Raw genomic sequence first — 71,795 nt, 5'->3', positions numbered from 1 at the left:
TCCTTCTCACCCCTCATCCACTCGAAACGGAGGCCCCTTGTGCAGGCAGCTGTTTTTACGAGCGTCCTTGGCTGCTTTAGACGCTTGTTTTGAAAGAATGCGAACCCTCGACATTCCCTCCCACAGTCGACGTTGTAGCTGAACAGGCCATGTTTTCAGTCTAAATGGCGGTCAGTTGTACGTGATAGCGGCTTTATTTTCAAAACAATAATAAAAAGAAGGAGTAAGAGGAATAAAACCTTATTTGATGTCAGTCGTTCGAACGAAATGATGTCGACTCAGGAGAAGCACACTGTAGCTATCACTGTTTCTTTTGTTTTTGTTTTTTATTCAGACTAGCACGCGTAAGGAGATACTGGTGCATGACTTTGGCGTCATCTACTGCTTTTTCGCGGAGCAGGAAAATCGCGCAAACGACTAGGCTTAAGCAACAGGCGTCACAATGCAGCTACGTTGCGCAATACACAATGCAATACATAACACAGCACGTTAGTAAAATTAAGAGTAATTGTCAGAAAAAAAAAATAGAGGACAGGATGGCTTATTCGTACAATGGGCAATCATATCAGCCCTTCTGTTAATTCCATATGTGGAGGAGCCATAATAGACTGGCACACCACAGTCTGCGAACATGAACTAGCTACGAACATTATCACCATAAACATTAAAGTTGTTATGTATATACAATGCGATTATTATCACTACGAACATAAAAGCTCCTATGAGTACACAAACAATGTGAACGTTAATGCTTTTTTTTTTTGACGTCACATAGTCCATGGACATTAACAATGTATAACTAAGGTACGAAGTTTATTCAGATAAACACAGGTGTCTGGGAGATTGCGGAAAAGTGAATGGAATTCTTGTCAAAGCGGTATGCTCTTTCGAACCCCCATAATTAGACGTCTGCTTAAGATGCATCGCAAAATAAAAAGAGCATCAATACAGTCGAAAGAGCTGAGCTCATCAAGCACTTCCAACACCTACTATGAAATAAGCAGGACGCAAACAGGATACATTCTAAATCAATGGAAAAGAAATATGCGCAAGAGAATTTAAATCATTAGTAATGGAACTCAAGTACAGCATTTAGCTTTGAGTCCACAATAAATACTCAAATATTTTGTTTTCAAAACCTGCGGTGAACCTGTTTTCTTTTAGTAATTTTTTAAAGCGCAACGATATTTGCTTCTAAATGCTAAAATTTCATAACAAAATTTTGGGATTTTATTTATTGAAGCACTAACACTTTCCATAAACCCGGACATTAATTCCATTAACTTCTGCCATGTTTTGTCAGAAATCTTTTTTTTTTCTTTACGCGAGGTAAGAGAAATTGTGTGAAGCCTTGCATAAACAACTTGCTGGTTATACCGCTGTTTCCAAATAATAAAAAAAGAATAGTTTAGTTCAGCTTATAGGGGATTAGCGTCCCAAAGCAACTCAGGCTATGAGGGAGGCCGCAGTGAAGGGCTCCGAAAATTTCGACCACCTGGGGTTCTTTAACGTGCACCGACATCGCACAGTACACGGGCGTCTAGAATTTCACCTCCATCGAAATTCGACCGCCGCGGCCGGGATCGATCCCGCGTCTTTCGGGTCAGCAGCCGAGCACCATAACCACTGAGCCACCGCGGCGGCAATCAAAAAAAGAAGCGCCGGCCCTTAATTACGTTAGCTGTTACGTAAGCGCGGATCACTGTACCTTTAACCTCGTTCCTACCACAAGGTCGTCGCCACGGGAGACGCGAACTCGCGCTAAACCGTAAAATGATGCCGTTACGCAACGCAACAGCCATCCGCGAGAGGACGATTGCGTACGCGGAGCTGGAGGCGAGGAGGAATGACCTTCGGAGAGGGCGCACTAGTAAGTCATGTACGGGTACTGCGGAGTAGAGCGTTTATTTGTGTTTAGTAGCGACCGTTAAAGATCCCAGCGAGATCGCGCGCTAAGAGCGAATTCGGGCAGTCACAATTGCACACACAGTGGAAGTTCGATGGGCGAATGACTTTGAAGGCGAAGAGAATGGCTATTTATTTAGCACAAAGTTTGTTTACTTAGCACAAAAGCAAGAAATGGGAGCACACAACTTCAAGGATCCAATAATAATTGTTGAAAGGTGAAAAACTGTAGCGCTCGAGACAAGGACACAACGAAAACAACAACACGTGCGCTTAGCGCATGTGTTGTTCGCCGTGAGTATGTGCCGTTAAACCTGAGGACATCATCATCATCATCATGTGTTGTTGTCCTCGTTGTGTCCTTGTCTCGAGCGCTACAGTTTTTCATCATGGGCAACCAACTCGCCCAAACATCCACCCTGTTTAAAGGTCCCTAATACTGTAAGCAAACGCATATCATGTAGACGACAGCAAGAAATAGAGCAACTATTTATCAGTAAACATATTACAGCAGTAGGCACTGAACATTAGTGCGTGCTTACGAGCAACTCTTGATCAGAGTGCTGTAGAATGTGGCGTCCTTAATTACGTAATGAACTTTCCGAACTCTCTTCGCTGATGACAGAAAAAAAAAAAAAAAAACCCGAGGACACTTTGGCAACTAAAGTGTTGAGAGGCGAAAGCCGAGGACATTAAGCCGTGACCACTTCCGGTGGATGTGACGTCACACCGTTCCCGTGGCTATATCGATACCCAAATATACATCTTTCAGGGATCTTGAGCGTTAATTACGCTTAATTACACATTTTTTCCATATACTTTAACACAAATCATACGTTTTTCCGACCATTCTGTGACAATTTTGACTATGCCGTGACGACTTTTGGTGGGTGTGACGTCACATCGTTCCCGTGGCTATAGCGACGTTTGCGTTATATGGACGCAATTTTGACATTGTGCGTGTAATTAGTTAACTAATTACTCTACAGTCATCAAACGTGGCTTCTAGGTTCATTTTTTCCTCCTCTATCTAAAGCAACCATTCGTTTTCTCCTATCTTTGTTAGTTCCCGAGTTAACACGCTGCCAAAGGTGTGAAACCCTCTGCTAACGGACGACAGTATGAGCCATTAAAGGCTTTCACCTTAAAAGGTTATTGGTGCAGGGTAAAGGAGAATCATTCCTGCTCTTCCATACGTTCAAGGTTGAGTATTCCCAGCGTGATTGTTGTAATGACTGGAAGCCTTTGTTTCGAGAATGCAGTTATGGCTTGTAGTATATGTTAGTGATTTCTTAACTAAAGGCGCGCTGGCCAATCCTGTTTCTTGTTTTTTTTTTATTTTGCTGTCGCATGTGGAGATACGTGACAATGTAAGAACGAGCCAGGAAAGTCTCAGATGAAGATAAGATAAGATAAGAAGTTTATTTAGACAGGTACAAGTGTCTGGGAGAATGGCGAAAAGGCAGTGAGGTGCCTGACAAAGCGCCATCCCCCCCATCCCCCCCCCCCCTCCTAGAAGTTGACACTTGTTCAGACAATGCAGTACGAGCACCGGCACAGCACACAGAGGAAGCTTCAGAGACAACTTTAACATCCTATTTAAAGAGCACATTCTACAAGTGAAAAGGCATTCTGAAAAAAAAAAGGGGGGGGGGGGAACTTTTTTAACGCGTTTCTTAAAACGGCATAAAGCACAAGTCTAAGAACTTAAAAGACAAGCAAATATGCACAACAGAATTTAAATCCTTCAAAAAACGCTATCAGTCTAAGTTTGCAATGACAGTAAATAAGGATTCTTTTCCTTGAAGTGTCAGTAAAAACAATAAAGCGAGTTGAATGTGTTTGCTTCTCAGTATACAGAGGTGCTAATCTCCTCATAAGGCTGAAAAGTCCATGGCATTTGCTCTTTTCTGTGGGGGCGAGCTAGGTGATAGTGGGGAGGGATAGGGCAAAGTATACTTGAGGTCAACTGGCATGCATGTTTCTGTTGGCTTCTCTTACATAACAAGACACGTGTTACAAGGTATGGTAGAGTTATTGAGTCCTTCTTTTGCGTAAAATAAAGGAAGAATAAAAAAATCATTATGCCGTTTGCTTGATATGGGCACCGAACCAAGAATAAAGCAGCGCTTCTGAGAATTCGGCGTTCGCTTAATACACTTCAGCCGATATTATTTTTGAGACTCAAATCAAAGGTTACGAGGTCTTTGACCGATCGGTCGATTACTCATTAATAAAGCGATATATACTTCAACAATCATTCAGTCTCACTCAAGTCGGTCGGTGTTTGTTAGTTCGCCCGGAAAGGACCATGCGTGTTCAGTGCTGGAGCACAGGACACTTGCGTAAGGGCACCTGAAACAAATGGCACCTGGACAACGATATAGAGAAAAGAGAAGATATAGGCTGTTAGAAAAGGAGGAGGCTGTATACATATGGGCTGATAACTGAATCAATATGGCTGACCAAGACTATCAACATCTTACCCGCAAAGAACTCTGAACAGGGTTTAACTAACGGAATTTATTCGATGTATCTCGCAAATGTGTTTGAATATGGGACTTGAGTCACCTCGTATAGTATACATCGGTCAGTGCACGAGCTATGAGGCGGACAGCGAGTTATTTACAGCGACCCTCCGCATCTGAAGCGTCGACGGCGTTGCGATAACACCGTGACCTCGACCGGTGGAGTAGTAAGAAGCAAAATTGACGCCGCCGATATATCTTTAGAGGCATGAAGATGAGTCCCGGGGGGAAAGGGTGGGAAGGAGTAGCGGATAGTGCGACAGCGGTGACCTCTGGAGAGTTGCGAAATCGGCTGAGGAGGAGACTGCAGGGGATCCGAACCGCGGCTCGGATAATTTTCACGCACGAACACACGCACGCACACACGCATGCACAGAAATCTAAGCATCAATAAAACGGAGAGCTGAGCTAGTTGTTACATACTGCTGGAAAAAAAAAACAGCGCTGAGGCAAGGAAAAAAGAAAGAAGACAACAAAACCGGCGCTGACTATCAACTGCAAGTTTATTAGAAACAACACGCAATATATACTCCATCGACAACCAAGAGCGCATGGCAACACCAAAAGCCATAGTGATACATCAGTCACCTGAACCAAGATACTTTAGTTTACAGTCATGAACTGTTACAGAGTCAATGTTTTTGTGGATATGAAACGCTTCACTGATTTCCCTTGTTAGTTTATCTTTGTGTTCGTACACGATCCTAGTTTCATTAAAAATGGGGGTACATAATTTTTCAGAAGAATCAGGTTGGTTATTCCGGGATAGTTCCTGTAATGCAAGGCTAAATTTGACGACGGAGCTCCTTTCAATGAAGTGTTGTGGTCTAAGAAGTGAAATGCGCAACAACTTAGACAGGATACAGAAAGAAACACATACAACAGTTCACGAGCGCTCGTGAACTGTTGTATGTGTTTCTGTGCCCTGTCTAAGTTGTTGCGCATTTCACTTATATACTATGCAGAACCAACTAGCCCGACAACACGCTCTTCTAAACTGGAATATAGTATATATTGCGTGTTGTTTCGAATAAGCGCCTCCGCGGTGGCTCAGTGGTTATGGTGCTCGGCTGCTGACCCGAAAGACGCGGGTTCGATCCCGGCCGTGGTGGCCGAATTTCTTTGGAGGAGAAATTCTAGAGGCCCGTGTGCTGTGCGATGTCAGTGCACGTCAAAGAACCCCAGGTGGTCGAAATTTCCGGAGCCCTCCACTACGGCGTCTCTCATAGCCTTAGTCGCTTTGGGGCGTTAAACCCCATAAACCAAACCAAACCAAACCTTGTTTCGAATAAAGCTTTCAGTTGATATTCAGCGCCGGTCCTGTTGTCTTCTTTCTTTGTCCCTCGTCTCAGCGCTGTTTTTTGCCCAGCAGAAATCTAAGCATGGCGGTGACCCAGAACGGGAAATAAACATCTCAGGATAGCCTCAAACTCGGCCCCTATAATAGCGGCTAGGGGCTCGGCAAAGTAGAGCGGGGTCTCACACACGTGGCAGCAGGATTAAGGGGCCGGCAACCGGAGAAGCAGCGCCGGAAATGGTGCGAGGAACGACCCCGTGTTTTGCTTCGCTGCGCCAAGTTGAAATTTACTGCAGCTCGAATATGGCACATGTAGGCACGGAGAATTCAATGATAAAAAGAGCTTAGGGGTGGCGGGAAATGGCCCAAATAGCCTGCATCCAGAATTTAGCCAGGATTCAGTTTGACCACTTGGCAATGGAACCCGCCGCGGTGGCTCAGTGGTAGGGCGCTCGTCTACCGAGCCGGAGTACCCGGGTTGGAACCCGACCGCGGCGGCCGCGTTTCGATGGAGGCGAAACGCAAGAGGCGCCCGTGTGCTGTGCGATGTCAGTGCACGTTAAAGTTCCCCAGGTGGTCGAAATTATTCCGGAGACCTCCACTACGGCACCTCTTTCTCTCTCTCTTCTTCCACTCCTACCTTCCTCCCTTCCCCTACGGCGCGGTTAAGGGGTCCGCCGAGATATGTGAGACAGACACTGCGCCATTTCCTTTCCTCAAAAACCAATTTATTTAGTTGGCACTGGCCTGCTAAGTTCGTGATTACCAGCACACTAAAGAAGACACATAATAAGAAACACAGAACAAACGTTAAATTGTACGAAGTAGTCCGGTTTTAGTCCGCTATAGCAACGATGAATTTAGGTTGTCAGGTATGTCGTTTCATCTTTCCACGCTGTTGCATTGATGACCACGTGCGAAGTTATACTCAGTTAAGCTCATAGGATTTCTTCGTCATTTTTTGCCTTCCTGGTCATAGCGGCTTTGAGAGGTACGGAACAGACATTTCAGTCGTTCTAGGCATGTGTTTTGCCCTCTGTACAGCTTTTTCCCTCATACCCCTGAAGTTTGGAATTCCTTCAAATCCAAATTCCTCTAGCGTACATCTTTTTATTTTATTGGCTTAATTTATTTATACCTACTGCGGCAGGAGTGGGACAGAATACTAAGAAACAGCAATACAAAGAACAATACAGAGAAATAAAGAAGTCAATCATACAATATTAGGAACAACATGTTTGTAAGAATTCTAATCATAATGAGCGGTTGTTGCCTGCTAAGGAATTCCCAACCTTCAATGGTAAGAGGGAGAGCTGTACAGCGGGCAAAACACATACCTAAAACGAATGAAATGTCTGTTCCGTACTCCCAAAGCCGCTATGACCAGAAAGGCAAAAAATGATGAAATCCTATGAGCTCAACTGCAAATGCTTACATCCAGATCATATTGGACCAAATGTTGCCGCTAGATATCGCGTGCTTATCCCAAAACACGCCCAGAACGTGTTTTAGAGAAGCGTTTTGCCCTATGTGCTAAAAAAAGTTAGTGCGGGCATAAAAGGGCTAAATGTTTAGCACATGGTGGCTCCTTGTAGATGAAGGTTTCGAAAATGTCAGGTAATCATTCTAGCGAAGAAAAACGAGGTGAATTGACTGAAGCGTGTATGAATTTGAGGCATCCGAAGCAAGACGAGGAAAAGAGAGTGCACTAGAGGACAGACGAGACCCACTTTTGCCGTAACGGGGAAGTCAGTGTGTACTGCCAGCGTCAAATGATATGCGAGCCGCGGAAAGCGCGGTCACAGGCCCAGCTTACACCTCAGCCTATCAACAGGAAACATAGGCGCGCCCTTCCATCACAGCAAACCAAAAACCTCTCAGAGACGTCTATAGCTGGACGTCTCTGAGAGGTTTTTGGTTTGCTGGGGTAGTATCATGGGCGGGATTTTCGGCGCACTCTGAGCGTTCAGTTCCCGAATCGGATCCGAAAAGGCTGAAAATTCAATCGCGAATATCTCAATATCTGTTGCACTTAGGGACATGATGCAATCTGTATTAGCTTTGAATCTTTACAGTCTTCAATATTGAGATTGAAATATGCAGCGTAAAGTGGAGTTAAAAGATAAGCAACGAAATTTAACTAATTAATTAAATAAATTTGCCCGCTATGTCCTTATCTTGTGTCCGCCGAGCCGAATACACATTCCGTGAAGGCGGCATTCACAGCATTCGTACTTTAAAAAAAAAATTCTGCAAACTGTTAAAAAAAATACCTTGTATTATAGGTTATTGCATCAAAAGTTGTATGATGCAATAACCTGATAGAGGTTTCGTCATAGAAATATCATACAATCTGTTTGACATACTAACACATCTCTAAGATGTCTATATGATTTTTCAGAAATGTACGAGATTTGCATGATAATTTTTGATAATTTGTACGGTAATTGTGTGATATTTGTATCAGAAACTCTATGAGGTTATTGCATCATACAACTGATTTTCACCAGGTTGGGGCATAATAAGGGTACTATCGTCCACATGGTGGTAGAGGCGGGCGTTCATATTAAGGCTGTGTATAGGTCGTTGACAAAAATGTTAAATAGTAGTGGCCCGAGGACCGATCCCTGTAGGACATTACATCTGAAAGGTGAGAGATTACAGTCACAGTCTCTAATCTTGACTACAAGGGGACGGTTGGTGCAGTAGCTTGTGAAGTATTGTTCATACGACTTCCGAGATCCCAAGTTGTGGGACTTTTGAAGCAACGTATCGTGATCCCAAAGGTAACGAACGTCTTTGTTAAGCCTAAAAAAATGAAAAAATTGCGAGGACACTTTCGCAACCAAAGTGTTGAGAGGCGACAGCCCAGGACACTATGCCGTGACGACTTTCGGTGGACGTGACGTCACACCGTTCCCGTGGCTATATCGTCACCCAAATTAGACGTCTTTCGGGGATCTTAAGTGTCAACTACGCTTAATTACACATTTTTCCATCTAATCTGACACAAATCCGACTTTTTTCCGACCATTCTGTGACAATTTTCACTATGCCGTGACGACTTTCGGTGGATGTGACGTCACACCGTTCCCCTGGCTATATCGACGTCCACGCTATTTCGACTCAAGGTGGACATTTTTTCCATAATTAATTAACTAATTAATCTTCAGTCATGAACCTTGGCTTCTAGGTTAATTTTTTGCTCCTCTATGTGAAGCAACCACTGGTTTTCTTCTATCTCATTTTAGTTTCAGAGTTAAACGCGTGCGACACCCTCTGCTAACGGACGACAGTATGAGCCATTGAAGGCTTTCGCCTTAAAATACATTATGTTACAAGTGACGTCATTGTGTCCGACCGAGTCAGTGACTGGCATACTGGCCAACCAGCGGAGCGCGTTGTCGCACGTCATGCGTGACGTCACTCCATGCTGACCAATCAGCGTGACGCCTTGCACCTGGTGTGCTGCGCCAACGACACTGAGGCCACATAAATGAGAAACGTAATCTTCATTGCCATCGTTATGAAAGAGCAAATTCAATAAGGTTCGTGGTAATATTTGGCGCAGAGCAAGAGACCGGCGCGTTTTGTTCAAAGGCGAAAAAGCAGGCATCACAAACGGGCAGGCGGACTGAGGTGAAATCCAAATGGAAGTGTTCAACTGAGTAAACATGTGTCCGTCATGAAAATAACGGGACTAGAAGGTGACAGCAACATCAAAATTGGAGTGGACACTTAAGCTCCGCCTTAAGGGTGTGACGCGATAGCGTAATGGGTTAATTCCCATTTATGCAGAAGGTCATCCTCTGCTCTACATTCATAGATCGCTGGTAGTCCTCATACCCCTCCTGGCGCAGTGGTTCAGCGGTAAAGCGATGCGCCACTGCCCTGCGATGGCAGGTGTTCCCAGCGGTGGGACATGTGCGACCCATACTGCTCTTCCCGAGCAACACTTTAAAAAAAAATTTTAGACTGTCTATAGACTATCCATAGACTTTTGTCTATAAAGTCTATAGAGTTTCTATAGACAAATCATAGAGAACAGTCTATAGGCAATACAAATGCTATAGACACTCTATAAATTTAAGGCCATACACTTTTAGTAGACTTTTGTCCATAGAGCGTCTATAGACTTCTTATAGACTATTGCCTTCCTGTAGACATTTATTTTTGTATATTCATAGTATATAGACTGTCTATAGACAAAAGTCAAAAGTCTATAGACAAAAGGGTCTATAGACTCTATAGAGCCTTTTTATAAGGGACAAGTCATTATTTGCCATCTTCTTTGGTGGGTAGTTTGCTCGCTATCCGCAAGGTAGGTTATGATGACATCGCAAGGTCACGTGACCTGGGTGGACCACCTGTCTCCTGGGTTGCTCTCTGGGGACCACCTGCCAGAGCCGTGCCCGTGATTCTTCACTCACAACGCCGACGGCGGATTTTCTGGAGAACTGGGCCTTTAACGCTCTCGCGTTAAAACGACCGCTACTGTCTGCAGCGCCAGTTCTTTCTAGAAACAAGAGGCCCCTTCACTCCACCTGTGACGTCACCCACCTTGCCTGATTGACCATACTCTGCCATGTATGCAAACCAGAAGGCTCAAGTAGCGACGGCCGGCAAGATCTTGGCGGCCTTGTGGTCTAAGTTCTTGGAATGGCGCGGACAACTGGGCGAGGTGGGTGACGTCACAGGTGGAGTGAAGATGAATTTCGTTTCTAGAAGGCACTGTCATAGTTCGAATAAACGTGACTCGGCACTTTATGAGAAACGCACTTGGGCCTGACTCAGAGGCGACGGCCCCAAGCGCCTCTGAGTCAGCCACTCGTGAACGTGTTGCTTCAGCAAACTATCACTACGCGTCCATTGGAGATACGGGAGATAATTCTATCTTCCGCGGCGAATAACAAAATGATAAGGCGACGGGCCTGCGGCGATAAGCAGAGTGTACTCTTGAAAAGATAACGGAGCACTGGGGCAAAATGGCATTGGATGTCAAAGTGGAACGGCAACGTGGTAAAGTCCACGTTAGTTCAAGTAAGAAATAGTAGTCCCAATTCCGGTACGGTGTCGCGGCGCAGAGGGAACAATTCGCCCAAAAATAACAGGCCCGGACGCTGAAAACTTGCAAACCTTAACGGAAGCCTGCCAAAAAAAAAAAGGCGATGTCATTGGTGAGCTCTTTTAGAAGCAGCAGTAGCAGTATGGTCACGCCGTGATCTGTCCGTTTTTCAAAAGTGGGATTTGTTTAAACAGGAGATCAAAAACTTGGCAATTGAGGCCTCAGCAAGAATCGCTTTCCTGAAGAGACACCACCTTCGTGAGCTTGGGCGCACCCTAACGGAGCTACATGAGCTAGAGAGGGTAAGCCCGGGTGCCTATCTCGAAGAGATTAATAACGTAAAAGCAGAGCATCAACAATTTGCGACAGAAAGATATAAGGGGGCCTTGATACGATCTCGGTCCCGAAGGTTTCTTGATGAGCAACCTTCTCGTCGGGCCCTGAGTGATGAAAGAGAGAATGCTCTTGCGAAGGAAATATTGGAAATTCAGTATGGTGATTGCACATACAGCGATGCGCCCGGTATTCTTGCTGCTTTCTTCGACTATTATCGAAAGCTGTTTGGTAGTTGCGATGATCCAAATCAGGGTTTCGATTACAGTTCCTTACTCGGAAACTTCCCTCTACTAGACGATGAGAAGTGTGCTATAGTGAAGGGACCTATCACTTTGGATGAAATTCAATCAGCTATTTCTGCCCTGCAGAGCCAGAAATCTCCTGGGCCAGATGGTATTACTAGCGAATTCTATAAAACATTTTCGCCGTGCCTAGTGCCTGTTTTGATGGAAGTTTTCCAAGCATCTTATGATGTGGGTGTCCTGCCTCCCACTTTCTATTCTGGACACACAATATTAATTCCCAAAAGCAAAGATACTAATCGGTTGAAAACTGTTGAGGGATATCGTCCAATTTCCCTCTGCAATGTTGATTACAAAATTTTTGCCAAGGTTCTTAGCAGTCGTCTGCAGCTCGTCATTATGGACTTGATAGGTTCGCATCAGGTCTGTGGTATTAGAGGCCGTAGTATTCAAACACATATCCATATTGCACGTTCAATATTAGAGACAATATCAGATGAGACAGGCCAAGTTGCTCTGATTCAAATTGACTTGGCGAAGGCTTTTGATAAAGTTCGGCACGATTTCTTTCGGCACGATTTGGAGTATGCAAATATTGGTGACGTCTTGCTCAAAGGCATAAGGCTGTGCTACAAGAACTCCTATACAAGGGTTATTGTTAATCAGGAGCTAACGAAACCAATACCACTAGAAGCATCTGTTCGTCAAGGATGTCCACTGTCTCCATTGTTGTTTGCCCTATATTTGGAACCCCTCTGTCTCAGTATAATTAACAGTGCAGCTATCCGCGGTTTCTCTCTGGCTCAATGTGAAGTTAAAGTTTTAGCCTATGCTGATGATGTCGCCCTCTTTTGTTCTGACAAAAAGAGTGTACTTGAGGCTCTAAACTTGACTAAACAGTTCTGTGATGTATCAGGCGCGGCTCTTAATTTAGAGAAATCCAAAGGCTTTTGGTTGGGTTATTGGGGAACTAGGCCAAGCCAGTTCGGTGACATTTGCTGGGACAGTAGCCCTCTTGAGTACCTAGGCGTTCCGCTGCACCAAGTTCGCAACAGTACAGCCTACTGGGATTCACAAATTGTAACTCTACGGCGGCAAGCACAGGCTTGGATGGGTAGGGAACTCTCAGTGTTTGCGAGGGCACAGGTCTGTAACATTTTTTTGTTTGCAAAGCTCGCGTATGTCCTTCAAGTCCTGCATTGTGCGAGGAGGAAGGTGCAAGCAATACACAGAATATTTGCAACATTCGTTTGGCGCTCTCAATGGGAGCCCATGAGGCGTGACAACTTGTTCCTTCCCTTAGAGGGTGGTGGAGTGGGTCTTGTTCACCTGTTCGTGCATCAACTTGTTTCCCGCTTTTTCTTTTTTAAATCGGCAAACCACCCGTTTCTGGTAGCTGTGCTCATTAGGCGGCTTAGTTTTCATTTGCCTTACTTATTCGCACCGACTGTGCAGGCTCGTGAGGGGACTTTGTGGGGATTCCTCAAGGAGGTTGCTGACACTTTCAATTTCCTCACTGTGCGCTTCTCTTTAGATTACCTGTATAGTCTCTCGAGAAAACAGATGACCCAGGCTCTCACTGAGTCTTTGTTCCCTACACCATTGTATCGGCAGCCTTATCTGGGGTCTTTGGACATCAGTGTTCTAAAGCGTGTTAGGCGGATGTGCATTCAGGCAGCCGCTAAAACGTTCTTTTTCAAACTACACACAGCGACGCTGCCTGTCAAGACATTTCTTAATGACAAGGGGATGTTTGTACCTTGGAATGTGAATTGCCGTCTGTGTAACGTGCCTGAGACCATTGATCATTGCTTTATCCTGTGCCGTGATGCCATGTTCTTTTGGGACATACTACAACGAACTCTCAAGAAGGACATTGAAATCACACCGTACACTATTAGATTTCTGCCTGTTGACAAAAATTCTGTTGTGCCTTATGATCTGTTTATGTTGATGGGACTATTCAGTCTTTGGAAAAGCCGTATGATGGACAGACATGCCGAGCCACCAAGATCGTCCAAATCTGTCTTTCGTGAGCAGTGTGCTTTGGTGAGGAGTGTATATGCTGCACGCGAAGAACCTCCAAGCTGGCTGCCGTACCTAGATGCATGTGTGTGCCTCCCTGAATTTTGATGTTTTCATCGGGTTGCAGTGTTGATTTAGGGCAATGGCGGGCTCCTATTAAGCAGCCCGGCAACTTGAGACGCGATCCAGTCTGATTGGAGTTTTCCTCCTTTCTACGGATGTTCTTCCATGCAATAAAGAAAAAAGCAGTCGTGGCCGAGTGGTTAAGGCGATGGACTCGAAATCCATTGGGGTTTCCCCGCACAGGTTCGAATCCTGTCGGCTGCGCATTACTTTTTTTTACCCTCCTGCACAGTCCCGCAAACAAGAAAGCACGCTTAGATGGACCAACGTGGTGATGATGATACTGCATTTTAATGGCACAACGGCCGATTTGATCCGACAGCGTTATGGCAAAGGGCATTTTCATCTATTTAAACAGAAAGCCGGATACCAATTGCTTGTACCCATTCTGCCAAAGCTTGCATCCATTGTAGCAAAGCTTGCATCCATTGTATCAAAGCTTGCATCCATTGTATCAAAGCTTGCATCCATTGTATCAAAGCTTGCATCCATTGTACCAAAACTTGCATCCATTGTACCAAAACTTGCATCCATTGTACCAAAACTTGCATCCATTGTACCAAACTTGCATCCATTGTACCAAAACTTGCATCCATTGTACCAAAACTTGTACCAAAACTTGCATCCATTGTACCAAAACTTGTACCAAAACTTGCATCCATTGTACCAAAACTTGCATCCATTGTACCAAAACTTGCATCCATTGTACCAAAACTTGAATCCATTGTACCAAAACTTGCATCCATTGTACCAAAGATTGCATCCATTGTACCAAAGCTTGCATCCATTGTACCAAAGATTGCATCCATTGTAGCAAAGCTTGCATCCATTGTACCAAAGATTGCATCCATTGTAGCAAAGCTTGCATCCATTGTAGCAAAGCTTGCATCCATTGTAGCAAAGCTTGTACCCATTGTACCACCGGCGGGTACCTTACGGCACAGCGGATCGAACCCGGCACCTTCCGCATATGCTGGACGGATGCTCGAACTTACTGGTCACATTGCGGTTGATTCGTCAACGTCTGCTAGACAACAAAAGCGAGCTGACGAACTCCTAGCTGAATTGAAGAGAGAGAACAAGCAAGGTGTGGGGAAGATACGCATTCCAAAAAATATAACCACCAGTGGTTTAGTTATGACAAGGTTATGGTTAGGTATGAGAACAGAAACGAAGCAGGCGATGGCGCAGAGGAAGGTAAAAGTATAAAACTAAGAAGTTTTTTTTTTTTTTCAGAATAAGTGGGATAGGACTACCTTTCTAAAGGAGGCAACCTTAGTAACATTGATAATGATGATAGTGATAGCGGCTGTGTGTAGTAAAAGTCTTCTGCGGTACTTGTCAAAGTAAACCTCAACATTCCCGATACATTACACCATCAGATCGTCCAAATATCGCCCCATTGAGACACCGTGGCGGCTTACATTGAATAAATGAGTCACTCGTCATGTCATTCTCAGTCTTGATTGACTTCTTACAGCCGCCCAAACCAACACCACACACACCCTTACTCGACGCGTGCTCGCATGAGTCAAGAAAACGTTTCTGTATGTGAACATATTCTGTGCAGATATCTACCTGGTCACATAAAACACAGCCGTGCCATGGGCGACAGCTACACTTTTGAATCCACTCAAATTCTCGGTCTCTGAAGTAATTTTGTATGCCTTAGATGACGTCATTCCCACGCGTGACGTCACATCCGACGCGTGGGTGCTTGAACAGCCGCCAAAGCTACTTGTGAGCAGATATTCAATTATAAATTATCGACAGGACGCAGGGGAACCCAACGTGACTATATCTGTTTACTGTCTAGAGCAACGTAAAAAAAAAAAAAACGACGCGCAAGCGAAAATTGTAGTCGACATTCTTTAAACGTGTCTTTATCGCAGTTCCTCGACCAGACTGTTCATGCAATAGCCTCCTATTGCGTTCATTTCTATTGAATGAGAAAACGTGATTCCACTAACGACGAAGTAGCGCCAGAGCTATACTCAGAGCCGAGAAAAAAGAAACGATCGATTGTCTCGAGGTCTGTGAGCGTCACGCGGTCGTCCAAAAGAAGAACCATCTTTGCAGCTCAGCGGTCGGCACTCACGAATCGGCTGCCAAGATGACTGGTAAGTGTTGCGAAACGCTCATTTCTGAACCTACTCGTTCACCCGGCGGCTTGCGAGAGCGTCAGAAATCGTTACGAGGGTGTTGAAGGACCCTGACAGCGTAGTAAGGGCTAACGAATCCATCCCTCTCTTTCGCGTCGTGTACAATCGCGGGCCATGGCGTCGTGAACCGGTGCTCAGAGGTTTAAATCTGGTTTGGTTTGGCTTATTGGGGTTTAACGTCCCAAAGCAACTCAGGCTATGAGGGATGCCGTAGAGAAGGGATCCGGATATTTCGACCACCTGGGGGTTCTTTAACGTGCACTGACATCGCTCAGTACACGGGCCTCTAGAACTTCGCCCTCATCGAAATACGACCGCCGCGGCCGGGATCTAACCCGCGTCTTTCGGGTCAGCAGGTTTAAATCTGGAGATTGCATTGAATTTCTTGATATATTTGTAGCCCGACGTACTCACCGCACAGAAATAAATTTTTAAAAACTATAGGGACACTTGAGCCACCTTAATAGTGGAACGCGATAGGATTAATTTCAGATTTCTTGCTGCTTCTCTTCCAGCTTCTTTGTCTTTGGGTCAGTTTCTTCGAAATTCTCGGTTCAGCAACCGCCATGTCCGAGCTACTAGCTGTAGTACCGGGTAGCGTATTCGCCAACTGCAGCCTGTACAGCCACATGGCTTGAAACCACGGTCAATTGATCACGGTGACTGAAGATTGTCACAACGGCTTACCTAAAAGGGATAATAAATCCTCTTAAATGGCGTTATATGCCACTAAGCATCACGATTTGCGACCTAAAAGGGAAAAAATGTGAAAAAAATTAAATTAAAAAAACAATAAAATTACAGTACAGAGAGCGGAGTCGAACGGCCGACCTTCCATACGCAACACGTGCCTCTAATCCACTGAGCCATAGCGGCGATGTCAAGCCGTCGTTCGGAATGAATATTTATAACCAGCCTTAATGTGGCTGCTACCTGCCGGTGGGCGGTGCTGTCATCGCTGGCTGTACCGGCTGCATTTGGCGAACACGCTACCGGGTATCCTCTACCCTCGGTGCCGACATCATCATCATCATCATAATAAGCCCGACTACGCCCACTGCAGGTCTAAGGCCTCTCCCATGTCTCTCCACTTAACCCTCTGCTTCGCCAGTTGCGGCGACCATATCCCCGCCCACCTAACTTTCTGCCGACCCCGGCTACGCCTGCCTTCTCTCGTAATCCACACCGTTACCCTTAAGGCCCAGCGGTTATCCTGCCTTCGCATTACATGCCCTGCCCAAGCCCATTTCTTCCTCTTGATTTCGACTGGGATGTCATTAACCCGCGTTTTGTTCTCTCACCCACTCTGCCCTCTTCCGATCTCGTAACGTTACACCTATAATTTTTCTTTCCATAGCTCGCTGCGATAACTGATGCATATTTCACATTCTTGTACGAAAGCACTACTTAACGGTATAAAACCCAACCAAGAATCTTGTCGGAAGACTCGGAGTAACTCGGGTAAGCTCGGGTTAATAGTTCGGAGGAGCGTCGCGCCATCTGTCGCCTAGTGGAGAAAGTATGTGAAGATCAAGAGCAAGAGTAACGGTTTCGTGCTAATAATGCAGATGCCGGAAAGAAAAGGCAAAAAATGAACACATGCTTCCCCACGTCTAATGGGTCCAACTACGTTAAAACCCCGCCACTTTTCTTTTTCTGATTTTTTAAATTCCGATTCTTTATCGAGATAGCTGTCCAGAAACTATGTCAATCACCACACAATGTACACGTTGTGATGATGTCACAAAGTCTCGTGACCTCCTCGACTAATCAGTGTGGCCCATCAGGGCAGGTTGTGATGACGACAAAAGGTGACGTGACCTCTCGCGACCAATCGGCGAATTCCGTGGCACCGGACATCGGGCAGGTTTTAGGCGCGACGACAACTCTAATTATACCGCATTAATAAGTTGGGCTAGTGAGAGAGACGGCTACAATTCTGTTTAATAGGCTGTGCAGGCTGCCTGTGCCGATCACGCTACGAGTAGCGGTCCAGTCCGTTTAAGAATACAGGATCACGCTGCAGACTCACTCACATACCTGCTGCTCTCGTTGTTTCAGAAATGCCACAGATGTCGGAGAAGCCCGTCGTTGGTAAGTGAATGCAGGTGATGCGAACCCGAGCGCCCAGTCTTTAGGCGGCTGGAAGGGAAACAGTCAGTAGAGTGATTTACTAAGAAGCGCGACGCCTATATGCGCTGCAGTTCATCCTGGGTGTAAACCATAAACATTGGCGCGCGTTCCAGGTTATACCATCTTGTATTCCTCACTTAATCACCGCCCTGCCGCGGTGGCTCAGGCTGCTGACCCGAAAGACGCGGGTTCGATCCCGCCCACGGCTACTGCACTTCGCGAAATACTGAACGCGAAATAGAAAAACCGCCCTGGTCCAATGTTTAGGGGAATCCTCCGAAGTGCAATAGATTTCTAATAAGGGGGGTAATCATTCATTAGCATCCACCCAAGCGCATCCAAGCCACTACAAAGGAAAGCTATAAGTGTCCTCAAAATTTTCTAATTGAAAGAAAAAAAAAAATTCGTCCTGGGACCACCGTCTAGCTGGAGCGGTCGCTCTACCAACTGCATTGCTAACATAGACGGCTAGGGTATGGTAGGGCGCGGGCGAATGAGGGTATGCTTTGAGCACTTAGTCTTAGTGTGTGCGTTTGCGACAGGCCTGCAAATAGAAACTGCAGTTGCATTGGTACAGGTTGACCTACTCAATATTTCCGCGAATCTTTGTAGTTTTTAAGCATCGAGTCGATGCTTCTTTGAGAGGGGAGTAATGCCGCGAATCATCGTAGTGCTTTTTAAGGCGAAAGCCTTTAATGTCTCATCGTTGTAAGCAGCAGTTGTCGACAGAGAATGTCACGCTTTTCAGTTGGTCGAAACGTCACAGTGCGCCAATTTCAAACGGGGCCAATTGTACTTTGGCTAGTAACCATGCAACCAATTGAAGGAACCATATAGTGATGCTCCAAGTAAGTGGGACTGAGCTTAGTTAATTGCTTAATTACCCAATTAGCCTAATTAACTTCTCTAGTCAGGCCATATAAATAAATAAAACCTAGTAAGAAATTGGTCGAGCTCGGGAATCGAACCCCGGTCTTCGGAGTGCGAGACGAGCATGCTATCCACTCCGCCATGCCAGCTCGATGGTTTGGAATGAACAAAGGCACGTCTAGTGAATACGGTGTCTTCGCTCACTGCCATCCTACTCCCTTCCCTTCCGGCGAAGTTTAGGTGTCCACCGAGATATGAGAGAGAAATACATTTCCTTTCCTCAAAAACCAATTTACCGACGACGAGGCGTAGAACCGAATGGGCGATGGCGTTCTATGGACTCCTTGGCAGCGTTGCAAGACGCTCTCGCGTTCCACTCTTAGAGGCGAAGCTTAACATCTTAACCACACATCAGTGACCACACTTTAGGTCAAAAAGTGCACCCCCCCCCCCTGAATTTTGACGGGTGTCCACCGAGATAAGTGAGACAGTTACTACGTAATTTTCTTTCCTCAAATACAATTTTCATTTTCTTCATTACGGGCCATCTTCGTCTTTCTTCTTTCACTCCCACTTCCTCCGTTCCTCTACGGTGCGGTTCAGGTGTCCACCGAGATGACAGAGATTTACTGCGCCATTTCCTTTCCTCAAAAACCGTTGCGTTGAAACGGCAAGGCATCGCGCCGAACGGGTGGTGGCGTTCCGTGGACTCCCTGGCAGCGCTACAACACGCTGTCGCGTTCCACTCCTAAAGGCGAAGCTTAAGCTTAAGCTTAATTAGTAGTTAATTAGTATTCAGGCATTAAACGGTAATTAACCATTAATTAGTGATTTGTCATCACTTAGTAATTAGTACTCAATTACATGTGACGCCACCAGTGCCACAGAAGCACTGAAAGTGGTGCGGAAAACGCTTTCGCCTCTACGCACTTTAGACAGTCAAAGTGCCCCCTGAATTTTTTTGTTCATTCTTCAGAGCTGCAGGCGCGCCGCTTTGTCACTTTGTTTTTGATGCAAGAAGCGACCAGATTTAACTCGATTGATCGCATCCAGGCGGAGATGATTCTAATGGTGTCTTCGACTGGTCGCTCCCACGATCCGGTTCGGATTTGGCAAAGTGAGAGCCGCTCTAGCTCCGAGCGCATAGCGAGACCGATCAAGCCGAATGGTCAGCAAGTTTTCAGAGCGAAAGCGCAGGAAGCAGAAAAAGGACGTAACTTCCGTGACGGCGTACCCAGCGTAATGATTCGTCTTTTTTTCGACATTTCGCCTCACAGAGCCACACAGCAGGGACGTTTTAACTGCCTCTAATACCTAAAGCGCCTAAACTTGCTTCTACGGATGCGTAAAAACCGACGCGTTAGGCCTCGCCAGACCAGTCGTGGTGTGCCGTGGCCACCAAACTGAAAGGGATCTAAAAACGTTGGTGGCCACCGTGGCTTCGCATCCGTCTCCGCGAAACGGCTGAAGTGGCTCTGTCACGTGAGCACATCTCGGGGCCGCTCCGACTTTTTTTCTCGGAGCGCCTCAGAGCGCTCTGAGCTGGAGGCGGGCGCTCCGAAAGAACCAGCCGAAAAATTCAGGGGGCACTTTGACTGTCTAAAGTGCGTAGAGGCGAAAGCGTTTTCCGCACCACTTTCGCTGCTTCTGGGGCACTGGTGGCGTCACATATAATTGAGTGCTAATTACTAAGTGATGACAAATCACTAATTAATGATTGATTACTGATTAATGCCTGAATACTAATTAACTGCTAATTAATGACGCTTAAGCTTCGCCTTTAGGAGTGGAACGCGACAGCGTGTTGTAGCGCTGCCAGGGAGTCCACGGAACGCCACCACCCGTTCGGCGCGATGCCTTGCCCTTTGAACGCAACGCTTTTTGAGGAAAGGAAATGGCGCAGTAATTCTCTGTCATCTCGGTGGACACCTGAACCGCACCGTAGAGGAAGGGAGGAAGTGGGAGTGAAAGAAGACAAAGAGGGCCCGTAATGAAAGAAATGGAAATTGTATCTGAGGAAAGGCAATTACGCAGTAACTGTCTCGCATATCTCGGTGAACACCCGTCAAAATTCAGGGGGCACTTTTTTTACCTGAAGTTTGGTCACTGATGTGTGATTTAGATGTTAAGCTTCGCCTCAAAGAGTGGAACGCGACAGCATTTTGCAGCGCTGCTAGGGAGTCCATAGAGCGCCATTGCCCATTCGGTTCTACGCCTCGCTCGTCGGTAAATTGGTTTTTGAGGAAAGGAAATGTATCTGTCTCTCATATCTCGGTGGACACCTAAACCTCTCCAGAAGGGAAGGGAGGAGGATGGGAGTGAGCGAAGACACCGTATTCACTAGACGCGCCTTTGTTCATTTCAAACCATCGAGCTGGCATGGCGGAGTGGATAGCATGCTCGTCTCGCACGCAGAAGACCGGGGTTCGATTCCCGAGCCCGACCAATTTCCTACTGCGTTTTATTTATTTATATCGCCTGACTAGAAAAGCTAATTGGGTAATTAAGCAATTAACTAAGCTCAGTCACACTTGGAGCATCACTATACGACCCCTTCAATTGGTTCCATGGTTACTAGGCAAAGTACAATTGGCCCCGTTTGAAATTCGCGCACTGTGACGTCACGGCCGTTTCGACCAATTGAAAAGCGTGACATTTTCTGTCGACAACTGCTGCTTACAACGATGAGGCATTAAAGGCTTTCGCCTTAACATAGTCACAGCGCTTTTTTTCGACCAGCCGAACGTGCGGCTGCATCTCAGAGCGCTCTAGAGCGATCTGAAACGACCAATCGAAGACACCGTAAGTTTTCCCAGAGTGTTTTAGTAACTTTGCACGCTTTATCTCGGGAGTTCGCTATCGGTTTTAAACCGAGGACGGCCGACAGCGGCGGGCATCCTGTTCGACGACCGCCGAGCCCGCTTGTTGCTGCGCCGCCGCCGAGTGATTCAGTTCTTTGCGGACGCAAGTCAGCTCGAATAAAGAGTTCCGTTCCGAAGACACCCTCGTTGTTTTCATGCTCTCCGGACTGCATTCACCACTACGTGACAATATGAATGAGAGTACACCTAGGCTGTCTGCGATTACTCTTCAATAGGAGTCAGAGTGGCGCTTGTTACTTCTAAATTGTTTTCCTGCCATCAGAGGGCAGTCGTTTTCCCAAACACACTGCTGTGCATATCACGCAAACTGCTTCTATTCGATGCGCGCACTGCAGCGCGCTCTTGTCACGGCTGCTGGTTGTGATGCGATGCCCATTAACGTGCGTCTCAATAGCACCGCTGCTTGTTACTGCCAGCCGCTCGTAAACGGGGGTTATCACACTAAGGTCCTAACTATTCGCTTTTCTTTCGCTCACTAATGTTCCAGAAAACCCAGAAAATCAAGAAGAAGAAGAGGGGGACAACAAGGACGGAAGGTGGCATTACATAGGTGCGTTCGAAGCGTTATCTTGCTGCATACGCCGCTTCCGTGTATGGGCCACACCTTGTAAAAACCTCGGAAGTAAATTCGGCCCTCACATGAGTGCCTCTGAGCACCCCAATCTCGTAAATCTTGCTGAAAGTTGCGTAGAGCGGCATCCTGCTACCGCTCAGTACAGTTGAGCTGACTTATAACAGTTATAACGAACGCTCGCTTATTAAGAACGAGGGCTGGTGCTACCGTCAATATATGCATTAGGGCAATGGGACTGCCTATCAGATACAACGAAAAATTTTGGTAGTGTAACACGGTTAGAACGAACAAAGAGGCACCGAGGCGCTACAGTCGGAAAACTTAGGGTAAGCGCAGAGATGGAAGAGTGTCTCCGGGCGCCCGTGGCACCATCCTCTGAAGAGTACGTTGTGACCCAAAGACACAGTACAAATAGGTGAAACATTGCCGACAGAACGGAACAGCTTTTCCGAATGCTACCGTCGAAAGCGCGTACCTTGAAACGCGACACCTGCGCTGGTGAAAGCCACGGCAGTTTTTACTTTAACATCCTATAGTGTGCACGAGGAGGAACGGCAGCGATCGGAAACGGCCCTTTATCATGGCAAGTCTCGTGCACTGTTGTGTCTTGGGAACTCTGTTTTCGCAAGCTACAGGCCGAACACAAAGGCCATGATGACGCGTGACTTCTTTGTTTTCATGCGACGGGCGTGCAACCAGGCGTAAGCGCATAAGTTTCAGTGGCGCAATGGGTAGTGCGCAGGATTAGCTAGCTGAGTGGCCTGCTGAGCTAGACCATGACAGAGCGAAAAAACACTAGCTCCAACTCGCGCTCGACAACTCTGCAACCTCGTGTTGCCTCGCCTGGCTGCGGTGAGAACGTTTTTTTTTTCACCGGCAGATGCTAAGTGCAAGATCCAAGATCTGTACATGGACGTCACTCACGCGCTCTAGATTTCCTGTTTGGTTTACGGGAGTTTAAGGTCCCGAAGCAACTCAGGCTACGAGGGACGCCGTAGTGAAGGGCTCTGGAAATTTCGACCGCCTGGGGTTCTTTAACGCGCCCTGACATCGCACAGTGCACGGGCCGCTATCATTCCTCCTACATCGAAATTCGACCGCCGCGGCTGGGATCGACCCCGCGTCTTTCGGGTCAGCAGCCGAGCACTGAGCCACCGCGGCGGCACTCCAAATTTCCTGTCATCGGTGCATCGTACAGCTCATGCTGATAGCTGTTAATACACCAGATGGCGATGTTCCTGTTCGGTTTTATCTGTTCGCTGCTGTGAAAATGATTAAGGCCGTCTGGATAAGACATACTGCGGAGTGCGTCAGAAATAGCTTCCGTAAAGCATGCTTTATGGGGCAGTCAACGACTGAGAATACTGCTGAACATCCACGTGATTAGAAGCATGTGAACCTGTAGCACTGTGTCGCTGATGCGCAGATGGCTGGACATGACTTAGCCTAGATTACTTCATTGGTGCTTTGAACATGACTTAACCTAGCTCTCTTCATTGGTGCGTGTCATGACTTTATTGATGCACAGATGGCTGAACATGACAGCCTGGATGGCTTCATTGGTGCCTATCATGACGCGGGCATCGCAAAGTCGTACACTGACGAAGCCATTGTACGCAAATCAGGAGTGCTGCCCGACTGCCGAGAATCTGATGAGACAATGTGCCAATTTGTCGTGAACGCTTTAGCCAAGATTAGTAATATGATCCTGTTCTTAAACCAGCCTAACTGTTTCCATTTACGGCCTCTGCGAGGAACAAAGTATGGCGCTTGAAAAGCGCCGCGTTCCGACGCGAATAACGAGCAGTTGTAAGTAAATTAACTCTGATTTCGTTGAACTTCGTATTTGTGGCTGTGAAATTAGAAGTCCACTTACTGCGAACTTCAGATACAACGAACATAATCCGTGCCAAAGCCAGGTTCGTTATAAGCGGGCTCGACGGTAGACCATCATCTGAAATTACCTAAGTCCCCAGGTTATATTTAGCCATCACTCTCATGGCTGGCTATCAAGAGGCGGGGTGGTGGTGAAAACATTTATTAAGGCGAAAGCTTTACGTGGCTATGTTCGCGGTTTCGTGTCAGATGAAAGTGGGCGCAAAACATGTCCGCAGGCCTTGCGTCATTCGATAGAGAGTTAGGTGTAAAATAATGATTTTATGAGACAGAAGATGATAAAATGTCGCTGCGCGCCGAATTTGGTTGACGTGGAGTAATCTTTTAATTTGAGGCAAAAAGATCAATTAGCCGTCGAAATAGCCGCGGACGTCGATATAGTGGGTGGACGGCAAAACAGCCTCAGGTCGTCGGAATAGTAAAAAACGAAAAAAAAAAGGTTAAAGAAGTAAAACGCGTTAAAAACTGTTAATTGCATGGTGTAAAAAAGTAAAAATTGATCGTTCCAAGTGAAGCACAGAGATGCGACAAGTTTGGAGCAGGCGTCACTGCTTTCGCATTCCTCCAATAAGGGTCGCCGTAGCGATCTCTAACGTTCTTAGTCTCTAAAGGGACAGCGGGTATGCTTGTATCAGCCCGTAAGTGACCGGTCCGTAAAACAACTAGATGGAGTCCATAATGGCTGCAGGCATGGTTTGCAAGATTGCAGAGTGTGTGTGTTCTCAGAGTGCGACCATCGCTTTCGCTCTATAGCGCCGGTACGTATTGACTCCATGTCGCAGCGGCCACAGCGGCCACGACGGAGACGGCAGTGATGGGCCCCTCTCCGAAGCCACACGAGCGGCCCTTCCTCTTCTGCACCGTCGGGCCGTCGATGGAGTCAGCGCACCACGTGACCTCGATCCCGCCCCGCGACTTCTCCGAGTATACGGACGTCCTCGTGTACGACTCCAAGGTCGGCGCCTACGACGACCCCGCCAGCTACGCCGTCTTCTTGGAGGTGAGTCCGCTATGAACAGGCGCGAACGAAGTAGAAAACTTAGAAGAACACGCACAGAAAGTGAATGAGAGTTGGTGGCTGTCATGTCCCATGACCATCAACGGTGCCTCTTACTGCCATATGCTGGCTCATAGGACTCAGACCTCGGCGTTGCAACCCTGCTCTTTCAATACCTCCTTCAATGTACACTCACTCACTATCTTCAAAGGAACCAGATCGTGCATCTAGCTCAGTACGCCGTCTGTGCTCCGCCTGGTATTCGTGTCTCGGCACACCCACTACCTCCGAACGCTTTTAATTCTACTAATTGATACAGAGAGAACATTTTCTACCTATCCGCTTAAAGGGCAACTGCGGCACTTTTTTGAGAATTTCGCGATATTCAAGGATTCAAATCTATATGGGCCGTAAGTAAAGCATGCCAAGTGTTCTTGCACTAGCATTTAAAATAGTGATGTAATCGACGATTGACTTCTGTGCTTCTCCTCAGTGCACCAAAGGAGTGCAGAGCAACTCAGTGACGTCACGGAAGGCATGATTTCAAATTACCGCTGTCGTCAGCCACTCGTTAGACGCTGCCAAACAACTCTCGACAGGGTTTGCCTTCGGTGGCGTTGGTTTTTTCCTTCAAAGTAGGCGTTTGTGCGTTGGAAATGTATCTATACCTTCGATGACGTCATCATGCGCCCCCCCCCCCCCCCCGACTTGGCGTTGTGCGCTGCGGAGAAGCTTGAAGGGCGTCCGGATTTTAATCGGCGATTACTTCACTATTTCAAGTGCTAGCCCAAAAGTACTTCGCATGCTTTACCTGCAAGTTTCACACATTCGACCCTCTTAAGCTCGTTGATTTCTAAAACCTATGCAGTTTCCCTTAAAGCATTCATGCTTGCATGCGGATGAGGTCACCAATTTACATGCATAAACAAAGCGCGGACCTTCACACTTCAAGGTCGTTGCAGGCCAAGAAACCTCAAAGAACATTCAGCTTGATCTTCATATTGATAAACATAATAATAAACATAATGATCTTCATATTGACAAGCATAAAATAGAGGCGTAGTTTACGCCAACCCCTCACACCCTGCATGGAACGCAACTACATGGATACAACTTTCTAAGACCAGCAAGCTGGCAGGGTAGCACAGAAAAAAAACTTCGTAGATATGCAGGTCAATGGATGCGTCCAACTCAGAACTGCTTTTCCATCGACTATCCACAGAAACCTCTGCATAGTGTCGAGGCTATCTTCTACTTCATGTACTTTTTCTCCATCTTCTGTTCCACACTCGCCTGGATAACATGGATAACCTATAGGTCAAGTGACCTTGGATCTGGATTGTTATCGAGGCGATCTCTGCAGCGGTAACGCGAAATCGAGCAATAATACGGCGGGAAAGTCTGAGTTAACTTTAGCAGGAGTTGTTGACAGGCTATCGTTGGTCAGATTCTTCGTTCGCCATAGCAAGTTTTTGGCGCAAAAAGACGACAGTTAGACAAGACGATAGTACGAGTATAGCAAGGGTCAATTTCTGCATGAAAGCAAGCGAACCGAGCATATGTGCATGCGGAACAACAACAACCGTGCACTGTGTACAAGCTCTTCCGAATGGAACGTTCGAGGACCATGACCACGCAGTTCTTAACAGGCATCAAGCACGCATTTTTGAAGAAGATCTGTCTAGACAAGTTAAGAAACATCGCGGAGCACACACGGCTAACGGACACATTTCGAGCGCGAAGAGTTTTCGTCTGTTTCCCTGTCTGTAACTGCGGGCAAATTATTACAGCATGTGCGTGTAATGGCGAAGGCGAACAGGACTTGCGGCGTACAGCCGGCCAAATCTTTAACTGGCTCGGGTGTTGCATCGCTAAATGCACCTTGTAAAAGGCTCCTTTCGGCTACACCGCTGACATATTCATGATGTAATTTGACGCGTGAGATGGCATTTCGTGATTCCTTTTTGTTCCTGTAATGTTTGAGTGGAACTAGTACTTGCGTGTTTAGATCAAAGTTAGCAGAAATATTCATCGTCTGCCACTACCAAGAGCCGAAATAAGCGGAATACGCAGCAATGTTTCTGGGGGCTCATTTGCGCTTACTCTGGGTAAACGACTTGTCCGCCATGAAAGGAGCGGTAGTTTTACCCACAGGAGGAGGCTATACGGACCACAACCATTGCTGCGTATTCCGCTTGTTCCGGCTCTTGGTAGTAACAGACAGAGAATATATCTAATAACTTTGATCTAAACACGCAAGTACTCCACTCAAACATTATATGAACAAAAAGGAACCACGAAATGCCATCCCACGCGTCAAATTAGAGCATCAATATGCCACCGGTGTAGCCGAAAAGAACCTTTTACAAGGAGCATTTAGCGATGCAACACCCAAGCCAGTTAAAGATTTGGCCGGGTGTACGGAGTAGACAAGGTTTCGGCGCGCCCACGGAAACTGTTCAATCTCACGGGGCTGTTCACCGTTTCGGGGACAGGGTGCGTCGGGTCCGACACCGCGAAGACCCACCCGGCGTTACGGGGATGCGCAGTAGAGGTGACAGGCCTTCCCGTAGTGGTAGCAGAGGGTCTTGCAGTCCGCCCTGCGCTGCAAATCACTCTCGAGGGCGTGACACAGCGAGAGCAGGCTGCGTGATAGGGAACAGCTGGGCTTACTGCAGGAGTCGGGTTACAGGGACCGTAGCAAGGCGTCTGACGTATACTACAGATGCGTACGTGCGTCTGTCCTTGACCCGCGGGCGTCGCATTGTGGACACTGGGGTCTGACGCACCCCGTCCACGACTACTTCGACCAGCGATGCAAGAGCCGCAGTCTGGGGCAGACGAACCATTGTGGTTCTTGCCGGACAATCGGGACTGAATAAGTTCGCGCAGGACGTCTTCACTGCCGCCGAGACGTGTCGAAAACTCATCGGTCGCCAGGCTGTCGACATTCCGATTGCATTGCCGGCCCCTTAGTTGCAGCATCGTCTCCATGGTGCACCACGAGGCCCGCGAACAGGTGCTGCTTAGCCCCAGGCATCAGGAGGAGAAGTTGTTTCTCCTCCGCCATATTGGGTTAGGCCCGCTTGAAAAGACGAGCCATCTCTCCAAAGTACATTCGCCCACTTTCGTTCGTCAGCTGGAGCTTGGGATGCAGGGCAGCTTTACCTTTCTCGCGGCGGTCTGCGTTGGAGAAGGTAGCTACGGAGGTTGTGGGAAAATGTCGCCCAAGTGGAAAGGGCGCCTTCGTGGTTTTCAAACCGTGTACATGTTATTGAGCTTACGTTCCAGAAGAGGGCAATTACGGACTGGTTGGTACATGTTTCAAGAACTGAATAAAACAGCGCAACAGAAGACGAGACAAGAGAAGGTGCGCTGGTGTTTGTCCTTCTCTTGTCTCGTCTTCTGTTGCGCTGTTTTATCCGGTTCTTCAAGCTTACGTTCTTCGCTCAAACCATTGTAGTGGGCGACGCGCCCGAAGGTCTCCAGGCAATCTTGGGCGTCTTCGAACATGTCACCGTGAAAACAAGGCGTTGTTTGCGGTGAGTGGGATAGGATCAGCGTCGGAAGCCTGGTATAAGTGGCCATGTCAGTTGGACTCGACGGTCTAGGCGACGTCTTCCTTGTGGTGATGGGAGGGGGCAGAATTCAGGCGACTTTCTGCAAAAAAAAAATTGGCTGTGGCTTAACTCAGTTATGCCTGGATGTGCGTAGCGAGAGGTACGGTTAATCTTATTGTTTAGCTTGGTTATCTCTACGGTTACATCTTTATCCTTTAGCTTGGTACGTCTCAGTGTTTAGGTATTGTTGTTCCCTATCGTTAAGTTATGGTTGCATTAAAGTCTAGACATTTTTAAAGTGTAACGCATTTGTTTTCAGTCTTGATCTTCTTGTTTCTTAATTGCCACAAAGACGGCCCGATGGTTTGTGAACTAGCAAGCAGCCGTCTCAATGGCTCCGACACAGTACTTTGAGGCCAAGGTTTGTTCTCGTGCTTTTTTCTTGTGTTTTTGTTGACTTTTTGTTTGTTCTTGTTTTTGTTTCTTTGCTCCGTCTTCCTCCGTCTCCTCGGCTCGCTGCCTCCTCTTGGTTTCGTTCCGACGACGAAGCCTGGCTTCTTTCAGTCTCTCCGACTCGCTTTCTATATCTGCCGACGAATCCCACCGAGCCGCCCCTTCTACATATACGATGCAACGCCAGCTCCTCCTCTGTTGTTGCAACGCGGTTTCACCGGCTCCTCCTTTGACGTCATGCTAGATGGCGCGGCGAGCGGTGCTGTCAGCTGCAGCGGTTGCTAGGCAACAGCTCAGCTCGCCGTGTGGCCACCGGCCACAGCGAAACGGCGAGAATACAGCCAATGTAGCTATCGCTACAAAAGGGTGGCTGGGTCGCTGGTGGACCGGTGAGATGTCCGTGTTGAATGCTAGATGGCGTGCGTTGAAGAGAAGCGTAGCCAGCGCTACTCCGCCAGAATGTGGCGGAAAAAGCAGGAACTACCTAAGACAGGACAAAGCAGGAAATACCTAAGCCGACAAAACTGCAGAGCACCGCCAGAGGTTGTTGCTGTTGTTGTTGACCTAACACTGTTGCCGCTATTGGCCTACAGTGGAGTGCAACATACCCGCAGTGGGGGATTGGTCAGGGTGCGTTGAAAAATCATTCAAGTTCAGAATGTCATTGGCGAAAGTTGGAGTTGAAAGTAAATAATTAAGAAAACTAATAATAATAGTTAAGCAAGGAATCTTCCTAACGCAATGATATAATCACGAGAATCGCACGCAGGTTTTACGACATATCCGTTGACACTTTCCCCAAAGGATAGGAGGAACCGAAGTAGAAAAAAGAAGCCCTAGTCGAGCGAGAGGACCTCCAAATAAGCTCTTCGTAGAGAAGCAAACCGCCGGCAGGAGAGGAGAAAGTGGGGTGATAAATGTCGCCACATGGCTGGCAAAACTTCGGTAGAGAGCCCCGATCGGCTCAAATACGATTAAATAATCGCGGTATTCTGCACCGCAAGATGAGAATGGACACCTCGTATTGCCGAGAACTGCATAAGCGGACACTTCAAGGGAATGCCAAATGCTGACAAACCGCTGCAGCGAGGACAGGATAAGTGCAAATGCAGGAAACATTGCAAGCGGGCTATTGTCTAGTAAACAGTGTTTGAAATAAAAGAGATCACAGGTCCGCAAACGGCAGACTTTGCTAAAAAATTCGCCGTCGCGTCAGAAGCTATGTTGCAATGTCCAGGTACCCAGTGAACACTTACTTCTTTAACCAGTAGAGTAAGGAAAAAACGAAGAGCGTCCTTTGAGCCTTCTGTTGCTGTCAGGACAGAAGACCTATCAGCAACTATAATGACCTGAGAAACATTGCAAGGGATCTTTAGCAAAGCCAACTCAATCGCTGGAAATTCGGCAAAGAATATAGGTCGATTAACCGGGGACCGAAATGAATAACTCATCCGCCCACCTAACTTTCTGCCTCTCCCAGCTACACTTGGCTTCTGGCGGAACCATCTGGCTGGCTCGCGGGAAGCGTCCATTCCATCGGCGGCACGCACAGTGCTCGGACGACGGCTCGACCTCGCTCTTGGGACCCCACCGACAGAGGTGAGTGAACACGATCTCGGGGCACGACTAACGCTTGGCCCTCGGTCGAGATGCGCGGACGCCTGAGCCTGCCCTCGCCACTCGCGTTCTACCGAGACGGAGAACGCGACAGGGCTGACAGTTCGAGGCGCGCGGCAATCTGCGATGTGTCGTTGCGCTTCGTTCGAGCTTTGAAGTCTGTAGCGCTAGAGACGCGCTGACCAGTGTTCACTAGGTAGCGAGCTTTCTCTCAGTCTCCGCACACTGCGCAAGCGGCTATGACTGCGCCGCAGAGGCCTGCGCGAGGATCGCGATGATCACTGCTCGAGGAGCCCTCCACTACAGCCCCTTCTCTAATTCCCACCTTCGTCCCTTCCTTCAGGGCACGGTTGAGGTGTCCACTGAGAAGCGAGACAGTTACTGAGCCATTTCCTTGCCTCAAAAACAACTAATCAGGCCCGTGTACTGCGCGATGTCAGTGCACGTTAAAGAACCCCAGGTGGTCGAAATTTCCGGAGCCCTCCACTACGGCGTCCCTCATAGCCTGAGTCGCTTTGGGACGTTATATCCTAATAAACCAAACCAAATTCCTGGCGTCAGCTCAGTGCTTCTCTTTAGTGTCCCTTTGAGCCTTGATTCATGCTAGGCGCATGGGTGCAACGGCATGGTGACCAGGGCGTGTCTCATCTCAGGTACCGCTCGGTCTCGGCTCCCAAGATGCCTCGCTGCAGCTCGACCACCACCGTGGAGTTCGTCGAGGGCACGCCGCCGCCATCCACCTCGGTGTGCATCGTGAGCGAGTCACGACCACCCTCGCCCTCAACTGTGTGCGTCGTAAAGAGCGAGCAGCGGGAGCCGAGCTTCTGCGTGGTGAGCGGATATCCCATGAGGCTCATCGCCCACCACCGTCTACGTGGTGGGCGGCGGCGGAAGGTCCCCTCGCGCTCCCCCAACGTGTGCATCGTGACCGAGATGGCGCCACCGTCGTCCGACGTATGCATCGTCACCGAGGGCCGTTCGTCCAGCCTGTGCGTCGTCACTGGCGAGTCGTCGCGGAGGTCGCCGACCACGGTCGAGGTCATCGGGAGCTCCAAGCGCTCCTCTTCGACGGTCGAGATCATCCGGGAGTAGTTGCCATCGCTACTGCTCCAAATTTGCGCTAGGACTAACGCCTGCGCTGGATCCCACGGGATCAATAGCGGGTCATGTGTTCCGCAAGAAAGTTTCTAGACTCATAAGCACGTGAAATAAATTTTTGGCGGAGTACCTCGTGCGTAACTTGAACGACGGTAGGTGGTGCATGCAGAGAAATGCAGGCGACGGAGGGGAAAGGGGGGGGGGGGAGGCAAGCGCGCTTTTAAGAATCGCAAGATGCAGAGCGGTCGGCATCTGGCGTGCGCCGCGGAACTCCGGGTAAATTGGTAAATTGGTTTTTCAGGAAAGGAAACGGCGCAGTATCTGACTCACACATCTCGGAGGACAGCTGAACCGCGCCGCAAGGGAAGGGAGGAAGGTGTTAGTGAAAGAAGAAAGAGAAAGACGTGCCGCAGTGCAGGGCTCCAGAATAATTTCGACCACCTGGAGTTCCTTAACGTGCACTGACATCGCACAGCACACAGGCCTCTAGAATTTCGCCTCCATCGAAATTCAGCCGCCGCGGCCGGGATCGAACCCGCGTCTTTCGGGCCAGCAGCCGAGCGCCGTAACCACTGAGGCACCACGGCGGGTACAGTATTACATACCGTATTTACACGATCGTGGGTCGATCTGTTTCATTTTATTTGAAAATCCGAAGTGGGGGGGTCGACTAATAATCGAATCAAAGCATGCCACCGTAAATAAAGGCTAGACAAACCAGACATCAGGGATGCTACAGCATGGTTGCATTTCTGCTGTGGGGCTCCGCGCATCCCTCGGTGCTGAAGAAGTACTACATGCTCATTCCAGACTAGCATAGACTTATTACTACCTAGAGGGAAAACTGGCGTCTCTGAGGTTAACCCGTCGTGGAGAGGTGCAGGAATGCCGGGAAGGCGACGTTTCAGATTTGGCTTGTCTACTGTTGGGCATGGAACGTGGATTGCGCCATAATGCGGCTCCTTTCGAGGCAAACCTCGAAGAAATGCTGTCAAAGTTCCCATACCAGCACCCCTATACATTTCGCTTGCGTTCAGTTGATAGAAGCAGTGAAAAAAGCACTTTTTTGACCTAAAGTGCGGTGAGGCGAAAGCCTTAAGCGCGGTGTTGCTGCTTGTGTCAGTGATGTGTGGTTAAGATGTTGATTTACACAATTGTTTGTGAATCTTAAATGCTGGAGACACCGGAGGGCATTTGGGAGTCATCCGTCCGATTCGACGCCTTTCTGCAAACACTCTCCAGTGTTATAGGCAAGGAGAACTACATATGCGTTGGCAGGAAGTAGCGTAGCCATTAGCAGGCTCGGCTGCGGAACGGGAGGATGGTGGTTCGAATCTCATCGTGCACAAAGATTGTTTTTCTAGTCTGACGAGAAGAAGCGTGGCACCTCTGCTAACAACCTTCTGTCGGCAACGATGAGGCATTAAAGGCTTTCGCCTTAATAATTTGATCTGTGCACAGATGACAACATCGCGTTGTAGCTGCCCATTCAGAGGCAGATTCCACCTTTCCGGCCCAGCACTATAGCCAAGCCAAGTAAGAAAGCACGTCTTCCCGGCATTCCCACTGTTGAAGTGCTCTTTAACATACTCACATAGACGGTGGCGCCACCTTTCCATTTAGGTAAAACTGGGGAGCTCTATGAGACTGGCACGGTGTTCTGGCTCCGAAAGGAACTCGCGACAGGCACACCTTGGTTCAAAAAATGACAGTGGATTAACTCTGTTACACCGAATGATCTATAGTAGGATACAGCTTTAAAAAAAAAACAGCAGTTGCTAACACTGGGCCGTAGTCCGCGCCGTTCTGTATTACTCCGCTGGCTAATCGCAACAGTAAGCGAAAGGAGCCTTTTAATGTTTGACTATATCAAGCAAGCCAGGTATCAAAATTTTAGAGCTCATCATCTTTTTCTTGTGATAACATTCTTATTTTGGTAACAAGAAACACTTAACCAGCGGACTACTTTTTCCTCATGGAGGGATTCTGTGCACGGAGGCCGAATGTGGGAGGAGCTACACTGTAGACTTCAGTTGTATCTGACTGTAGCGATAACCCGCGGTACTTTAGTGGAGCGGGCGAGGTTACTTTCAACCTCAATCTACTTTCTGTCTGTAGCGATAGCTATTCTTGTTTCTATTATGATTTCACTGTTTCTTATCCCTGACTTAACTTGTTGCATCCGAGGTCAAATTTTGGGGGTGTGGTGGGCCAAATTTTGTAAGTGACCCGGATCAAATGTGGAGGTCCTCAATGTATAAGGCACATTCAAATTAGCCTGGATATCGATTTCGGTCAACATTCTAAAAGGTCAAATTTTGGGGGTAGAGTGGGCCAAATATGGAAACTGCCAACACCAAATTTCGAGGTCACCATAGTATTAAGCGCATTCAAATTAGGGCGGATGCCGATTTTGGTCCAAATCCGAGAAAGTGAGATTTCGGGGTGGGCCAAATTTAAGGGCCAATGTTGGTATTGATCAGGGACCAATTTGGGGGCACCGTCGCATTGGCGATAGTGAAACTATGCTTCTGCATATGACTGAAGGGTGTTGCTAAGAAATCGCCAAGTCTGAAGGTCACTTCAATGTCAAATCTATACACTGACTGAAACTCCAGTTTCTGCATTGATAGGTCTATAGCTCTAAAGCACACCTATCCACTAAAAACTTGCAATCGTTGAGGCAACCTTTCCGTAGTATCAAAAAAAAAAAATGGCTGAGGCTTAACTTAGTTAAGCCTGGAGAATGCGAAGCATCATCGTGTCGCGTAATTTGGAGGCGCACAACCACAGCGACGGCGCGAGGTGGGCCCCCGTTTCTCCACTGTCGTGACGTCATCGTGCCACGTGGTGTGACGTCATGTATCAGATGATTTGGAGGCGCACAACCACAGCGACGGCGCGAGGTGGACCCCCGTTTCTCCACTGTCGTGACGTCATCGTGTCACGTGGTGTGACGTCATGTATCACGTGATTTGGAGGCGCACAACCACAGCGACGGCGCGAGGTGGGCCCCCGTTTCTCTACTGTCGTGACGTCATCGTATCATGTGGTGTGACGTCATGTATCACGTGATTTGGAGGCGCATAACCATGGTGAAGGGCTGAGGTGGTAGCTAAAGTAGTATGCTTCGCATAAAAAAAAAAGGCCACATCATTAGCCAGCTGCAATGGGACCCGCAGAAGCGTCCTGCAGTCGTGGCCGAGTGGTTAAGGCGATGGACTCGAAATCCATTGGGGTTTCCCCGCACAGGTTCGAATCCTGTCGGCTGCGCACGCACGATTTTTTTTTTCCTTGGCTTCGCAAAAAAAGGCAGCCAAAGAAATAGGTGCTCACAGCAAAAACAAGTTCATGAGCTTCTTTCTGAAATGAAGATTAAGGCTTGCTCAAAGTACTCAATGGACAGATCTACTGCGATCATTTAGAGTACCGGAGTGCATTCCACAGCAAGGGAGGCGCGGCATGACAAGGCAGGAGATGCGAAAGTTTGCGGGAATAGCTGGCCCGAGAGAGGGCTGTTAATTATGATATAAGCGATCGGTTAAAAAAATAAAAAAGAGGTCTGTAATACTTGGAGAAGACGTCTTTGTATTCAGGATACATTAGAACACCAAATGAAAATGAATGTTTGAGTGTAGTGGGGTCGTGCGAGGTCCCAGGGGCCTGTGCGCCCCAAACACCTCCTAAAGTAAGTTTTTACCACCACCTCCACCACCACGGCAGAGGTAAGACTTATCGGGCAAGTGAATGACGTCAACTTCCGCCGTTCTTCGTTTTGCGGAACGGAAATTTGTTGACTTCATTACTCGATAGCATGCAGAAAGCTCACCTTCACGCGCTAATTGTTAACCCTTTCCTTACCGGGCGGAAAATGAGCGCCTTTAGCATGTTTTAGTAGCTCTGAGTAGAAGCTTGGGCAAGTTGGTGATGGTTCACTTGCCACATAGCGCTAAAAAGACACGGCCACAAGGGAGACACACAGGACGGGCGCTACTTAGTAGCTCTTTTTACTGCAACAACTATTGCAACAACTAATGCAGGAAAACAAAGCTATATAAATTAGCTTGTTCGGCATATAATATTGAATAATGAATTGCGCGTTGCAACAAAAAAATTTAATGCAGATCTAGATTTTCAGTAAAAATTGAACATAACTTCACACGCTTTTAGCTAACAAGCGTGCAGCCAACAAGCTAACGGATATTTTTTCTTAGATAAGTATAATGTTTGATATTCTATTGGCCACATACTGTAAAAAAATCTAACATATCTTGAATAGTATTCTTGCTACAAAATGATAACTCGACACCCTATACATGGGTACCCGAGCGCGGCCGCCTGAGTTCCAGTCTTGTTTCCGCCGTCGCCGATTTCAGACCTGAATCCCGACGAAAAGGCCGTATCTTCAGACTCGTTGCTGCTCGGGTGCTTCGGGGTGCCGACGTCATGAACAAACACCACGTGAACGTTCCGACGTAGAGTGGGACCGTGCGGTGATCCAGGGACCCAAGGGGGGTCTAAGCACACTTGCCATAATAAAGTTTCTCTCTCTTTCGGGTCATCGATAAAATCAATCGCTGACAAAGCGCCGTCTTGAGATTCGCGGTGTTTTAGAGCGCGCGCTGTGCACGCGGATGCTCGAAAACGAAATTTTTGTTGTTTAATTAGAAGCCAGATGACGCTGCGTGGTCGTAAGCAACGCGCAAGGCTTTGAAGTCGAGCGGCGAAGACATCGTTAAAGTGCAATGAGCGCGGTACCTCGTCTTCGTGGCGCGTTAAAAAAAAAAAAAAGCCGCCTCGCGGGGGAAAAAAAAAACAGAACTATATTGGAAACAAAACTTCGGTTCTCTGACTATAAGCTAGACCCACAGCGTAGTCGTAAGCAACACAGAAGATTCCGAAATCGAAGCGCGAAATCAACGTTAGCGGACTAACGATGTTCAATGGAAGGAGATGCAAGGTTCCACTCTCGTCCATGTTTATAGGTTCTGCTGTGGCCTTGCTACGTTGAGATTGACCGTGCGTCTCGCCAGGACGTCTTTGCTATATCTGCATGTCCTTTCATGCAGTTCGTGTTGTGTAGGTTGTGTACTGTGATCTTGTGCTTAACGTTGTCAAATGCCCCCAGCAGTTCGTATTGTGTAGGTTGTTAACTACGATCTTGTGCTTAACATTGTCAAATGCCCCAGCAGTTCGTGTTGTGTCTTGTGCTTAACATTGTCAAATGCCCCCTTGATATCTAGTGCTAGTATACTCCGGGATATTACAATGGCCGAGATGACGGTGGAAGAATGAAATAAATATGGCTTAGCAAGACGCTCAACTGGGCTAGTCGGTAAAGATTGATGGTGACACACAGCGCAAAATACGAGGAACCAGAGTAAGACGGACACAGGACAAACGCTCACTCGCAACTAAAGCTTTATTTGCTAAAACCTTCCTATACCTATATGAAGGAAACATGCAGAAAGATACACCACAAAACACAAAAACCAAAACTAAGAACACCTTTGAAAATGCGCACGACAATAAAGCGTCTTTAGCGCTGTGTGTCACCATGAAATAAAAAAGGGGCACTTTGACGATCTAAACTGCGCGAGGAGAAAGCCTTGCCACGCAAGTTTGGCTGCACGGTCGTAGGCACCCACGAGGCGGCTACGGAGAAAATTGGATTGGCTAGTCATGACCCATGACTATCTAGTCATGACTAAGTAATCATTGGTTAATGGCTAATTAGTTGATGACTAGTTAGTTATGACTAATTAGTTTATGCCTAATTAGTAATGGATGGTTATTACTAACTAGTCATGACTGGTTAACAACTAGTCATGACTACCCAGACATGACTAGCTAGTCATCAATGCGACTTCATGTTCCTCCTGTACGGAGCATCCGCTGCAACTGACGTGTTCAGAAAGTGCCAGCAGGAGGCGTGACCCGGTCAACCAATCACCGTGCGATATGCTCCACCCCCTCTCCCCGCCCCTCGACCGAGTGGCGTCCACGGTTTCCTCTTGCCACTCATCGCCTCTCAACCTCTCTCCCCTGTCCCCTTCTGCTCTGTCCTGAAAGTGGAGAGGGTCGTTTCTCTCTCCGCTACTACTCTCGCCAACCGAGGCTACGGACACCAACGACGGAGTTTTGCTATAGTAGGCGCTCTCATGCTAACGCATTAGAATCACGAGTGTGTGTACGCTTGTTCCGTTCGTCCGCATCTTTGCGCAGCGTTTACGCTGGACCCATTGTAGCTCCTTAAGCATGGAATAAATACTCCTGCGTGAGAAAGTAAGCAAAAGGACAGGCGCAGAGACGACAGCTGGAAGCGCTTTATGAGCTGCACTAGAGTGCACAGCCAGCAAGAAGAGACCTCCGAGGTCATCGCCGCCGTCTGCCCGATGGCTTGGGCGTGGTGACGTTGTAGCTCTCTTCCACCGCGTCGTTGAGCCCCGTGAAGCGCTGGAAGGACTGGTGCTCCGGGTAGTCCCTCTTCACCTGCTGGCTGCAGGAGGCCACGTCCCGCTGGACGTCGTACACGGCCCAGAGCAACGAGACCTTCTTGTTCTTCCGGGCGTCCTCGCTTGCTTTTTTAACCTGTGCGGACACGCCGCGGGTCGCAATGCCCGGCATTCATGGACAAACGTTTTGAATATTGCGATATAGCAAGCTACTGCTATGGAAGCATAGAAGGTAATGTTTCATTCTTCCGATGCGGGACATTCAACTTTTTCAATCGCGTGCATCGACCCTTACAAAATAGTTTTGGACAGTCTATAGAGAGTCTATAGAGTTCTGTATATGAAGTCTATAGGCAATACAAATGTCATAGACAGTCTATAGAAAATCTATAGATTTATGGCCATAGACTTAGTAGACTTTTGTCTATAGACAGTCTATAGACTATGAATAGACAAAAAGAAATATCTATAAGAAGTCAGTAGAGTCAATAAGAAGTCTAGAGACCATTTTTATAAGGGGAGCAGTTAAGACTGCCATAGAAAACCAAAGGGGGATGTTTTTGAAGATAGCAGAAACGTAGAAACGTTGGTGTCGGAAAAATGCAGGCCTAGAGGGGAAACTTGAACTCCGCCTGAAGACAAAAAAGTTTTAGACAGTCTATAGAGTTCTGTCTATAAAAGTCTATAGAGTGTCTATAGACAAAAGTCTATAAGAAATACAAATGTCATAGACAGTCTATAGATAATCTATAGATTTATGGCCATACATTTTTAGTAGACTTTTGTCTATAGACTATGAATAGACAAAAAGCAATATCTATAGGAACTCAGTAGAGTCAATAAGATGTCTATAAACTGTCTATAGACTTTTTTATAAGGGGAGCAGTTAAGACTGCCATGGACAACCAAAGAAGGACATTAAACGTTGGTGTCAAAAAAATACAGGCCTAGTGAGGAAACTTGAACTCCGCCTGAAGGGTATGACGCGATAGCGTAGTGGGTTAATTCCCAAATACGCAGAAGGTCATTCTTTGTTTTACGTTCGTTGACACCTGGGAGTCCCGATGTCCCTCCTCACAGTGGTGCAGCGGTTAAGCGATGCTCCACAGCAGCCCTGCGATGGGTTGCTTCCAGCGGTGAGCCTTGTGCGGCCTAGGTAACCTTCCTCGAATGTCCAGTCATTAAAGGGCAACTGAAGCGGTTTTAAAATTCGATGAGTTTAAGGTTGCCGAATGTGCGAAATGTGCAGGTAAAGCCTGCAAAATCGTTTTGCTCTAGCATTTGAAACGGTGGAGTAATCGCCGAATAAAGTCGTCGTCGGCGTTCAGGCTTCTCTGAAGTGCACAGCGACGGGCAGAGTCCCCGATAATGACGTCACATATGAGGGCACTACGTTTTCAGCGAAGAAACGGTTGTTCCATAGAAGAAAACCGACTCCGTCGAAGGTAAAGCCCACGATGCATTGTTTGGCGCCACCTGACGACGCACCGCAGCATGCAGGCGTAAGCAGCGCACATCTGTAATTTCGTCAACAATGACGTCACTGCCGAGTTTCCTCGCACTCCTCCAACGTAGTGAGGAGAAGCCTAAACATCGTTGAGGTTTTAATCGACGATTATGACACCATTTTAAATGCCAGTGCAAAAATACTTTGCATGGAATTATCTAGAAGCTTGATAGATTCGAAATCTCGAATAACCTCGAATTCTCAAAAAAAAAGTTTCAGCTTCCCTTTAACTGCCCCCTGTCACGGTGGGCAGTTTGCTCTCTTTCCGCTGGGCAGGTTGTGATGACGCAGCAAGGTCACGTGACGTAAGCAGCCCACCTGCCTCCTAGGTGGCTCTCTGGGGACCACCTGCCATGGTTTTTCGCTCAAAACCCCGACAACGTCGACACCGAATTTTCTGGAGAACGCAGCCTTTAACTTGACCGCGTTAAAAAACTGCGTTCACAAACTCTTTTCCGCTGAAAAATGCTTTTGTCCAGAACTGTTGGGTACGAGCCCCGGAATGGTGACGCGCACAGAACCTGGTTTCATCTGACGGTTTTGACATCACTTTCACGCGCCAATTATTATTTCGATTGAAAGCAAATATTTTTTTTAACCTAAATAGCATGTCCAGGCATCAAGAAGGCCAAGTTTTTAGTTTACCAACGGAACACCCGTGTGCCTTTCTTACACGCGCGTGTAAAAAAGAAACACGGCTGTTCCGTTGGTAAACAAAAAACTTGGCATGTACAAAATTTGCCATAAACTGCCAAAATAGTGTTAAACTGCAGTATTAAAGTACGCGGATTTGTAAAGATAAGCACCTAGGCATCGTGTAATCATTTCCTTTAGAGCTGCATGCGACCCAAAGAATAGGAAAAAAATTGAGATTAGTAGAGGGGGCATGTTACCCCGCTCACTGTTCTGAAAAATAATAGTGCGAAAGCCCTGTTAACTCCCTTACGAGAAAAGACCACGGCGGTGGCGTGCGTACGTGCGTTTGTGCGCGTGTGTGTGTGTTTGTGTGTGCGTCTGTGTGTGTGCGTTTGTGTGTGTGCGCGCGTTTGTGTATGTGCGCGCGCGTTTGTGTGTGTGTGCGTGTGCGCGCGCGTTTGTGTGCGTGTGCGCGCGTTTGTGTGTGTGTGCGTTTCTCTCTCTCTCTCTCTCTGTGTGTGTGTGTGTGTGTGTGTGTGTGTGTGTGTGTGTGTGTGTGTGTGTGTGTGTGTGTGTGTGTGTGTGTGTGTGTGTGTGTGTGTGTGTGTGTGTGTGTGTGTGTGTGTGTGTGTGTGTGTGTGTGTGTGTGTGTGTGTGTGTGTGTGTGTGTGTGTGTGTGCGTTTGTGTGTGTGTGCGCGCACACGCGTGTCCTAACGCTCACATACACTCAGACTCACATTCACTCACTCGCACTCACATCCAAAAGTGTGAGTGGGAGTGTGGCGAAATGAGTGCAGCTATACGTGAGTGTGCACCTATATATGGCTCTCTCGCAGGGGCTTCCTCATCGCCAGGGAAGGAATACGTTTTTATATCAGGTGTCCATGGCTGCCTGTATGACGTTGCCAAGGATTAAAAGAGTACCTTTGCAGCGGTGACGTTCTTCGTCTCGAATGCCAGGAAGATGCCACCGTTGCTCTGCCTGTAGAACGCGCTGGTCTTGAGATAATCGTCACCGCCCGTGTCGATGTCGCTGTACTTGGCGTTGCACACGTCAGTGAACTCGCCTATGGGGGACCGTAGAAGAGCGCCGTCAAGCGCAGGTTTATGTAATAATAATCGTTATCCTTGTCAGTATGTACGACCATCATGTCCCACATGATGGCAGGGCCCACAATTAAAAGCTGTCCACTGAAAGCTTGGCAAAGCCCTGGACCCCTTACATTCTGGCTTTAGCGCAGGAGGTCGAGATAAACATTGTTCATTACAATGAAGAAAAGACGAAAACATGACATAAATAGGCATAAAATAGCATTTCAAGGGGTAAACTACACCATCACAAGAAGCTACAAAAATAAAGCAGATCCAGTCATGGACATGTGTTAGATCAAAGGAGAGGTCAGAAAGCAGAAAACGCCACAAATTGTGCGTTTAAGGAAAAAAAGCCAGCGATAAGAGAAAAAGAGGTTATATGCGCGACAGAAACTATTCCGCAAAACTTCTTGTGTGATTTGGTTTGGTTTGTTGGGGTTTAACGTCCCGAAGCAACTCATGCTATGAGGGACGCCGTAGTGGAGGGCTCCGGAAATTTCGACCACCTGGGGTTCTTTAACGTGCACTGACATCGCACAGTACACGGGCCTCTGGAATTTCGCCTTCATCGAAATTCGGCCGCCGCGGCCGGGTCGAACCCGCGTATTTCGGGTCAGCAAACTTTTTGTGTGAGATGTATTCCAAATCATTAATTTTGCTCACGAACTACATTAAGTATTCGTGGCGGTCTATTTTCTAACGTGTAGACTATAGGTAGTTCGATCGATATTTGAGCAGTTTCGAGCCCAACCATATTGACTTTTATTTCACACCGAAAGAGATATGTTTAATTATATAAAGGGCAAGGGGTCGGCCGGAAAGATGGATATCAGGCCTGCTACTCTGCACTGGGAAGAAGAGAATACTTAATTCAGGCTTATCTCGCCTTGTGTTCGGGAACGTGCGCAGTACGTCATTGGACGCAAACTGGACACCCGAAATTAAGCTGGAAATATAAACGTTGTGAAAAATTGGAAAGCACCAAAACAAAGATCACAATGTATACTTTTTAATACCACTACTGACGTAAGAAAAAAAAAACGGGAGAGGCGCTGACATCGTTTTTTTTTTCTGAAGCCGGAAGCTTATAGAGCCCAGACAAGATGGCAGACATTACTCATGCGTGGAGGAAGGTAAGCGTCCGGGAAAGTTTTTGTCACCCTTTTCTAGACGCCCGTTCTTGTTTATGGTTCCATAGATATTTCATAGGAGGCGGTACATGCATTCCTGCACCTACAACTTCGTTTCCGGTGGGTTGCTGAGAGCGCCCGGACAAGACAGCCGCCAGAACCACGCGTCACTTCCGCCATCTTTTTCTCCCAGGCATCGTCACTGGAAGTCTCTCCTGTCTGTTCCTTCCCCTCAAGTTCTTTCTCGTGGTACGTACCGCTTTGCCAAACTGAGCAACAGGTTTTTGCTTCTCAATCGTAGCTTTTACGGCACCCCTAATGACCGAAATGCGTCAGAACTTGAGGACAAGAGTTCACCTTGCACAGATTTAGAGCTTAACCCGTTCGGGCGACATTTTTTGTTTTATAGAAATCAGTTACTTTTTTCATCTAAGTAGTACATTCAGGCCTCAAGAAAGAGAGTTTGTTAGTTTTTGAGCGTGAATGACCAGCGGGTAAGTTTTTACAACGATATGGAGAATTCCGTACAAAGTGTCAGATTCGTTAGAAATAGTAGCATCGAAATGTTCTTATGTGTCAGGTAAGCACCCCAGGAATCGTGGAATTATTTTGTGTTTCAAAGATGCAAATTACGCCCGAAATTGAGCAAAAACAATCAACGTTTTCACTTGCAACCAAATCCGTCTGCACAAAAATGGTGGGCAAAGTGCTAGCTAGCTCACTGTTGAGTGAATTATTATTCACTCTGTTCCCAACATGGCACAAAAAAAACAACTCATTTGTGACAAGAAGGGTTCTCAATTCGACTGGAACAATGAAATCACTGCTAGGTGCACCAGTCTCTCAGAAAAAGCTGTGAGTTTGCTGTATACACAGTTGTGTACAAAGCGCCTGAAAGGGTTAAGGGCTACCATAAATGCTTCGCTACGCGGCTAAAGAAAAACAAAACACCGCTGCCCGGTTACTTTTGGCAAAAACGGTACATAGCTAGTAATGTGATTTTTAATGACAGGAAACCGGTGCCAAACCACGGGAGATGGGCGAACGAATTTCAGCTCTATTCTCCTTTGTGAGCCGGCGAGAAGCATTCAGCAGTCATGGCGTAACAAACAGCTCCACACCGCGACGAATAAACAAACGGAGGCTTCCGAAAAGAATCCATTGTGAAGCAAGCAATGTTGCTTGCGTTGAAATAAACAGGCTTTGGACGGATAATACTTTGGGTTAATCCGCCAGTCACTGGAGTCTAAAGAAACTGCTACAATGATTTGTCTTTTCTTTTTTTTAATCATGCAGTGGATCATGTTTAAACATTTAGAGAAGCGTGATTTATAGGATGTCGATGTATACATGGTCGCTCAGTATTAAAGGAAACACAGGAGCTCGCGGCCGCCGCAATCCGCCAAGCGCTCCCACCGAGAGCAGGCGAGAATAGGCGGGAAAGGCGCATGCCCCAACAAACACGGCCGGCTGCTCTTTCCGCGCATGCGCCTGACGCCGCCCATTTTCGGCCACAGCGCTTCGCGAGGCGGAGTGGCCACGCGCTGCTGTGTTCCTTTTTATATCGAGCGACCCTGCATTGTGTGTTGATATACGAAGAAGGGCATTCACTAGCGGACTATGTGTCATGGCGGGAAAACAGCAGAGGTTCATTTTATGCTGACATTAGGCCTAGAGAGCTTCCGCTGCGGTGAAAGCGCAACTGCCCATCTATGGACAACTCACCGTAGTAGCAGAGCTGGCAGTCGTCCCCGTACTTCGTCGAGTCCTTGAGCCCTCCTTTGGGCAGGTACATGAAGACGGTGAAGGTCACCGACAGGGCTATGTCGAACGACGCACCCTTGAGCTTCTCCACAACTGTCAGCGCGCGTTCCTACAGACAGAATGCAGGGCGGGCAGTCCGATATTAGCCACGCACTGCGCCGACGCTCGCACCACTAGCGCCGCCCTGGCGGCCTATTTGCCGCAAACCCTATAGACAGTACTGCGCGCGAATGCTGCGCCATCAGCGGTAGCGACACGACTACGCGTCGCTACACGTATCACACCCTTCAAGAACGATAAGCGGCATGGCAGTGCTCGAATTTCTGCATGTAACTGCAAACATAGCTCTTCCATACTACACGCTTTTACAGCTTCAGCTCTGATAGCCACTAGGACTGAAGCTTGGGCGAGTTGGTATGCCATTTTCAAGAACAGCGGGAAAGAGACAAGGACTAAGGGAAGGTACACATAGACGGGCGCTGACTTGCAACTAAAGGTTTATTGCTCGGAACGTGGAAATGAATAGACCAGACTACAAACAACAAAAAGAAAACAAAGGGGTGATACACACTTCTCCACGCACACGAAAAAACCAAAATGATACAGCAGCATTACTTCCCTGCAGTTAGAAATTTAATTCTTTTGTTGACAACACTAAGGAGGGACTGCTGATTCACATGTCCCTTAGCCAGGCGATTGGTTTTTCCGTGTGCATGCACAAGTGTGTATCCCCCCAATGTTTTCGTATTGTTGTTTGGAGCTTGTTCTATTTATTTCCACGTTCCGAGCTATAAACCTTTAGTTGCAAGTCAGAGCCTGTATTTGTGTATCTTCCTTTAGGACTTGTCTATTTCGCACTGTTCTTGAAAATCTGATAGCCACCCCCCATCCCCTTATTACATGAGCCACAGGTCATACTAAGATTTCGCTTAATGCTGGGATGTAATGCGCCCCGAGAATGTCTGGAGTTTACGTTCACAACCATATGCGACAAGTGTACAATCTGCATGTCCTTCTAACGAGCCTCTCTCTACGTCTGTCTGCATATGCTCGAACATATGCGTGTCCGTCTTGACAGCCTCACACACCACTGCGCGTTTTTCTTCCGACAATCCTGCCTGGTCTGTAGCAGACCGGTGCATCCGCAAACTCGGCCGAGCAATACCGACATGCTCGCGTCTCTCACCATGCTCGGAGGCTCCCAGGCGTAGGTGGCGTCGCCAGAGTACCTGCTGAGCGGCATAATTTTGCACTGCGAGGGGTCGGGGGCCTGAACCAGGTGAGTCAGCAGAATCAGCAGGTTGACGTTGCTGCGGCAGCAAAGGAAAAGGCGCCACTGGTTCGACCATCTTCCTGACAAGACCTGCTCCAACATTTGTCCGGTGTCAATCAAAGCTGCCACACATCTCACCCATCAAGCCAACACTGACGGTGACGGCAATGGCCGTACCACACACCGTCTCACGCTTCAAAGCGTGCCCATTACCGGGAACTTGGGACATGCACTTCTAGTTCCCTTGGCTGCCACCAAGTGGCGCATGGCTTTGAACATTCTAAAACAGCGCGCTGACATCATCCGTGATGTACGACAGAAAGAGGATGACCGAGTGGCTGCAGAGCAGAACGTGATAGGCCTAGCGGCACTGGCTGGGTGCTGCCCCGAATTGCAGGAGACGTCTAATATTACGCTTTCTCATTAACGCGTTCGACCAGATCTACTGATTTGTGTACTCGCGATTGAATAAAGAGACTCCACCAACGCATGTGCGGAGCGCGCTCTGACGGCGCTTCTCTCCCGACGACGTCAGCGGCCACGTGATATCAGGCCATGAGCACGTGAGCCGCTCTGGTCACGTGATATATGAGAGAGACAGAGAGAGAAAATTTTACTGCCCAGGATTTGTAGATCGTGGGTGACTGTACCTCAGTTTAACCCCCATACAGGGGTGACCTCCAACGCCCAGTTAACAAGATTTCTGTGTCGTCTTTTCCTACTTCAGCAGCAGTTGATTCCAGCTTGACCTCCCATCCCCATAATATGTGGTCTTGGGTTGCATGCCAATTTAGGGATCCTTCTTAGCATCGTGGATACTGCTTTGGTAAGGTGCGCATGCGGAGGCGGATAAGTCCATCTTCTATCCTTGTAGTAAGTTATGTGATGTACGTGGTCAGTGCTTCACCCAGGGGGCCCGAGTCTGTTGCACCGACTATCTGATCAGAAGCGTGCCACTAAGCCTATGAGGGACGCCGTAGTGGAGGGCTCCGGATAATTTCGACCACCTGGGGTTCTTCAGCGTGCATTGACATCGCACCGCACACTGGGCTCTAGAATTTAACCTCCGTCGACATGCGACCGCCGCGGCCGGGACCGTACCCGCGTCTTTCGCGTCAGCAGCCGAGCACCACAACCGCTGAGCCACCGCGGCTGCATAACAGTTAATGAGTCACATGGGTCACCTTTAGGTCAATGTTCTATGGGCCCATCTGCAATGATGGGTCACATAACAAGCGTTATGTGAGCGTCTCCTAGAGTTTACGCATAAAAATTTGGAATAATCTACCAAATGACCTAAAGACTGCCTACAACTTTTCCTTTGGACTAAAAAATTATTACCTTAAAAAGAATGACACACTTTGTGTTCATACTTTTCATTTTTTACTAGTCGTCTTAGATATTTGCCTGATATTATTTGCATATAGCCGAATCCTGATACCTTGATCTATTTATAGATTTACACATTTGCGTCTATTCTAAAAGCGTTTTGTAATTAAAAAGTGTGTACTGAAGTCATTTCATCCTCTTCTAGTGTGTTGTACCCTTGTGATGCTTTGTAGATACTGACCAGCTATTTTCCCCTAGCTTTTTGTGATGCCTTAATTTTTTTCTAAGTTCTACGCGTTTTGTTCGATCTGTGAGTTTTTAGTTTATATAATCTGTAATATATGTGTTTCTTTTGTTGATGCTCTTACAAGTGTTGAGAGTGATGTATAGCCTTCTTTATACTAACTTACTGCCCTTATTTTGGTATACTGTTGCCTGCATGCTTGCATACTTTTTTCTATTGGACCCGGGACTAGCCGTTGGCTATGGGTCCGAGCAGTGTTTGCGTACATTTGTAAAGCAACAAAGACCAATGAATGAATGAATGAATGAATGAATGAATGAATGAATGAATGAATGAATGAATGAATGAACGAACGAATGAATGAATGAATGAATGAACGAATGAACGAACGAACGAATAAATGAATGAATGAATTAATGAATGAATGAATGAATGAATGAATGAATGAATGAATGAATGAATGAATGAATGAATGAATGAGCCATGTGACTCACTGCAATACGTCACGTGAAACTTACGTCGTTAACAGGCCACGAGACCCATACCTTGTCAATGGGTGTTATTACGAACTAACCCCCTTTACCAGGACCCACTTACTAACTTCCTGTCCCACTGCCTGCTGCCGGAGGTCTCACCTGAGGGCCTTGAACTCCGCCACGGCCTTCTCGTCGTTCTTCTCGCTCGCCTTGAGGCCGTGCAGCTTGACGCCCAGGAAGACAGTCTTCAGGATGGTCGTGTTGCTGTCTTGTACAGTGTCCAGCATGGTGTTGATGCGCTGCGAACGGGAAAGGACTTCGTCGTGCTCGTAAGCAAGAAACTTGGAGGACAGTTCAGCCCCGCCTTCAAGGGTACGACGCTGTCTCCGCAGCGGTTCCTCTTGTCCACACAGAAACGGATGCACTGCCTCCCCTTTCACAATCAGAATATGCGGAAGACCACAAGACATCATAAAACACCGCTTTAACCGAGCCGTACAAACTTGCCTGCGTGGCCAAGTGGCACCATGTATGACAGGCAACCCTAGAGTCAAGGGTTCGATTCCCGACTAATTCCTCCGATTTTCGTTCCAGCGGAGTTCACTTACTTCAATACTTACATGTCACAATGAAGTTTTAGTCATGTTGCGACCCTGTAATCAGCACTTTTCTACGTTGGTAGTTGGCTACGCCGCTCCATGTGCGGCGTAGCCAACCTTTAAGGCGGAAGCCTTTAATTTCTCATCGTTGTAAGCAGCAGTTGTCGACAGAAATGTCACGCTTTTCAACTGGTCGAAACGGTCGTGACGTCACAGTGCGCAAATTTCAAACGGGGCCAATTGTACTTTGGCTAGTAACCATGCAACCAATTGAAGGGATCGTACAGTGATGCTCCAAGTAAGTGGGACTGAGCTTAGTTAATTGCTTAATTACCAAAATAGCCTAATTAACTTCTCTAGTCAGGCCATATAAATAAATAAAACCGATTAAGAAATTGGTCGAGCTCAGGAATCGAACCCCGGTCTTCGGCGTGAGAGACGAGCATGCTATCCACTCCGCCATGCCAGCTCGACGCTTTTGAATGAACAAAGGCGCGTCTAGTGAATACGGTGTCTTCGCTCAATCCCATCCTCCTCCCTTCCATTCCAGCGAGGTTTAGGTGTCCACCGAGATATGAGAGACATAGATTTCCTTTCCTCAAAAACCAATTTACCGACGAGCGACGCGTAGAACCGAATGGGCGGTGGCGTTCTATGGACTCCCTGACAGCGTGCAAGAGGCTGTCGCGTTCCACTCTCAACATTCTTAACCACACATCACTGACCACACTTTAGGTCAAAAAAGTGCCCCCCTGAATTTTGACGGGTGTTCACCGAGATAAGTGAGACAGTTACTGCGTAATTTCCTTTCCACAAATTCATCTTCTTCATTACGGCCCTCTTTGTCTTCTTTCACTTCCACTTCCTCCCTTCCTGTACGGTGCGATTCAGGTGTCCACCGAGATGACAGAGAATTACTGCGCCATTTCCTTTCCTCAAAAAAGCGTTGCGTTCAAAGGGCAAGGCATCGCGCCGAACGGCTGGTGGCGTTCCGTGGACTGCCTAGCAGCGCTACAACACGCTGTTGCGTTCCACTCCTAAAGGCGAAGCTTAAGCGTCATTCATTAGCAGTTGATTAGTATTCAGGCATTCATCAATAATTAACAATTAATTAGTGATTGGTCATCACTTAGTAATTAGTACTCAATTATATGTGACGCCACCAGTGCCACAAAAGCAGCGAAAGTGGTGCGGAAAACGCTTCCGCCTCTAAGCACTTTAGACAGTCAAAGTGCCCCTTGAATTTTTCGACCAATCCGGAGTTTTCGGTCACGCCGACTACGACGACGACGAATTTTTTGCCAACGGAAGCCTTACGCTGTTCTGTAGTACCGGCTGATCCTTGCAACCCTATACGCTCCGCACGGAAAAAGCAATGGCACTGATTCGTTAATATAGACCACTATGTGACGTGAACGACCAAGCTTTCGGCGGATGATGTCCAACCGCAATGACAGCGCCTTTACAAGGATTCGGTTCTACTCTGCAAGCATGCGATGGATGTGTGTACCTAATTGACGACCACGAGCTGGAAGAGCTAAGTCCGGGGCTCTCTAGTACCGCAAAATCGTAGGCCACACAGAAGCCTTGGAGAAAAAAAAAGCTTGATTGAATTTTATAAGGGAGATAGTCTATGGGCTAACAGAGAGGCTGTAGATGAGACTAGAGGGTTAAGCCATATGCAGGACATCAACTACGAGCAGTTGAAGAGGTGCAAGCCGCCAGGTTCTACCATTGACGTCAGAATAACAAGGGCTTCACTCAAACAGGTTTGCTATACCAGCGTCGAAGGTATAGCTGCGTTTACATGAATGCGATAGAAGCTTGGCACCAGTCCACTTCTTGAGGGACAGTGAAAGTACATCGAGCAAGAGAGTTAGGACGAGTCACGCCTTTCCTTCTTAAAACCTCCTCTCCCCCCCCCGTCCCCCCCCCCCCCCAAAAAAAAATGTACCAGAGTCTACTTCTGTCGCACTCATGTAAACGCGGCTGATCATGAATGTAAGCGCCAACCGCGTTGTTGTTCACCTGTGTCCACGTTTTCCGCACACGCTACCATGCGCGAGAGGTAATGGGCACAAAGGGTCTAAAACATGTTGCACGCGCATTAAGTTGAAATATCATGAACCAAACGTGCAAGTTGACCCTTGCTGAACCTAATGTGCAGGTTGAAATTAGTTCGAACCTAATGATTAATCCACTGTCTCTCAAAAGTAACGTATATTACAGTTGCATTATACCAGTACTCACCTATCTGACAGACACTGGGAGGCCCACTAAAAGGTCTGAACTTAAACTATAGTAGGATACAACATAAAAACAGCAGTTGCTAACACTGGGCCGCGGTCCGCGGTGTCCTCTATTACTCCACTGGTCAATCGCAACTGTAAACAAAATCAGCTTTCTGACGTTTGACTATGTCAAACAATCCACGTATCAAAGTTCTAGCAATCAATTTTTTTCTTATGATAAGCTTCTTGTTTACGTAACGAGAAACGTTTCAGCAGTGGACTACTTTTCTGTCGTGGATGAATTCTGTGCGCGGAGGCTGAATGTGCGCGGAGGCTGAATGTGCGCGGAGGCTGAATGTGCGCGGAGGCTGTATGTGGGCGGAGCTTCACTGCAGACTTAAGTTGTATCCGGCTATAGTTCGTAGCGATGAAGCTGCTACGAGCGTGAGGCGACGGCTTCCACAAGTGCACTTGCGCTCCTAGCTTGCACTCCACTGCGAACAACTTGTCAGATGGAGTACATAAACACAATAATAAAGTGCATCACGCGGATATGCATTGGCTTCCAATTAGCCCGGTCCTAGTCCAGCCACGCCCAAGCTATATTACAAGGGTTAGTAATAAGGAAGTATTTACTAAGTAATTATGGCTGCGCTCGGGTGGATGCCAATGAGTAATTACTCCCTTATTACAAATCTACTCCACCTTGGGGGATTCCCCTAAACATTTGACCATTCCAATGGTTACCGTAATATAGAATCCCCACCTGACCACCTGGAGTCCCCAGCAGGACTTTCGCTCATTCGGCACCCACTCCGTCACACTGAGAGAATACTGCATATCCAGTTCTGCTCACTGTCTGTCCGTTCGACGTGTTCGACACCATTCGAAGGTGATCGCTTCAGGCCTCGCCCATTCGGATTAAATTGCACCAAGCAAGTTAGGTAGCCGCTTGACTACCCCTTCCTTGCACAGTCATTTTTACTGGAAAGTGAGTGACCGTCATACCGGAAAAAATTTTACTGCTCTTCATCGGATGAGAAGACAGCTATCGCTGTAGCTCACGCCACATTCTATTGTCTGATTTCAAAGACCACCTGTGCTGAGATGATGATGTTGATGGAGGTCCGCCATCATCACCTTCATCAGCCCATCTATGTCCACTGCAGGGCGAAGGGGCCTTTAGGCAGCAGGGGACACCTTGCCCCCACATACACGTACTTCATTTTCTCTCATCCGCCCACCTCAGTCTTTGCAGCCCCTGCCTACATGGTCAGTTCTTTTTCTAAAAATTGGTAAATTGGTTTTTTAAGAAAGGAAATGGCGCAGTATCTGTCTCACATATCTCGGCAGACACCTGAACAGCGCCGTAAGGGAAGGAAGGAAGGTGGGAGTGAAAGAAGAAAGAGAGAAAGAGGTGCCGAAGTGGAGGTCTCCGACCACCTGGGGATCCTTAACGTGCACTGGAATCGAACAGCAAACGGGCGCCTCTTGCGTTTCGCCTCCATCGAAACGCGGCCGCCGCGGTCGGGTTCGAACCCGGGTACTCCGGGTCGGTAGACGAGCGCCTTACCACTAAGCCACCGCGGCGGGTAAAATTTTATGAGAAGCATATTAACGTAGGTTTCGGACCTTCGCGCGACGCCCGGAGGTGGCCACCATTGACCTTCAAGTGACCTTCAAGTAGGTCACGTGACATGACGTCACGTGATGACGTCACACCGGCTGCAGATGGGGCCTCATATCGCGCCGTCGGTCGCCTCCCGGCGGTGGCCACCATTGACCTTGAAGTGAGATCACATGTTGTGACGGCACGTGATGACGTCACACCGGCTGCAGATGGGGCCTCATATCGCGCTGTCGGACGTCGCACGGCGGAGGCCTCCACGCTTCGGTTCGCGCCGTCGCGCGCGACGCGGCGGCGGCGCCACCATCTCCGTTACTTAGCCCCATCCACACTGAGGCAGCTGCTTAACATGCTTCGCATCCACTGGGCTTAACCTTGATAAGCCTCCAATTTTTTTCTTGATCTCTACTTTTTCTCTCTCTCGATCGTTAACTCATGTTTATTCCCTAACGCACGCTACTCATTCTTCCTCCCTTTTAATGTTAGCCCCACCGTCTTCCTATCCATACCTCGCTGCGCTGTCGTTGCGATGCGCAGACTGTCTGCACCATCGCGCAGAGGAAGAGAAGATACACTTTGTTCTCGATCAAGGCTTCCGCACGGAAGCCGAAACGTCTTCGTCTCCATATTAACAACAACCTTTTGGTCGGCGTTCCTTCCATTAAATTCATGAATCTTCTACCTGACCAGACGAGTTTCCGTCAAACGTTCGATTTCAACACTTCATTCTCACGTTCATGATGTTCTTGATCTGTCCCATGTTGGGGTCCGTGGCGACGTCTCCGCGTTCGTAGGTCGCCAGGCCGGCCGTGAGCATTCCGTGGTTGTAGAAGAGGGCCTTCATCTCGGTGGTGGCGGATCCCTTGCCCAGCTCCGAGTTGAGGGTGCTGAGGTAGTACGGGTCGGCGGAGAAACTGAGGCCGTAGTGCTGCAGCTTGACCGTAGCGCTCGGCTCCTTCGGGTAGCCCTCGTAGTCGATCTTCTTGCGGTAGGCCATGGCTTTCTGCAGAGCGGGAGAGGCGGCGCATGGAAGAAGAGCAGATACGTTACTCCTCTGACAGACCAGGGATTAAAACTCTGTATAAAACCACGGTCCTGAACGTCTTGGGGAAAAAATATAAACGGTCACTTCTGCAGCCAAGGTGTCGTTAGAAGTGGGAGAACTCTCACTAGCCTCCCATGTATAGTCAACTTTTCAAGAACTGCGTAGAATTTAATGGACACAGAAGACATTTGCATCCAATTATTGCTGTCAATAAGAATTGCTTCTTAGGTTCTTTTGTTGCGAAAGCAACACTATACTAGTCGCCGAGCATATTTCGCGGAGCCAAGGAGAGTCCATACTGCGCATGCGCGAGGAGCAGTGACGTCACACGGCGCACAACTGGCGTCCTGCCGCCGTCGCTGCGTGGGTGACTGAAAGGTGCCGCGCTCGCCAGTTGCGCATGCGCAGTAGCGGCGCATAGCTAGCGCGCCGGGGCCACCGCCACCGCCGCGCGCTCTCCATCGCCTCTCTCCTCGTTGCTTTCGCAATCCTCCAGGTTTGACCAGAGCTAAACTGCGATTTGACTATATTGACGTTTGCCCGGCAGCAAAAGACGTAATTTTTTTCGTGCACGTTCAAGAGAACACCCAGACATGGCAAATATATCGACAAACGCCTTTATCCTCCCCCTCATCCATCACTCACGGTGCCGGAATCTCGCCTTCTTCGGCACATCCAAATGAATCAGTCATTATCCCGTCTGGCCTCTTTCTCTATCGCTATCGATCGGACCCTTCCTGTCTCAACTGCCCCTGTATCTATGCGGACCTGGCCCATTGCCTCTTCTATTGCCCGGCTGCTCAGCTGTCAGGTTCCTACCCCCCACCTTCTCTATCCATCGCCACGTGGCTCGACTGGCTTGGCGCTGAAGGGGAGGAAGAACAGCGACTTCTGGTCGCCCAGGCGGTCGACATGCTCGGCCTATAAATTAGGGTCGAATAAAGGCCTTTTTACTACTACTACTATTCTGATTACCACTGACAAACTTAATTTTTCCTCATGTTCGGGGTGAGTACACAGATATCGTTTCATACAGCTAATAACTGCCAACACAACTGAGTTGCCCCTAGCGGCCTGATCTCCGCAGCGCATCTCCTCAGCGCCTTCTCGGACGTAGTTTCCGCGCAGGCTTACGATCTTGAAGCGCTCCCAGCTCCCGGGGTCGTCGTTGGAGAAAAATTGGCCGCTGGAGACGAAAATGTGCGTGTAGATCAGGTAGTCGCAGGGCACCGAGGATAGGTCTTCGGTCGGCCCCGTGAAGGCGCTCACGGTGCAGAAGACAAAAGTCGTCGGCCGCTTGATCGGGACGGGCGTGGGCTTCTTCGTGGTCGTCGTCGTCGGCTCTGCAGGGAAGGCCAACACCGCAACGATTGCACAGGCAGCACTAGATGCCTTTAGCATAAAGCGTAACGCTATCCGCTTACCGCGTACTGCGAGCCGCCATTCCGCATGCGTAGATCGGTCTGAGGACGCTAGGTGGCGCCACGTTCCCGTCATCACCGTGCTAGCCTGCCGCGTCGGACCAATCAGCGCGTGCGCAGAGCGGGGCGCGGTAGGCAGTAAGCGGCAGTGGTACGCGCTATGCTAAAAGCATCTATTGACAGAGTGTGAGCGTCGTCCTGGCTATCGTTCGGCATAGGAGGCAAAGCATGAAGCGAGCCAGATCCAGCGAAACCAAAAGACACACCAAGCGAAGCCCGAGGGTAGGCAAAGGAAAACGTCATCAGTGTGGCCGCATGGGGCGATCATCATGGCGGCTATGACGTGAAGAGCGGTCAGGAAGTGTGAAAGGCAGTCTACAGGATGACCAAAATTAGGGTAAACGGATTTTTAAAAAAGAAAGCAAATAGCAGCAAGTACACATTAATGTAAATGGTTATGCGGCGAGGTGCACAGTGAGAAAAATCGTCATCGCAAGCTGAGTAATTAAATAAAATTAATTGACTGACTTTATGATCACTGCAGCTAGCGTGCATGTTTATACTGAAAACTTAGAGGCATTGGCATTCAGACTATTCCATTTTGTACAATTTTAGTAACGCCGCTGAGTCCTATAAGATGTCCTCTATCCATCCAGCAGCATGATACTTGTCGTGGCTATCAGGCACCGCACACTCTTCCCAAGATTAATTCCTGGGTTCGAATCCGACCATAGCTGAACCACTGCCAAATTTTTTGTTTATGCGACGCAGAAAAATCGCAAGCGCATCGCTGAAATCGCTCAGCGCGGCCAGTAATGCTCTGACGCATTAAAAAAAGCACCATCGCGCTTTCCACAGGCAACTGTGCGGGTGCTAAAAGGGGAATTCGTTTTTATTCCTTTCTTCAGGATGCAAATTAGGGGCACAGGTCACATTCAAGGCGGATGGTGCGTAAGAAAATACGGTACTCCCGCGATAATTTTACGCTTGTCTCCAGTTCCATCGACCAGTTGGTCCCACTGAGTAGGGGCACCATGGGTGTCGTAAGGGAGTAATTACTCATCAGCATCCACCCCAGAGCAGCAATACACTCGAAACAGAAAGGAGTAAAAAGGGAGTAAGTTATCCTATAGTGCGCACCTAGAGGATAACTTACTCCCTTTTTACTCCTTTCTGTTTAGAGTGTAAAAAGGAGTAAGTGATCCTCTAGCTCACACCATTTTATAAAAGGGTGTGAGCTAGAGGATAACATACTCCCTTTTTACTCCTTTCTGTTTAGAGTGTAAAAAGGAGTAAGTGATCCTCTAGCTCACACCATTTTATAAAAGGGTGTGAGCTAGAGGATAACTTACTCCCTTTTTACTCCTTTCTGTTTAGAGTGTAAAAAGGAGTAAGTGATCCTCTAGCTCACACCATTTTATAAAAGGGTGTGAGCTAGAGGATAACTTACTCCCTTTTTACTCCTTTCTGTTTAGAGTGTAAAAAGGAGTAAGTGATCCTCTAGCTCACACCATTTTATAAAAGGGTGTGAGCTAGAGGATAACTTACTCCCTTTTTACTCCTTTCTGTTTAGAGTGTAAAAAGGAGTAAGTGATCCTCTAGCTCACACCATTTTATAAAAGGGTGTGAGCTAGAGGATAACTTACTCCCTTTTTACTCCTTTCTGTTTAGAGTGTAAAAAGGAGTAAGTGATCCTCTAGCTCACACCATTTTATAAAAGGGTGTGAGCTAGAGGATAACTTACTCCCTTTTTACTCCTTTCTGTTTAGAGTGTAAAAAGGAGTAAGTGATCCTCTAGCTCACACCATTTTATAAAAGGGTGTGAGCTAGAGGATAACATACTCCCTTTTTACTCCTTTCTGTTTAGAGTGTAAAAAGGAGTAAGTGATCCTCTAGCTCACACCATTTTATAAAAGGGTGTGAGCTAGAGGATAACTTACTCCCTTTTTACTCCTTTCTGTTTAGAGTGTAAAAAGGAGTAAGTGATCCTCTGGCTCCCACCTTTTTATAAAAGGGTGTGAGCTAGAGGATAACTTACTCCCTTTTTACTCCTTTCTGTTTAGAGTGTAAAAAGGAGTAAGTGATCCTCTAGCTCACACCATTTTATAAAAGGATGTGAGCTAGAGGATAACTTACTCCCTTTTTACTCCTTTCTGTTTAGAGTGTAAAAAGGAGTAAGTGATCCTCTAGCTCACACCATTTTATAAAAGGGTGTGAGCTAGAGGATAACTTACTCCCTTTTTACTCCTTTCTGTTTATAGTGTATGTCAGCATGCACTCTAAACAGAAAGGAGTAAAAGGGAGTAAGTTATCCTCTAGTGCACACCCTTTTATAAAAGGCTGTGAGCTAGAGGATCACTTACTCCTTTTTACACTCTAAACAGAAAGGAGTAAAAGGAGCACGTTATCTTCTGAGCTAAAGGATAACTCACTCCCTTTTTACTCCTTTCTGTTTAGAGTGTATGTCCGTATACACTCTAAACAGAAAGGAGTAAAAAGGGAGTGAGTTATCCTCTAGCGCACATCCTTTTATAAAATGGTGTGAGCTAGAGGATCACTTACTCCTTTTTGCACTCTAAACAGAAAGGAGTAAAGGGAGCACGTTATCTTCTGAGCTAAAGGATAACTCACTCCCTTTTTACTCCTTTCTGTTTAGAGTGTATGTCCGTATACACTCTAAACAGAAAGGAGTAAAAAGGGAGTGAGTTATCCTCTAGCGCACATCCTTTTATAAAATGGTGTGAGCTAGAGGATCACTTACTCCTTTTTACACTCTAAACAGAAAGGAGTAAAAGGAGCACGTTATCTTCTGAGCTAAAGGATAACTTACTCCCTTTTTACTCCTTTCTGTTTAGAGTGTATGTCCGTATACACTCTAAACAGAAAGGAGTAAAAAGGGAGTGAGTTATCCTCTAGCGCACATCCTTTTATAAAATGGTGTGAGCTAGAGGATCACTTACTCCTTTTTACACTCTAAACAGAAAGGAGTAAAAGGAGCACGTTATCTTCTGAGCTAAAGGATAACTCACTCCCTTTTTACTCCTTTCTGTTTAGAGTGTATGTCCGTATACACTCTAAACAGAAAGGAGTAAAAAGGGAGTGAGTTATCCTCTAGCGCACATCCTTTTATAAAATGGTGTGAGCTAGAGGATCACTTACTCCTTTTTACACTCTAAACAGAAAGGAGTAAAAAGGGAGTAAGTTATCCTCTAGCTCACACCCTTTTATAAAATGGTGTGAGCTAGAGGATCACTTAATCTATTTTTACTCCCATATAGCCGTATTTGTTTAGACTGTTGTGCTACAAAGGAAAGCTATACAGCTACTACAGTAGCTTCGTAGTTGAAGAAAACCTACACGTTTGGGAGCTACAAAGTTTATGGGGAAGCCGTACAGCTTTCATTTGTAGCCGTATGGCTGCGGAGTAATGCAAAGGGGGGAGTCGCAGAAAGCAGGGGGCGGCAGAAAGTTAGGCGGGCGGATGAGATTAAGGAGTCTGCGGGGATACGGTGGCCGCAACTGGCAAACGACAGGTTAATTGGAGAGACATGGAAGAGCCCTTTGCCCTGCAGTGGGCGCAGTCAGGCTGATGATGATGATGCCTGCGTTGCACTTGGGTAGATGCTAATGATTGATTACTTCATTTCAAATCGATGCTGCACCTTGAGGGACTTTCCTTAAACACTGGACGAGCATGGGTACCCTGACGGTCGTTAGCTGGAGATAAATGCATGTGTGTGCACTGCTTGCTTCTGAATTTTTTCCGCATCCCTCCAGCGACCTTTGGCTCAAAGGAGCCTGCACGCTTTGGCCATAAGGCCTTCCCAAGATCAGATTACTCTCATCGATGTTCATTTTCGTGAAGGAGTTTTAAGGAGCAATTTCTGTCGTGAAAGTAGTGATTCAACGAATGCACTGCATCCCGAACTGGTGCTGTGCAAGAGCAATTACATATACATAAACCATTAGTCCACAAATTTATTGGAACAAAATCGATTTGAACTGCTTAGTTCGGCAACTGGTTATGACTAAATAACTTCGAACTTACCTTCCGTGGTCGTCTTCTTTTTGCCTGCAGAAAAATAAGAAAAAATTCGGAGGACACATAAGATATCCGACATAAGGGTATGACGCGGTGTCATTAATGGGTCCCTTCAGGGGCATGAGGTTTTCTTTGCGTGACACTTCGCGGACACGAACACTGTTCTTTATTTTAGTTTATTTTACCACAAGACACAAAAGGCCTCCCTTTAACCCAAGTCGAACTGAAGTTCTTCAGTGGTCGAGGGTCAGCACACCCAGCTCCGCGAACCAAGGCGCAGCGATTCGAGTCCCGGCTGAATCATTTTACTCTTTTCACCGAAACTGCTTTTCGTTCTTCAGAGTCATTACGTAATGGTGGCGAAATGACGTCACTATGCTGTAGACCAATGACGAATTGTGTAGTGACGTCATAACTGCTGTACCGTGTGATCATTACGGTTCGTTTGAATTACCCACGGGAGGTCATGTGGTTGTGATGTCAAGACCCTATCGACCAATCCTGATGTTATCGACGCCAACAATGCCGGCTTCTCCGCTGAACGAAACCCTTCACGCCACCGCGTTAGAAACGACGATTTGCTTAGACTCAGACAACGCTTATAATTATGAATGCGGACTTCAAGCGAAGCTTCACTTTATCATGCACACTCGTACATTGTTCTCATGTGCCTAAAACAACAGACGCAGCTTCATACACCGTCTTTCGTTCGTCCATCCGTTTGTTTGTTTTTGTTTGTTTGTTTTTACACTTGGGGCCATACATCCATTTCAGAGGCCAGTCGGTAGGAGGAAAGCGCAAGCAAACAACGCGAAGCGTATAACTACACATTAGGTTACTCACTTTTGTATAATGTTAGCCTTGTTAATAGTTAATGTTGATTGGTTCTTGCGTCATTTCCCCTTAATGTCTAAGTGCGCATGGTTTTGTCTTCTTTGCGTTTACACAAGTGAGCTTTGTTTGTGCGAAGTCTGGATCCTCGGTAACTTTAGCCCCGGTGTTATTTGCTGCTTCTATTTTTGACTCCCCGTGTGATCTTTACACTTATTAACACTCTTATACAGTTCTAAACTTCCGGCATGGCATAGTTACTGTAAACTTCTTCACGGAAATGGGAAGAAAATAGCAGTGCACTTATAGAGAACATATGCTAATGCAGTGTGAATAAAAATAGCAAATTTGGTTGATTTTCGAACGTTTATAAGGACGATGCAGCTGCTCACGCATACATGGGTACATGCAATAAACAGACAGCAAAACTCAAAACCTTCCCGTCACTTGCTTATGTGACGCAATCAAGCACGCCCTTTAAAATTTCAGGCTGTTTTTGCAGGGAAGGCTATGCTTTGCAGTGGATAGCCCCAAAATAGGTACCTTTGCCGGGTGACACTGACATTTCACTGAAAAACATGTCACGAAATGCAACTTGTGCAATCCTGTGAGGATGTAATATTCTCTGTCGAGTACGAACAAAATCTAGGAGGGGGGGGGGGGGGGGGGGAATGGGGGGTGAGCTTAAGTCATCTTATGAGCGGAATGCGACAGCTTTAGATTTAACATTAATCGCAGCTTCTGCTGTCACTTCTGCGTTTGTTTGCGTTAAGTTTCTTTGCAACTGTCGGTCCATCAACTGCCATATTCGGGCTGCTGCTGTAGAAGGTATCCGCTATGTTTTGTCTGCGACGACATTTGTATATGCCACATTTTTTCCCGATTTTTTTTTCAATTTTTTATCTAGGCTGCTGTAAGAAACTAGGTGGCTCACAACCAGGCGGCCAGGTTGTAATGACGTCAGAAGGTCCCGTGACCTCTATCGACCAATCAGCGAATGCCGTGATAACGGACATCGACCCGCTTTCGTTGCGACGACAGCTCAATGCTGTCGCAAACCGTCTGCGCGGTACGAGATACGCCAGGCATTCGTGACAAACTTTCCATAAGAGAAGCGCGTGTCTAAGGACAGGAATAAGGAGCCCATATGATGTGTCAGAAACATACATGCTTTCAACGTGTTTTCCGTATAATTTCCGTATGAAGCATGACGTCATACGGAGTCCATATGTATGTCGACATTTAAGCCCAGCAAACCCAAACCACAAACCTCTCAGAGACGTCTAACTAGACGTCTCTGAGAGGTTTGTGGTTTGCTGGGAGGATGCGTTGCCCGCGTAGTCCATACAGACTCTGCGTATTATCGGATCCGTATGATCTCCGTATGACCCACGCGGAAAATGCACGCAGTTGTGAGAATCGTCACATGTAAACGTCCCGCCAAGATGGCAAGGTGAGTTATAACTTGCTGGCTGTATTCTAGCTTTCCTGCTTTCCTTGTATTCGATAGAAATGAACCCTGTGCGAATGTGAACTGGAACCTCAGGAAATCTGCCAGTAGTTTACGGAGTGATGAAGGCCGTGCAGTAAAAAGGTGAGTATTATAGATCAGTAAATACGGCAATATATCCAGGAGGAAAGTTTTGAAAAGCTTCAGAATGCTTACGTCTACCACCTCCGCCGCCACCGCCACCGCCGCCGCCGCCTCCGCCTCCGGAGCCGTCATCGTCGGAGTCGCCGCTTTGAGCGTCACTCCCTGCATGGTTAGGACAGTGAAGATCTATTAACGAAGATGCCCTGCACGCTTCCTATCAGAATGCTCAAAAGAAAACCTCCAGAACTGACTCTATACTCCGTTTCATACACAGCAGGCAACGCTGCCAAAGCTAGAGCGGCTGTTCGCGCAGGCTAGGTCCGCACGCAAAAAGTAGTTCGCCATACAACCAAAGAAAACACACACATAATTCGTAGCTGCAGATCTTAAGTGCCGTAACTGGCACCTCCTGGACTTCGTTTTACCTCTTGCAACATTTTCGTCCTGCGACTCGTCGAGGTTTCGAGAAGCAAAAAGTACAGGTGGCGGTATGATACGCGGTTGGTAGGACGAATCGCTTATACTAAATCCGCGCCCAAAAAGTAGTTCACACTCCGTGAAAATTATGGCCAGAGAGCCCTAACACTGAGCGCCTCACAGCTTCGACCGTGATTTCGAAAGCTACTACATCGTTTTATACCGCTCTTTGTATTCGTCCAAACAATGACCGGAGTTTCGAGAAGAACGAATGATACGTGGCGGAGTAATACAGTTTCGCGGACGCACTACTTCAGCAACCTCCGCAGCGTTGCCTGAGAGAGGGAAGGCAGATGGTCTCTCGACACTCACAAAGCAAACAAGGGAGGGGAAAGCATATTGGAGCTTGCCAACGTTTCGATAAGAGCACTTGTCTTCGTTTGGGCAAAGCGTTCACCACTTGAGCGGATAAAATAGGGTCCTCCCTCCGAGGTCAAAAGACCCTCATCTTAACTGAATGTAATTGAATTTATTTATTTGATTAATTCAGTAATTTACTAATTCAATTCGATTAAATTACCGATCAGCTTGTGAGGTAATCCTCCAACTCAACTAAATCACTATTTCGTTCAATGAATTAATTACCCATTTAATTGATCAGTTCGATGCGTTAATTATTCATGCATGCTAATTATATAGTTATTTAACCAACTGTTCCCCGTGTACTGTACGATGTCAGCGCACGTTAAAGAACTCCAGTTGATCAAAACTTCCGGAGCCCTTCACTACAGCGTCCCTCATATAGCCTTAGTTGCTTTGGGACGTTAAACCCCATAAACTAAACTAACCAACTGTTCTATTAATTGCCCCTATAATGGATTATTGACAGTCCGCGCAGACACGCTCGGCAGACATGCCCTGTAACGCCACTCATGAGGCAAAAATGCTTTCGCATTAATATGCTAAGAAAATTTCTATTGCAGCGTCTCAGGAGGATACCTAAACGAATCTTGCACCACGGACACGTGGTGGTGCAGAGGGCACCGAGGGCAAGTAATGTACCTGGGTCTGTGACCAGGAGGTATACGAGGACCAGCAGCAGCAGCACAATGATACCGGCGATGGTGAGCTTCTTGGATGATGAGCCGCCCCCTCTGCGCATGGCAAAAAAAAATGGGTGTGGTTTAACTCAGGTTAAAGCTGGAGTGACGCGAGAACTCCGCTCAGTCGCCTACTTATACAGTTGCGACACCTCTCCCCCTCTCCACTCCCCCCTCCCCCCCCCCCACTCGACACGGCGCATGCGCATAGTTATTGCAGCTCGATTTCGCCGGCGCGCCGATCCGCCGGCAGTAGCATCTGCTCCGCACCACGTGACCAACCCACGTGACCAACGGCGCCGCCACGGAGCTCAAGGAGTGCCACGCCGAAGGCTCGAAGAGCTGGCGTAGTGTAGCTCTCGCTACAAAAACTCTCAAAGCATCCGCCCTACATGCAATGCAAACGCCTGCATCGGCGGCCGAGGCCATAGGTATTTAAGTAGCTATGTTGGGAATTCACTTATGTGCACTAAAAGCGATTAGCGATGGGGACCAAAGGGCCGGAAGCCACTAGAGGAGCAGTATCTTGTCATCTGGTCCTCGTCTGGTTTTGGAGCTATCACGCCTTGTACGTTGGTCCTTACCCTCAGCGCTCTATAGGACAAGACCGCACGGCAGTTGTGTTTCGTCATCTGATCCACATATTCCGCTTTTAGTCCTATGCTCCCTCACCTCCCTCTTTCTGGTCCTTTGGTGTCTAGTAAGTTCGTTTTTGATCTTGCTATGAGCTCTTCGTCGTATGTGCTGCCCTCTGAATCCTAGCCGCTCTCTCTAGAGCACAGTACACCTCACTCGCTGTAGTATATTTCCTTCTGGTCCTTGCCCTCTAGAAGACCGGAGGACAAGGCACCACAAGCCACTGTGGTGTATTTTGCACTCGTCTTCGCTTTATTTGTTTTTTTTTACACGGTGTTGCCAAGTGAGTATTGGCACTTCGCGAGGGTTGACCGGCCGAGTGTTTCAGCGAATACCTTCAGTGATGTTTAAATCTGCGAGAGGATTCTTTTTTTTTTAATGCAATAGCATTAAAACCCACATGTCGTAGAAATATGTCCGCCCGGCTGAAGCCTCGGTTGGCAGGTTGCAAAGCGAAGAGAAGGAAGTCTCTCTCCACTTTCGGAGGAGATGCAAAGGAGACGAAAAGTGGCAGAGAGAAGATATAGGTGTGCGCCTAGCTAAGGAGCCGCCGCGGTGGCTCAGTGATTACGGCGCTTGGCTACGGACCCGAAAGACGCGGGTTCGATCCCGGCCGCGGAGGTCGCATTGCAATGGAGGCGAAATACTAGGGGCCCGTGTACTGTGCGATGTCAGTGCACGTTAAAGAACCTCAGGGGGTCGAAATTTCCGGAGCCCTTCACTACGGCGTCCCTCATAGCCTGAGTCGCTTTGGGACGTTAAACCCCCCAAAACCATAAACCTAAGCCTTGCTAAGTAGTTAAAGCGAGTAAGTCTCAAACTGCTCGAGCCCGCTTGCTGCTCAACCACGCGCTTATTTCTCAACAGAGAGACACACGAGACAGAAGCAGTTGATACTTACTTCGCAGCTCCTGGTAAAATTTAAAAAAAGAAGCGCGTCGGTCAGACAGCGCGTGAGATGAGAACACTGCACCGACATTCGAGAGTTTTAGCATAGCGCAATCCGAGGCCGCTATACCGCTTTCAGGTTCGGTGAGGCGCCAACTGCGCATGCGCGGAGGGGTGCACGCGCAAGCCTGCCAACGCAAGCACAGCTGGGTTCCAGCGTGACCGGATCACGGTATAGCAAAAATACGGACTGCGCTATGCTAAAACTCTCTAATGAAGACATCAGCGCGCCGTGTAAGCGGAAAACGTCAAAGGAGAAGTCGGCCTATATAGTGCTAAAACTGCTGCATCAACACAGGCAAAAAAGTACCTAGCAGCTCAGAGGTATACTCACTAGTCATTACTATCACGCAAATAGCTGGTGAATGTTTGCTTTAAGGTTGATTTTTTTTTTTTTGCAGAAGTTTATTCGCAACGCATAGCCGCATGACGCTAACTTGGGCAGCGAAAAATGTAAGGCAGTAACTAGGAGCAGTTTCGCTGAACGCAGAATCGGGCCAAACCGAAAGAGGGCGTTTGATTCGAATGGCTATATCCACCTGGAACGAATCTGCAATTATTTGGTAAAGTAACCATTCTGTAAAAACCGGGAGGCAGTTGTTTCGTTAGGCTGAGAACTACGCTAAGCCGAGAATGCATTCGTGGCTGTGGGAAGTCGCAATTATTTCTCACTGTGGGAATTTCGTAGGACCGGGAACTGCACAGAAACTGATAAAGATTTAAGTTTGGCTAGTTCGTAGTCGGTATCACTCATATTGACTAGCGAAATTCACACACACAGGACAAGAGAAGGCGACAGAACACACGCTTTCTCTACTACTATAGTTACTATTTCTCGTACTAGCGTGTGTTCTGTCGCCTTCTCTTGTCCTGTGTGTGTGAATTTCGCTAGTCAGTATGTGTGATACCGACTACCACTGCACAGAGCCGAATTCTGACGTTATATGAGCAAGTGGAATGGACACAGAGGCGTCGTATAACTCGTGACGCAGTATAATTTGCATTTGCGCTTCTACTTACCTGCGCCCGCCGTTCCAGTGTCTGCAATAAGACAGGAGGATAAGTTGAGACGGAGCACAAGATCAGGGCGTCACTCTTTAGGGGGAGCGGCTGTGGAATCGCGCACTTATGACCGTAGCGGTCTAACATTGCAACAGGGAAGCAGCATGGATGAACGCTTCTTGTTTAAAATAGTATATATAGCAGACGCGAGAGTCTGCAGTGAAGCTCCGCCCACATTCAGGACCGCCGCACAGAATTCCTCCGCGACCAAAATGTAGTCCCTTTCTAAAACTTTCTTTGTTACTTAAACAATAAGCTAAGCACCAGGCGGAACTACATGTTCAAGAATGTTGATGACTTAATTTTGATTGTTTAACACGGACAAACGTTAAAAACCTGATTTCGCTTACTGTTGTGGTTGGTCAGCGGAGTAACACAGGACGCCGCGGATCGCGGTCCATTGTTACCAACTGCTTTTTTTTTTTTAAGTTGCGTCCTATTACAGCGTTGAACACATTCAGCATTGTGTTGCGCACAAAGAGAGTGGGTGCGTTCGACAAGTGAACACGCCACATCCAAAGCGCCCACGGCGAAGCCGCCTAATGCAGTCAGGGAGGAGCAAGAAAAAACATGCCTGCACTTACCCACGGTGGACATCTCAGACATACTTGACATTTCTGAAAGAACAGGGGAAAAGAAAAAAAGGACATGTAGATTTCTGGCGTCGCAAAGTCATCTCATTACATGAAGCACAACACCGCAAGGTCCATCGTAGGGGGCATAGCACGGAATATCATCATCATCAGCCCGACTACGTCCAGTCTACGTCTGTCCCTCACTTGAAAGAAAAAACTGGTAATGGCGCAAGAAACGGGGACACAGAAGGCACACAAATGACAGGACTGACACCAACTTTACCTTGTCCTTCACTTGACCTTGTCCTTCACCAGCTGCGACCACCTTATCCCCGCATTCCTAATTCCCCCCGCCCACCTGAATCTCTACCGCTTCCAGCTACGGTTACCCTCTCTTGGAATCCGGTCCTTTAGCCTAGAGGACCTCACCGTTACATACCCTGCTCATGTCAGTTTCTTCGCCTTGATTTCTCCTAGAAAATCATTACAGATTTAGAGTAGCGCAAGCCAATGCCGCTACCTCGCGCCACTAGTGCGCACGCCCTGATTGGTCCCGATCTGGCGCCTTCTGGACGGCCTGCGACTGTACACTGACGCCGTGGCGCAGTGATGAGGGACGCCATAGTGAAGGGCTTCAGAAATTTCGACTGCCTGGGGTTCTTTAACGTAGAAAGGAGGGACTCGCCCTAAGGGCCGGTCAAGAGCACAGGAACCATACCAAACTAGACCTAAGCGGCATACACTTGAAGCTCGTCAAAGAACCCCAGGTGGTTGAAATTTCCGGAGCCATCCACTACGGCGTCCCTCATAGCCTGAGTCGCTTTGCTCGACCTAAGGGCTAGGCAAGAGCCCAGGAACCATACCAAACTAGGCCTAAGCGGCATACACTTGAAGCTCGTCAAAGAACCCCAGGTGGTCGAAATTTCCGGAGCCCTCCACTACGGCGTCCCTCACAGCCGGAGTCGCTGTGGATCGTTAGACCCTCATAAACCAAAGCAAACCAGTTTAAGCTCGACGTTGGTAGAGCTGAAACCGCGAAACGATGGGAAGCTGCGGTCCAGGGGCAAACCGGTCACGCGAGGCACTCGGTTCGCCCAGATAACCTCGCAGTCGTGCTCGCAGCGAAGAAATGTGGCTCGCGAATCAGCGGCACTGACCGGTCATCTTGTCGGCTGTGGGCGAGGAGCTCCCTCGACGTTCGCAGAAACGGTTCTTCTTCTTGCCGGGCTCGTGCCCCTCTGATCGCCGGCCGACTCGCGAGCGGCACGCTTACGTCATCTACATCTTCCCTCCACCTGGCGGCCACGAGAGACGGGGGAAAAAAGAAGTTGTCGAGGTAGCGGCACAGCTGTGGACGTGCAAATGTATACACGCTGCTACTCGGTTAGGTTTGGTTTGGTTTATTGGGGTTTAACGTCCCGAAGCAACTCAGGCTATGAGGGACGCCGTAGTGAAGGGCTCCGGAAATTTCTGCCACCTGGGGTTCTTTAACGTGCACTGAAATCGCACAGCACACGGGCCTCTAGAATTTCGCCTTCATCGAAATTCGGCCGCCGCGGCCGGGATCGAACCCGCGTCTTTCGGGTCAGCAGCCAAGCGCTGTAACCACTGAGCCACCGCGGCGGAGCTGTTACAGGGTTACAGTAGCTGTGAATTTTTAACCTCGGCGCAGGACGGAAGGCCTGGCCATTATCGGTAGTGTATTTATGGTCTATGGCGCATGGGGGTTTAACGTCCCAACGCGACTGAGGCTATGAGAGACGCCGTCGTGGAGGGCTCCGGTTTCATTTTGAAAAATGTATCACTCAAGGTAAGGCGCGGTAGGAAGGGGCGCTAGAACCTGTGTTGCCCTTAAATGTGCCCACGATAGTTCTCCACACCGATATTTTCCATTATCATCATCAGCAGCAGCAGCCCCCTGATACGTCCACTGCAATACAAAGGCAACCGTGTCCTGTGACACCCCTCCTGCTATGCTTACGTTCTCCAAAAACTAACCCATTCGTTATCCTGCCTTCGCATTACATGCCCCACCAATGCCCACTTCTTCCAGCTGATTTCAGCTACGAAGCCATCAACTCGCATTTGCTCCTAGTACCTTAGAACACTGCATGGGTCTGGCCCTGGGTCGTGCCCGGGTCTGAAGCAGCGAGCCTGCACATAGAGGGCCTAGGTCCCGGCTTTCAAGTGGTTATTGCAGTACGAAGTATACATTTCGGGCGTTCTGGCAGCGACACATATGGAATAGTGCCTATAGATAGGGTATTTGCTTATTTTTGTGTGTGTGTCTAACAATTATCGCTGCATTTTTCTCGCGCGATAAAAGTTACAAACAACACTCTCTTTTTTTCCCCCTTCACCATGATGACCCGGAACGTCTCCGAAATGAAAGAATCCCGGAGCTAAAATCTTTCCAGGGGGGTCTTCGTTGACGCGGAATGAGAGAAAGGTTAAATATACGTCATTCGTAGACCGAGTTTGATCAGCGTCACTCACTATGCAATGTTCAAGTTACTTCGGAAGCGCCCGCCTGGCCGCGTCCGCCAGAGCTTGCACACAAAGTTTGATCTCAACATGCTCTTAGTAGCCAGTGCTCTCCGATGAAAATGTATGGCGGCATCCTGAAAAGCTGTGAGAGGATAAATACCGGCCGCGGTGGCTCAGTGGTTAAGGCGCTCGGCTATCGAGCCGGAGTACCCGGGTTCGAACCCGACTGCGGGTCCGCGTTTCGGTGGAGGGGAAACGCACAAAAGGCGCCCATGTTCTGTGCGATGTCAATGCGAAATTATCCGGAGCTCTCCACTAACGGCATCCCTCATATCCTGAGGCCGCCGCGGTGGCTCAGTGGTTATGGCGCTCGGCTTCTGACCCGAAAGACGCGGGTTCTATCCCTGCCGCGGCGGTTGAATTTCTATGGAGGCGATATTCTAGAGGCCCATGCACTGTGCGATGCCAGTGCGCGTTAAAGAACCCCAGGTGGTCGAAACTTCCGGAGCCCTTCACTACGGCGTCACTCATAGCCGGAGACGCTTTGGGACGTAAAACGCCATAAACCAACCAACCTCATAGCCTGAGTCACTCTGGGACGGTAAACCCCGAAAAACCAAACCAAAGTAAATATTTCGAATACTCGTGCTGCGCAAAAGAAAAGTAGCTGAACGGCACAACATCTGCAAATCCATTTAGTTATCTGACGTACAAGACTGTGGCGTACAGAACGAAGGGCAGCACCCCAAAGCAAGCTAGGCCACTAAACGCAAGCGTTCCTGAAGTTTTGTTCCCAAGCGACGAAGCCTTCGAGCTAGGAGCAGAAATTTGGTTCACTTATAGCTGCAGTCGAAGATCGGAAGCGTTTTGCAATGGTAATGAACAGGCGGGGACAGGAAGACACGAAGGAGACGGATGCTGGCACTTCAAATGATTTTTTTATTGAGAGCATGGCAGTAAGCTTCACTGGCTCATGCGCTGCACGGGGAACTTCAACCAGACAGCATTCCATGGCAAGAGAGCACTTACCATGTAAATTAGTTCAAGTCCAGCGGGCGTCTCGTCCGCGCCTTTATGCACTATAGTCTCCTTTATCCCCGCACACTCACCGATTGACTTACGCATTCATTCATTCATTCATTCATTCATTCATTCATTCATTCATTCATTCATTCATTCATTCATTGACAGGCTAGCTGATTGATTATTGGGATGTCTAAATGATTTAATAAACAGTTAGTGCACTTATTAGTAGGGCTGTGCGAATATCAAATTTTTCGAATACGAATCGAATACGAATACTTGGTTCCGAATATCGAATCGAATATCGAATAATCAAGAACAGATGCATTTAACCACTACAAAACGTTTATTTGAGCCCCCAAGAACATCACAGTTTAACTATCAATGATTAAATGAACACAAAAGGTGTGTGTGGCTGCACAAAAAGCATCAAAGCCTCGAACATTCTTCTTAGAAGAGTGGAAATATCAGAGAAGGTGGCTAGTACACAGCACTGATTAAGGCTAGCTTGCCATAAGCACAAAAGCGCGTTGCTGGGATGAACATAATAGGTTATCGAGAAGGGAAAACCCGCTGCTCCACATGGTCAGGCAGAAGTAGCTCCCTTAACGACTCCTCCAGCCACAGAAAATGCCCTCCCACTTGGCACTGAACTGGCACGTATTGCGAGGCACTTCGTGCACAGCTCTGACTATACCAGCTTCGCAGGTATAGCCACAAAGAAGCTGATCAGCGCAGTCAGCTACGCCATGGCCCAACGTTACGCATTGCTCTAGGCGCCGCCGTGTTATGTCTCTGTCGAAAGGACTTGCGGACCGATATGAACGCCGGTGCTGACAATAGAATATTCGGCTAGATACGTATATTCGCGTCGGATCGAATATTCGAAACAACACGAATACTTGGATTTCGAATCGAATACGAATACTAAGAATATAATATTCGAACTATATTCTAAAATTTCGAATATTCGCACACCCCTACTTATTAGCGAACAGAGACAGACAGACAGAGACAGACAGAGACAGACAGACAGAGAGACAGAGAGACAGACAGACAGACAGAGAGACAGACAGACAGACAGACAGACAGACAGACAGACAGACAGACAGACACAGACAGACAGACAGACAGACAGACAGACAGACAGACAGACAGACAGACAGAGACAGACAGACAGACAGACAGAGACAGACAGACATACAGACAGACAGACAGACAGACAGACAGACAGACAGACAGACAGACAGACAGACAGAGACTGACCGACCGACTGACAGAGACTGACCGACCGACTGACAGAGACTGACCGACCGACTGAATGACTGACTGACTGACTGACTGATTGATTGATTGATTGATTGATTGATTGATTGATTGATTGATTGATTGATTGATTGAAAACGTCTTATTGCATGAAAGGATTGGACTTGATGCTTTGGGATATAATGACCTCCTCCAAGTGCCCTGTGTGAAGGTGCATCGGGGGAACGGGCACAGGATCCGTCTCTGATCTCAGCAAAACTTCGAGATATCCAATATCGAAGATTTGGATCGAATGTCAAATATTTTGCTTTTCGTTCGAACGTACGAAATTAACGAATATTCTCGGAAGTCTGCACTAGCTAGCCTTGTTTCCGCAGCAAAACTAAACCATTGCAAATAAATGTAACACAGTGCAAGGGGCTAGGGAGAAAAAAATGACTGTGGCAACGTTAAAAGAGCAGGAAGAAAACAAAGGCGAGTAACTGATATTCAAACGGAATTTGACAGGAGGGGGGGGGGGGGGGGGGGGGGTTGTAATAAGTAGGGCCCGGAAATTTAGGCACTAAAGAACCCCGAAATAGGCAGGCATCTAGGCTCTAAAAAATATTGAAATAGGCGCTATAAAGCAAAAATAGGCGCTTTGGAAAGTACTCTTTATTCATAAGTACAAGATTTGTAAGTGAAGCACGGAGTGTACGCAGTCCAGCTGAAGCAATAAAGCGCATTCTAGGGTTTTCGAACTTGAAGCTCATTCGGTTTTCGCTAAGCATAGCTTTGCACTTTAAAAGGCTTCTGTTGAGATCACATGAACTTAGTGGCGCGAACCTGAGACATTGGAGTTGATAAAACCTTAGGACTTCAGGTGATGTGGCCGTATCGTCTCCGCGTAAAAAGTTTCTGATTCGGAATATTGTTTCTAGGCATCTATTTTTTTCTACCAATTGTTGCATCTTCGTGGAAGCAGTAGCGCCCTTTCCTTCCAGTCCCCGAAATGCTGCTGGTACTTCTGCCACTTCAACGATTAATCTATTGAGAGTCCAGCCTTTTCTAACTTTTCACCCTTTCCGTCAATGTTGCAAAGTTTGCACTAATGTGTGTCAGGTCTCTTTCCAAACTCGCCTCTTGCTACACTTCGAGATAAACACTTCGTTACACTGCGTTGGGTTATAATAAGGTAGCGGATTTCAATATAACGAGAACGTAGCAGGGGAAGGCAAGGAG

General features: G+C 47.7%; 1 protein-coding gene, 2 non-coding genes and 1 pseudogene across 4 annotated transcripts; 3 read left to right on the top strand and 1 right to left on the bottom strand.

The window, feature by feature from the left end:
* Positions 1 to 13,643: 13,643 nt before the first annotated feature.
* TRNAS-CGA (transfer RNA serine (anticodon CGA)) lies at positions 13,644 to 13,725 on the top strand. The gene has a single exon. It is a non-coding gene; the product is annotated as a tRNA-Ser (tRNA).
* Positions 13,726 to 24,872: 11,147 nt separating this feature from the next.
* LOC149366636 (uncharacterized) lies at positions 24,873 to 31,855 on the top strand (annotated as a pseudogene). Its single transcript, XR_016286526.1, has 3 exons — positions 24,873 to 25,038; positions 30,529 to 30,647; positions 31,319 to 31,855. The product of XR_016286526.1 is annotated as an uncharacterized LOC149366636 (transcript).
* A 3,099-nt stretch (positions 31,856 to 34,954) lies between these two features.
* On the top strand, positions 34,955 to 35,036 carry TRNAS-CGA (transfer RNA serine (anticodon CGA)). The gene has a single exon. It is a non-coding gene; the product is annotated as a tRNA-Ser (tRNA).
* Positions 35,037 to 38,071: 3,035 nt separating this feature from the next.
* LOC149366634 (uncharacterized) lies at positions 38,072 to 66,962 on the bottom strand. The gene is made up of 13 exons (XM_089571521.1): positions 66,956 to 66,962; positions 65,808 to 65,820; positions 65,182 to 65,202; positions 62,540 to 62,631; positions 61,133 to 61,222; positions 58,642 to 58,665; positions 54,307 to 54,515; positions 52,861 to 53,130; positions 47,830 to 47,969; positions 45,535 to 45,658; positions 44,310 to 44,457; positions 41,287 to 41,429; positions 38,072 to 38,354 (listed from the first exon to the last, which is right to left on the bottom strand). Exons 1-13 carry the CDS (start codon positions 66,960 to 66,962, stop codon positions 38,139 to 38,141), a joined length of 1,497 nt encoding a protein of 498 aa, XP_089427647.1. The 3' UTR covers positions 38,072 to 38,138.
* Positions 66,963 to 71,795: the final 4,833 nt, after the last annotated feature.

This window comes from Amblyomma mixtum, chromosome 1 (assembly GCF_055824585.1).
Source record: "Amblyomma mixtum isolate Tamu chromosome 1, ASM5582458v1, whole genome shotgun sequence".
Lineage (NCBI taxonomy): Eukaryota > Metazoa > Arthropoda > Arachnida > Ixodida > Ixodidae > Amblyomma > Amblyomma mixtum.
Note: the sequence above shows the minus strand (reverse complement) of the source record. Positions and strands in the feature narration are given on the sequence as shown.

Bases quoted from the DNA above. Each gene is read 5' to 3' on its own strand.
- LOC149366634 (XM_089571521.1), bottom strand. The intron at 58,666-61,132 runs GTAAGCATTCTG...ATTTTTCTGCAG, and splicing joins TGGCGGCGGAGGTGGTAGAC to GCAAAAAGAAGACGACCACG. The intron at 44,458-45,534 runs GTGAGAGACGCG...TTCTGTCTGTAG, and splicing joins CCTGGGAGCCTCCGAGCATG to GAACGCGCGCTGACAGTTGT.